This window comes from Rhincodon typus, chromosome 12 (genome assembly GCF_021869965.1).
Source record: "Rhincodon typus isolate 14 chromosome 12, sRhiTyp1.1, whole genome shotgun sequence".
NCBI lineage: Eukaryota > Metazoa > Chordata > Chondrichthyes > Orectolobiformes > Rhincodontidae > Rhincodon > Rhincodon typus.
In genome coordinates, this window is record NC_063343.1 from 34,076,254 (window position 1) to 34,148,342 (window position 72,089).

The following is a 72,089-nucleotide window of genomic DNA, read 5'->3' on the forward strand; positions in this document are numbered from 1 at the left end:
GTAAATGCAAATAAATAAATGCAAAGATTTCCCATGGTGAAGGGACCTTGATAAGTGATGAAACAGACTGCTCTTGAACATGTGGTCATGTCCATTTAAATAGTTACAGTCGTTCAGATTCATTTTAATTTTGCTTACAATTACTAAAAGCATGAACAATGCTTTATATGTTATAATCTTTGTTTTTATGCAGGTGATGTGAAAATTGTTAATAAATTCCTTGTTTAGTGATCTTATGGTACTATAACCTTCCACATTACAGGGGCAATACTATTGTATACAGAAATTGAACCGAGCATAATTTTCCAATTCACTTTCACAGGCCAATACATTACACCATGGCAGAAATTTGACATTCCATTTCTACGTTCGATAAAGCCTCTTGTGGAAACGTGATCAGTGCCAACAGCTCACACTAAGTATGCTGGTGAAACCCAAGGACAAATTTCCATTGATCCTTGAGCTTCTTGTCCCTTGATGCTCTCTTGTCATTGAATGCTGAGTCTAATAATCTCAGACCAAAATTTATCTCAAAGTGCAGTATTTTTAGATGGATTAAAAGTACAATGAGGTAATTGGTGCCATACACTGGTGTTGTTTGTTAGGACAGAATTAAATATGATGAGGTAATTGTCAGCATGTGCGGGTGTTGTTTGTTTGTGATAATTCAAACTATCATCTTTTTAAATTGTACAGTAATGTCAATATTCCTATTCGGTCTCAGTAGACATAAATAAGAAATCACTGAAAAATGAAAAGTAGTGTAACACATGCTGTAGAAGTTTCATAAAAATTTTCCTTTGTGATTGAAACAAAAATGTTTTATAAAGGTACAAGCGGTAAAAAATGTGCTTTGTATGAATTAAAAATTGAAAGTGTGAACCCAATAACGCATATTATGTCTGGATGTTTAAATGACTGTGTCCTATTTCTCCACAGAAGTGCGTGTTTCTTATATTAATTTGTTCCCTCATTAGTTGTTTTCACATACTGAACTTTTCAGTTGAAATTGCACTCCACCAACATCTAGATGACCAAAACTGATTACAGCATCAGACATATTGTCTCCAGGACCCTGTGTGAACAATAATAACCACAAATGCGTTGATAGCTTTTATCAAGATAGCATAATGAGCTATCTTGAGTTAATTGCCTGTACATTAACAATTCATCACCTGAGCTTTATGACAATGGCTGAGAGGTCAGGCAGACATACCTAATCCACTCTCTTTTTTTGGAATTATACAGCTAACATGGAGATAGGTCATACGATACAACCTTTGATAATATGATTGGATTTGAATTTGAACAGTGATACAAGCTGCTGAGCTCTCTCTCTCTCTCCGATTTAACTGCTAAGCTTTGAGCCCTGTTTGAACTGTGTCTACATCCCTGCAAGCGGACAAAGTTCCACAGGTAAAGGCTTTCATTTTCAACAACAATTTTCCCGAAGAAAAAGGGACAGTCCAGTACATATTAGAACATCATCACTAAGGGAGAGAGGCAGTGTCGTGGTACTAACAGGTTTGAATACCACAGTGGCAGATAGTGAACTTTGAATTCAATAAAGATTGAAATTAAAAGCTAACCTATGTTGATCATCATAAACACAAAATCTGGTTCATTAATGTGGTTTAGAGAAAGTAATCTACCATATGTTTTTGATCTAAACTACATGACTCCAGACCTACAGCAATTTGGTTGACTCTTAATAGCTCCCTGAAATGTCCCTAACAAGCCACTCAGATCAAGAGGCAATTAGGAATAGTCAATAAATACTGGTCCAGCTAGTAACACCAATATTCAATGAATGAATATTAAAAAGAAAATGAGAAAGAAAAACCTGTGAGTTCTGCAGCCAGATCAGACTGCCAGCCATAAACTGTGAACTGTTTATTTTCTTTTTGACTTAGCATTTGGCCAAGTATACTGATCTCTACTTTTAATCTGCAATTGTGTGTGTGGATTTTCTTTTGCATGTTTGGGGTCTGTATTAACTGTTTAATGTTTTTTTCCAGGTTGGCTTCAGAATGAAAACTTGACCCCTCACTTAAAAATTGAAGAAACTCTGGTCAAATCTTCATAACTACCATGTAAACAATTAAGTACAAGTGCTCAATTGGCAAATTTGTTTCCTTTGAAATTTAAACGCATCTAGTAAATTCAAATGAGAAGGAAAAGATTGGAAGCCATTCCATCCCTCCTTTTCTGGTCATAACACCAATACACTTAACAATGTGGAAATAAATGTGGGACAATGTAGCTGAAATACTGTTGTTAAGCACTGATGGAAAATAATTAGGTACTGCAGTCAAATAAGCAGAAAATGCCCCTTGCAACTTAAACCCATCATCAGTATTAAGTGTCAGTCTTGGTTTAATGGTGTCACTCTGATCTCTCGGTTAGAAATTTAAGTCGTTCTCCAGAGAAATAATACATAATCTAAATTGACTGTTCAGTACCAAGGGAGCCTGACCTTTGGAGGTTTCATCTGTTGGGTGAGTTATTAAACTCATCTGCCCACTCATTTGGATATAAAATATCCCATGGCAGTCCTGCACAGAAGAGAAAATGAGTTCAGTTTTCTTCACTAATATTCACCCCTAAATGGAAACAGCAAAGTCAACGGATCCTGCTAACATGCCAGTTGTCCTACTGAAGAGTTGAGTTCCCGAATTAACTGTGCCTATTGTCAAGGTGTTCTAGCACAGCGACAACACGTGCATTTACTCATGCATTTACCCAACAATGTTGAAAATTACCAAGGTATCTTGTGCTCACAAAAGGCAAGACAAATCCAATGGGACCAATTAACACCTGATCAATTTACAGAACAAAAAATGGTACTCAGCCACAATTTCCTGCCCAATGCTCAGTTTGATTTCTGCCTAAGCCAGTTATCCAGACCTCATTACACAAGTAGACCATACATGGACAAAAATGTCGAATTATAAAAATGAGGTAAGAGTAATTGCTCTTAACACCAAGGTATTTGAACAATTATGGCATCAAGAACCCCTAGAAAAACCACAAGGTTGGACCATTGGTCCACTCATCTTCAACTGCGCCATCAATAACCTTTCGACCATTATAATATCAATAGTGGTACTTTTGTTAATACTTTCACAGAATTCCATACCATTTATAATTTCTCAGATACATGCCCACATAAAGCTAGAACTGGATAACATTCAGGCTTAGGCTGATATGTGACCAGTGACAATTGCGGCACACAACTGCCAGAAAATGATCATCTCCAACAAGAGAATATCCAATCATCTCCCCTTGATATTCAACACCAATGCCATTGCTGAATTCCCCACTATCTACATCCTGGGCATTACCATTGTCCGTAAGGTTAACTTGACCAGCTGTTTAATTGTTGTGGCTGCAAGAGCAGGTCCGAGGCTGAGATTCCTGCAGCAAGTAACTCACTTCCTAACTCCCCAAAGCATGTTGTCTATCCACATATCACAAATCAGGAATATGATAGAATACTTTCCACTTACCTGAAAGAGTGCAGCTCCTACCGTACCATCGAAGTAGTTTACAACCACCACCATAAATATTTGCTTCCTCTGTCACCAGTGCACATTAGCAGCGATTTGTACCATCTACAAATGAGCTACAGCAAGTTACCAAGTCTCTTTTAATAGCACCTTCCAAACCTGTGACCTCTTACATTTAGATGGACAAGGAACAGACACATGAGAACATGCCAAACTGCAAATTTTCTTCCAAAGAAAGATGTATAGGTGTAAATTTTGATGCAGTTGATTTTGAGAATGCTGCTGAGGATATAGTAAATTATTTGTATGAATAATTAAATTAGATACAAGCAAATAAAATAAATAAAATGGAAGTAAATTGTGTTTTTTTTCTCAAATGATGTATTTGTGGATAAAATTTTGAGTGAATTTAAATGCTTGTGTTTCATATTTGTGGAAAGAAGATTGTTAATTATTATAATTGTGTGAAAGAAGTTAATCAAGTGAATTATTGAATTAAATCTAATGGAAATAAGATACATTTTAAATAAATTACTGCATAGAAACATTACTGTGGTCTGACTTTCAGCTTTAGTACCTACCTCATTTTGTACGTATGCCCATAGGGCGAACATCTCAGCTTATTACTTCATTAATACATTTTCTTTATCTTAATTTTTAGATCTTATTTTAATTCCATTCCTTAGGATGAGTAGCTCAACTTGTATCATTGACAATATAAGAAATAGGACTAAGCAAATTAAAATTAAAATTAAAATGAAAGAACTGTGGATACTGTAAATCAGGAACAAAAGCAAAGTTGCTGGAAAAACTCAGCAGGTCTGGCAATTAAAATTAAACAAAATTAAACAGTTGAAATTAACAAAAATTAAAATTAATTGATAATAAAATCTATACCCTAATTGAATGGATATTTACAAGATTGAAATCCTTTTGTTAGTTTTCCAGTTGCAAATATTAACAAAGTTCTTTACTTTCTCAGCCAAAGAAGTAAACAATTTTCTTCAAATAGTGTGCGCAGAATTTATAATAAAATTTACAATTTATTGTTTTTGCTATATTATTACTAAGTTTCTGACTTACAAAAGGCAGTTCTCTCAATTATTTTATGCTAAGTAGAAAGCTTAGATCTCTTAGTATGGTTGCACCCTTGCCGTGGTTGCACTTCTTCATAATTTCTGCTTTACTTGTAGGGACCTCTTCAGAACAAATGACAGCTTGGACTGTTGCTGCTGGTTAAAACATTAAGCTCTGTTTGGAGTTCCTGTAATCCATAATCCCATGAGTTCTGCAGCAGATATATTTCCAGATTTAGAGCCCTCTTTATTTTGTTGCTGCCAAATCCACTACCTGCTCTTTATTTCTGCTAGATATTTCACTAGGTGATACAACATGTATCTATATAATTTGCTGCCATTTCTCATCTGGGAATATCCTTCTTGAAGACGTTCTGTTCTTCTTGGTACCAGGACTTCCATTTGTCTCTTTTACCTTTAGCACCTTCATTGTTTCCTGTTTCCCTTCTCATATGCAAACAAGTGTCTCCCAAAACGTTCTTTCACAGTCACTTTATTTCTCAGCAAATATCTCAACCTTCAACTGAAATCCTACCTCGTATGTTTCAGATTTGCTCATGGCTGCTGATATCTGCAATGATATTTTGTTTTCGTCAAACCACTGCTCTTGATGCACCCTAATAATCATGCACAATGTCACATGTTACTGCATGTATATATGACAACTCTATTTGCAGCATTGACTCATTCTATCTCAATGCTGTGATAGAGTCATAGAGTGTACTACACAAACAGACCGTTCAGTCCAACTCATCCATGCCGACCAGATTCCTAAATTAATTTAGTCCCATTTGCTAGCATTTGGCCCATATCCGTCTAAACCATTCCTATTCATGTATCCCCATCCAGATGCTTTTTAAATGTTGTAATTTTACCAGCTTCCACCACTTCCTCTGGCTGTTCATTCCATACACACACCACCATCTGGTGTGAAAATGTTTCCCTTACGACCCTTTTAAATCTTTCTTTAAACTTTAAACCTATGGGGAAAAGTCCTTGACTATTCACCGTGTCCATGCCCTCATGATTTCACAAAATTCTGTAAGGTCACCCCTCATCCTCCAACGCTCCAGAGAAAATATCCCTAGCCTATTCATCCTTCCCTTATAGTTCAAATCCTCCAACCCTGGCAATATCCTTGTAAATCTTTTCTGATCCCTTTCAAGTTTAACAACATCTTTCCAATAGCAAGAAGGCAGAATTGAAGTCAGTATTCCAAATGTGGCCTAATCAAGGTCCTGTACAGCTGCAACATGATCTCGTAACTTATATACTCAATGCACTGACCAATAAATGCAAGCATGCCTAATGCCTTCTTCCTGTCCTGGTCCACAATTCCATTCCTTTACATCACCTAACAAGTTAACAAAAACGTATTTTCTTCCATTTAGGTGGCAAAGTTTTCAAGCTTCAACAACTCTTATATGCTAATATCCTCCAGATCCTTCTTACCATTCACTTTCCTCTGACCGTATCCATTTTCCCAGCCCCACATTTTGAAATCTTTTCACTGCTCTAACTCCAATGGATCAATGCTCAGGAACGGTTCCACATCATCCCTTACACACCTCAATGTGTAGAGATCACATCATTTATTTTTCTTAATTTGGATAGTGTAACAAAATGGCAAAATTATATTCCTGTAAGCCAAGAACTGTGGAAGGAGTTGTTGCAAATTTAAACCTAAGTTACTGGAACTCATTGTTAGTTGTGTTTATACAGTTATTTTGTCAAGCAGTGAGGGAAGACGTTTGAGACTCAACGGCACCGTAGATATGTGTTCAGAGCAACCATCAGTCAGAAAATCTCATCTCCACTGATCCCAAGGCCCAAGAAATTAAAAACCCTCCTGCATTATCTCTTCACCTTCTGTCTCCACAATTCTACTACTTCTTTATTCCCTGATGCATGGCACTTGAGAGATTACTATCTTTAAGTTCCTACTTTTCTAATTTCTTTCTTCACTCTATAAATGCTACTTACGGACACTCATCTGTCTTTCTACCTGTGTCATTAGCACTGATATGGACCTTGAACTCTAAATGACAACCTGAAAATGTTCAACCTTAAAATGCTGTTCTGGGAGATCAGTGACCCTGGCAGAGTGTGCCAAAATAACATCCTGCAGTTACATCTGTGACTGTTAAAAATATTGCTCTGTTCCCCTAATTATTCAAACCCCTGTCATTATTCCTTTTCAAACATTCACCCTCCTTCCTTGTAGAGCCAAGCTACAATGAAGAATACCACAGTCCTTGTTTGGTAGCATTCTGAGTGATAAGGTTTTGGGTGCAAAATACGAGAATTGAGGAAGTGCTGCTTTGTTGGAATTGCCACTGCCAAATGAGACATGTTTACCACAAAGTGCAGTAATCCCTTCCAGTGTCCTCACCAACAATAGCAACGCAAAGCATATTATTTATAATTTTTTTTATTGTTGTCTATGACACCTTGCTGTGCACCAGACTGGTGGTTAAATTCCTACCTTACAACGGTGATTACACTTAAAATGTAGTTTATTGGCTGCAAGTTGCTTTAGAATGTCCTGAGGTTGCGAGAAAAAAGACATAAATTTTTTTTAACAGCTGGAAGGTGGTGTACAATCAAACATGCTTGGAGCTCTCTGCTGAGCAAAGATATGGCAATTGAGCCATGGAGGATCCATGTAATATAACCAGGGTACTGCCTGACCAGAACCATTCAGAGACCAGCAGCTGCAATGTAAATCCATTATAAAATTTTGCATTTACATCGCACATTGGACTTGCACAAGTCAACTATATTTGAGAATTACAAAATAAATTGCCCTTTGTACATTTTAATGTCATTACCACAAATGGAAGCTTCTAAATCTGATTTTCAAATTTCATACCTTTTCTGCAAATTACTAATATTCTTCTGAAACAATTAAGTTCAAATCTGAAATAATGTGTGAAGTACTGGAGGTGTAGCAAATGTAGAAATAGCCTCGCCCTGATGTGAAATCAGAGAACTGTTACTGGAATCTTTTGGAAAGATGATCATATGATTCTCGTTTTACTGCAGGTAATAATAGGTTGCATTTGATCTGGACTAGTTGCATGACAGAGTCAGGTGATTTGCACTGTGAATGACTCACTTTTTGAAGAAACTAGGGCAGTGTAATGGAGAGGATGTATTGCATAAGCTGCAGCCAAACCCTCCTTTCAATCAATCAAAGTTACTCTACACCCCATTACATTCTTGTGTTTTTAATAGAAACGTATCACATGCAGACTAGAAGGCACTACGTGTTCTTTTCCAACCTTATGAATTGCTTTGCATTTATTAAATTACATAGGACTGTGGAGCATAGAGAAAAAAAGCATGGATTTTTATTCAGTGTTCGATTATAATATTACTGTACGACTAACTTCCGTGCAAAAAATGTAATGCATTTGCATTAAATTTATGCCAACTTTTTTATGTGTAGCATAGCCTGCAATCGCTTTATATCGTGCTATTTGACACCACTGGAGTTTGATAGTAATTTTATTAGGGATTTTTTTAAAAAATAAAGTACTGAGACCAGAATTAACCAAACTGCTATCAGTCTCAATTCAACTAAAACCTTTGAGACCACTGAACTTCCTAGCATATTCAAAAGGGCTAAGCAACCGAAATGACCTCAAAGAGCATGCTCCTGTTTTGTTTAACCTGGAATTTCAAAACACAGATGGCCCAAAGATCATGAAACAGGGATTTTTTTTTAAATCGTTTTACTATTTTTGTTCATTTATGTACAGCTGTGGTTTAGATCCTCGACAGGTACAGTATCATATGAATCCAATGCCCAATAGCTTTAGCAGGAAGGTTACTGCAGAACTTTTCACGTACCATGCCACTGTTTCCATAAGCATGGATCACTTTACCTCAAATTACACAAGTCTTGTTTGGTTTACCACTAGGAGTCACAGTGTTGCTCTTTGCTTTGTAGGCATAAGCACATTTCTTGCCCAGGTAAAATTCTGTTTCATTGTGGCAATAAACACCCTCAATCTTCAGTAGGGCAGTGTCTGCTGTTTCTGATTTCAAAGGCCTCATTTATAGCCTGTAAACGTGACTTTGCACCATTGTCTTCTGTGCATTATGAGCGCAATTCTTCGCATTCAGAGGGATTCTTCATTCCACTGGCTTCAGATTATGACAGACATGAAGTGAAATTAAGATGAAACATAAAATGGAATTACACCTATGGTTTATATCTGGACGAGGAATGGAGTGATTATCAATAACATAATATGTTATTGTGCATGTGTAGACATAGCCAGCGACATCATCTGGCCATGACAGTACTGGCGTAGGAAGTGTCTGCACATGTGCAGTGACATCACTATCAGTGTACATGCCACTGATGAAGAATTGGGGACAGAGTGGAGTGGAGTAGGGGCGAGGGGTTTAGGGCTGGGAATCTGGAGGGGAGGAGAACTGTAACAGGGGAGGGAGGGAGGGAAGGGGTCTACTCCAGAATTGAGAGGCCTCTTCTGTCACTTGATGTTAATTTTATTTCTGCTTAACACCACCTAGTGGTAGTATGCATAGAAAACACAGCTGACTGGCTGATCCTTCTACACAAGAGGCTTTCTTCTCCCAAAGCCACCCTTTCTTCCAGAGATGTTCTGTTTCATTGCCCTAATTGGCACCCTCTCTCACCATCACCATCTGCTGACAGAGGTTCCATTACTCACATTCTTTCTGGAATGTTGCATCTATTTGTCAAGCAATTGAGTGATTAGCAGGTTTAGTTACACAATTTTTGCGAGAAGGTCTGGCTCCATATTTGTGGTGTCATTGTGTTCCTGCATTACCAATCTAAGCAAATGCTGAGGATGGGGTAATACCCAACATTTGCTCAACAGGATCCTGTCTTCTTATCTGCACTTGTATCTTCCAAGGGATCCAGTCTCTGTGGCAGATCCACCAACTCTGGGCTCTAGGTCAGTCAAGTCCACAGAAGTCGTATGAAACGTGGCCCTTGTTGCTTTAGTTTCTGCCTCCCAACAGGTCACCATTACACTATTTACCAGGAAGAGCACCCTCCCCACACTGGATTCGTGCTCCACATTTAAAACACGCATGTCACTGCAGAATTCCTTGTGGCTATCTGACTCTACTTCATTCAAGTCACTACGTAACACCACATCAGGCTCGCAATGCCAATTGCTTTTACATCATAATGGGCAGCATGGTGGCTCAGTGGTTAGCACTGCTGCCTCACAGCCTCAGAGGCCTGGGTTCAATTCCACCCTTGGGTGACTGTGTGGAGTTTGCACATTCTCCCCGTGTCTGCGTGGGTTTCCTTCGGGTGCTCTGGTTTCCTCCCACAGTCCAAAGATGTGCAGGCAAGGTGGATTGGCCATGCTAAATTGCCCATAGAGCCCAGGGATGTTTAGGTTAGGTGGGTTTGACATGGGAAATGTAGGGGTGGAGGAGTGGGCCTGGGTGGGATGCTCTTTGGAGGGGCGGTGTGGACTCATTGGGCCAAATGGCCTGTTTCCACACTGTAGGGATTCTATGATTCTATGATTCACCAGACTCTGGCCTCAAGCAACTCTCTGTGAACCATTTTCTAAGGCTGTCCTCCAGCTATTAGTTCAAGAACACAGCTGTGGCCACCTGTGTGCAGCTGCTTGACACTTCTGTGGTTTTCAGGGTCCCATATACCTTAAATTTTACGCTGACTCAGATATTCCAATTTCATAGATCAGACTTGTCAGCCCTACAATCAGTCAAGGGTTTTCTTCTCAATGCTTCTTTCACAGTCGTCTGGGATACCATCTCAAATGCCCAACTCAGCCTCGTGTAATGCTCAGCTATCCATTCATTGACCTGGCCATTTCCATCAGAAAGTGTGATGTACTCAAATAGATGGACCACTGGGATGATTGCATCTCATCCAAAGAAGCGATATTGTGGAGAAGAGCCTGTGCATGAGCCTAGTAGGCTACAACAAATATAAACCAGCTCCAGAAGATGTAGAACTCCTTTAGTTTATTCTTGGGAAGAAATGCGTGCAGATGGTGACACAGGGCACTGTTGAATTGTTTGCTTTCTCCATTGCCCTCAAGAAGATAGGAGGTGGTATGACTGTCGGCAATGGCGTCGACCTTATAAAGCTCCTGTGGAATGTTACCTTTGAAGTTGTGTCCTGATCATTGTGAATCCAACATAGCTAACGGAATTAGTCAAAGCAATGACGTATTAATAGCTTGGCTATAATAGTGGCTTTTAAGTCATTAATGGGAATGGTCTGTGAAGATTTGGTAAAGACATCCATTTGCACAAGAACATGTTCAGTCCGTATGCTATTGAGTTCAAGGGCCATAAAATCTACTGCCAACACCTCTGCAAGTCACTTGACACCAGAAATCCTCTGCTGAGGTGAAGTCACTTCTCTGCTTTAGCCAAAGTATGCCTTTAACAATTTCAGCAGTAGCCATCAATATCAACAGTGATCCTGGTCTAGTTCACTGCTCTCCGGTCAGAGCAGTCATCTTTTCAATGATTTAGTAACCTGCTTGATCATGAACCTCCACAATGTTTAACACTGAAGCTTTCAAGTAGGCTGCATTTCTTCACCTACTTGCCCTCATAATGAACCAGCCAATAGAGGGTACCATCCTCTCTCCTGATTCTCTTCCAGCCGTTTCTGTGCCTGTTTGGACTCTTCAGCTGATATTGAGTTTATGAATTTTGGGCCCTCCAGGAATGTTGCAGCCTGCTGCTGTCCAAATTGAAACTGTCTGAGGTCCTTCTGGGATGTAGCCCACCTCAAAGATAGCATGTCAAGTTTCATACCGGAGTAAATCTCCACTTTCCTCAGGTTCAGCTTGAGACTCTGATGACATGAGCAATAAGCACTCTTTTCTGCCCTTGAACCCATGAGAACACTTCTGTTCAATGTCTCATTTAGCAATGGATAGCTAGTTATAGCCATAGGCCAAATCAAGGCCACAGAAATGTTTAACACATTTGGAAACTTGCAATATTTCCTCAGTCCTTTGGTAAAGCATAGTTGTCATCATTAATTTGTTGAGTGCCCAATACTCAACAAAGATCCTCAGTCTTCCATCTTTCTTCTTCATGAAGTCCAAGGGAGGGAGGTGTGTGGTCTTAACAACTTTTGAATGGCATTTCACATCAAAGACTTCCGCAGATAATCGTGACCCTGTCCCAGTGATGGGCTAGCATCTGACAGGAATCTTGGCTTTCATTTTTCTTCAGAATTCTGTGGCATACCAAATCACAATACCCAATGTCATTATCATATTCACTGTGAGTTGTCCCAGACTTGATCAAAATACAAACAATTTGTATCCTCTGGGTCTCCTTTTACTCACTAATGTCCACCATTGAATTGAGGTTAGAGGTGTCTCTTCCAATTGGCCCATTGACAATGAATGTGGCAAGTTTAAGAACACTTTGGGTGTTCTTGGTTGGAGGTAAATATCTTTGCTGTTGACACAAAAACAGAAATTGCTGGAAAAGCTCAACAGGTCTGGCAGCGTCTGTGAAGAGAAATCAGAGTTAAGGTTTTGGGTCCGGTGAGCCTTCCTCTTTGTCACTGAAATTGGCAACCCGCAATCTGATGGCTTACGTGAGCCTTCAAGAGCAGTGATGTCTTAGTTGGGTGTGACCACAGACTGATTTCCTGCTGTTCCATCAGTTCTAGAGAACTGTATAGGCTGATTCACTTTGAGTGCACAGAGCAAGGTCAAAGACTCCTGAGCCCCATCTGCCAAGCTTGTAATGTTGTGCTCTTAACAGTCACAATTCATGCTTTCCATGTTAGCATGTTCAACCCTAACATTGCACAACATTTCTGTGCTGGCTCACCGATTGGGTCACAAAGTATCAGAAACCCCAAGCTATGGAAAGTATATTTGTGGACAGATAGGGGGAGCTCAATGTAGCCATGATAGGAGGTGCCAACATCTGCAAAGCAGAAACCTGGACAAAGGAAGAGATGTTGATCAGCTCACAAGCCCCTGTAAGATGCTCACAAAAAGAATGGTGAATAATAGTTGACATATCTGCTCCAGTGTCAATAAAGCACCACCCTTCTATCTTGCCAAATTTCATATTCATTGCTGGACAAGCCTATACCACTCTACGTCAGATCCTACTTCATTCTGGAGGAATCTCACACCTTACTTGGCTCTCAATGGAAGGCTCAACTTTTTTAAGGCCTGGTGAGACGTGAAGGCTTTTGCACTGAATAAGGCCTTTGTACCTGATGACAGTGATGGCCATAATTGGTGATGGCTTCCTTGTCTGAAGTGACCAGCCCTATCACAATTCCAATATCCCTTTGGAGTGTAGAAAGCGGAATGTGACCTTTCACCTGATCTAGATGATGCAATCCTGTACATCAAAGAAAGACAATCAAGTTTGTCACTATTAAACCACCTCAACTCCACTTGGACGTTCCAATCACTCTTTGCTTCCCCTAAGCTCTCCTTCAGCTGCCTATCCTTAGTTGATTTGAAGGAGGGATCCTAAAAGATGAACAAATTCACCAGCTGCAGGGAGAAGCAGACCAGGTAAAACTACAGTGATTCCCCAAAATACTTGACATTTTGTCAAAGATTTGTGGCAAACTTCTTTGAATATTTGTACCACTTCTTAGTATTTCCTGAGTGGCATTCCCATGTTCCGTTGTTAATGCTGTTGGCTCTCTGATGTTGAGGCTTTTAGATGCCATAACCAGCAGTGTGTCCTCAGTCTTCAATTACTGGCTCATTTAATGTTTCTGGCCATCTCCGAAATCTGTCCAGCTTCTTACACATTGGAAGTAAAATATCCAAAAGGTGTACTGCTTCCTTCCTTAAAGTCTGGTTTCCTCCAGCAATGCCTCAGCTTCATCTGCCATGACTTGATGCCCATGCTGTGGAGTCCTACCAATCGTGTCAGAAATGTGAAACTTTGATCACATGGACAGCCCAAAGATCATGAAGTAGGAATTCTCTATTCCACCATATCAGGTCATACAAACGTGAAAGGAAATTAAAATGAATCAAGGAAGACACAATATTTGCATGGAATTACACCTGTGCTTTGCTTCTTTTTGAGAAAATCTTTTGTTCTTCAGATCCTTGTACTCAGTAGTCTGCTTCCCCAAAGTCTTCCTTTCAGCTGAAATGATCCTTTTGACTGTCTTCTAATACTTTCCCTCATCACTATCAGCTTCTTATCCCTCAGTATAACTGTTCTAGCTGCCCTGACAGGGCCCCCCCTTACTATCATGATCTGCTACTGGCGGTTCCATTAGGTTTACGCAACATTAGAATACGAAAAGGAATGTTAGAGGAAAACTCTCCAAGGGTGTGACATCTTATGGCAGAGAATAGCAGCCCTGTAGCTATTGTATGGATACAGAGTCGTAGGAGACAGAGGGTAGTGGTGAAAGGATGCTTTTCGGAATGGAGGACTGTAAATAGTGGTATTTCACAGGGATTAGTGCTGGGACCTCTGCTGTTTGTGATCTACATAAATGATTTGGAGGAAAACGTAGCTGGTCTAATTAGTAAGTTTGCAGACAACACAAAGATTAGTGGAGTTGCGGATAGTGAGGATTGACAGAGGATACAGCAGGATGTAGATGAGTTGGAGGCATGGGCAGAAAAATGGCAGATGAAGTTTAATCCAGACAAATATGAGGTGATGGAAGGTCAAGTACAGCTAGAAATTATATAGTGAATGGCAGAAACCTTAGGGGTATTGATATGCAGAGGTATCTAGGTGTGCAGGTCCACAGATCACTGAAGGTGGCAGTGCACATAGATAAGGTAGTAAAAAAAGCCTATGGCATGATTACCTTCATTGGAAGGGGCATTGAGAGAAGGATAGACAAGTTATGTTGCAGCTTTATAGAACTTTAGTTAGGACGCACTTGGAATATTGCACACGTTTCCGGTAACCACACTACCAGAAGGATGTGGATGCTTTGGAGAGGGTACAGAAAAGGTTTACCAGGATGTTGCCTAGTAAGGGGGATTTTAGCTATGAAGAAAGGTTGGATAGACTGTGTTTGTTTACACTGGAATGCAGGTGGTTGAGGGGCGACCTGATAGAAGTTTATAACATTGTGAATGACATGAATAGATTAGAAAGTATGATGTTTTCCAAGGGTGGAGGGGCCAATTACTAGGGGAAACAGGTTCAAGGTGCAAGGGGGGGACGTTTAGAAGAGATGTGCAAGGCATGTTTTTGATGCAAAGGGTGGTGAGAGCCTGGAATGCGCTGCCAGAGGAGGTGGTGGAAGCAGACACAATAGCAGCCTTCAAGAAGCACCTGGATAAATACATGAATAAGAAAGGAATAGACTGATACGGATCCCGTAAGTGAGGACAATTTGAGAATGGAAGGACAAAATGTGGCGGCACAGGCTTGGAGGGCCAAAGGGCCTGTTCCTGTGATTGATAGTTCTTTGTTCTTTGTTCTTATTCTTGGTCCTATGCCAGATTATACATTTCAGCATTACCAAATATGCACTGGAAAATTATTGGTGCAAGTTCTGTCAGCGAGATAGGCATAGGCCTTTATCTGTACTTTATCTGTAACTGTGATCCAGCGGAAATACAGAGAAAAGGTCCAATCTCAAAATTGAAAGCAGTAATTGCTATTTTTATTGCTGCATTTTCTTGGTGATGGTTTAAAATGGATGTAATTGGTACTTCATACATTGCTGAAAATTATAATTATTCCCACAGTCTTTTACAAATTAACCCTTCCTTCATTCGCTATTGTCATTGCTGCTCAGTCTTTAACTGCGAGTTTCTTTTTAATGCTCACTTAAGTTTCCCATACTTCAGGTTGCCCTCATTTTGCTGTGATCTATCCTCATTGAGCCAATTTTCATTCTCTCTATAGTGTGTGTCACATTGTATTCTGACCTCGTTCTCTCTAGTCAATTTCTCCTGGTTTAATCAGTATGCATTGTTTCCATCATCTCCATTTTCTGTTATTTAACCCATTCTTATTCTCTCCACAGGCATAGTTACCCACTGTTTAATGTACCATTCTCTCTAATTCTGACTTTTAAACCTGTCCTTATTTCCTCGATAATCTCTTTGGCACTGTTTAAGCTATCTCCATTCTATCTACTGTTTTGTTGTGGTCCGGTCTCATTGACCCCTACTTTGTTTCATGTGATGTGGTTTAATGGCTGCTCATTTTAAGTTAGAGCAGAGGCCATATAACCAAGGCATTAATGTACAATGTACAAATGCACTTCTCCAGACATCATCCTTACCAAAAAAAAGCATGCATTATCATTTGCCAATATAGATTGATGATGATGTTAAATCATCCCTGAACAAAACTGTATGTTAATTCTCGTCTGTCCTTCTTTCATTATTTTTTTCTTGATTTGATGACTTTCAGAACTCACTGAGCAGTTGCTTCTCATTGACTCTGGAAGATTTCACACTCTGACTTAGCATCCTCAACTTTCTTCGTAGGCAGTGCTGTTCCTGACAGCCTATGCCCATCTGCTTCCCTTGTTTTAACATCACTTCCAAATTTTATCTCTGCAAACAAAGTAAGCTTTTGACCAGAGGGAAGTTGTTTGAGAAAAATGCTTTGATAAGGCCAGTGATCAGACTCTACTCTCACTTTGACTATTCCAAACAGAAATTGATTAAAATGTTCATGAGGAAGGTTACTCTTTTGCAATTTGTGCATAGCATCATTCAGCTTGCATTAACACTATGGATAGAAATGCAATTGGTTGTCTTTGCTGCATAAGAGTTGATCCAAGTGCAGTTTCACTGGCATCGCACTGCAAAGTGATTGACTCAGTCACTGGTGTTGTAATACCTCTGCATTAGCATTGTCATCACTAGTTGTATGATTCTAATGAAAGTTGCTTATCATAGAGCCCCTACAGTATGGAAACAGACCATTCAGTCCACACTGTCCCTCCAAAGAGCATCCCACCCAGACCTACCCCCTATCCTTTCCCTGTAAGCCTGCATTTCCCATGTCTAATCCACCTAACTTACACACCCCTGGACACTACAGGCAGTTTAGCATGACCAATCCATCTAACCTGCACATCTTTGGACTGTGGGAGGAGACCGGAGTACCCGGTGGAAGTCCACACAGACACAGGGATTCTTGATTTTTACCCATATGCCACTGCTTATTCTTAGCTTGCATAGGGCTTCATATTCTGATGACATGAATTTTGCTAAATAATTCACAAATCTGACAAATTGTTACATTGCTTTTAAAGCCAATGTTCACCACATCCCTGCTACAGCTCTCACCACATCAGAATATGGACTAAAGCATTTCATTGTCAGCACATGATCTCTATATTTGACTTAAGGTATCTTCAATTGCATCTTTTTTCTTCTAGTTTCACTCTTTTTGTAATAATGCATTTTCTTCTGCTGTTCTGTTAAGACTGCCTCTTCTGTTTTCACTTGCATATTACCAATTGTGAACCACTCTAAAGAATGATTTCTTGGTTTTATTATCATATTTTTTTTCCCTTTTACATGACTTCTTGGGGCAAAGGAGCCATTGATTCCTCAGTTTTGTCATTCAGGCTGAACTTGAGGACAGCTGCAACACTTCTTAGCAGATGCTGTGTTGGCCGCATACTCACATTTACTTTAAGATTATATTTTCCAGTAAGATATCAAGTCCTGTAAAAATATCTTTAACATCTTCTAGGATCTGTTCAGCAGCCAATGGCTTCATTCTAACCATTATAGACCATTTATCATCTTTAACATGACAGTGCCAAACTGTTGCATGGTATAGATAGCCATCAGAATCATTATTCAGCAGTCATCTTTGCAAGCTGGCTTTGCTTCTTCCTCCTTGAACACTTGCACACAAACTGATTCAGTTTCTTGCAGTTTGAGATCTGCTTACCTAAAGCTGGACATGCTTCCTTTTCTTGTGTATGGCATCCTTTGCAATATATATACCCTGTACTGTGGCTTTGATGTTTCTGTTGGTCCTTCTGCAAATAATTCCTTCTTTCCTTTTCAATATGTTGTTCTTATTTGGCCTGAAATGTCTCTCAGCAAAATGTAGAGTCTCATCTGTTCTCCCATTAATATTCTCTAGCTGATGACAACCTCAGACCTCTGCACTTAACAAAAGCATTGATAACAGAGTTGCTACTTTTATTGTCTTTTTCTTGTTTAATTTTGGAGCTTGTTCAGAACTTTGTTACTGAAAAATAATCTAATTCTGTCTTTCATTTCACCTTTCATTTCCACATCATTAAGGCCTGATAAATTCACATCATCTTTACTCTCCCTGAGATTACAAAGTTGCTGTTCTAATGCTTCCTTGGTACTTCTTACAGTAATTGTCTCTCTCACAGCTCTGAAAATCCTCACAATTTCAGCTGGACACTTTTGATACCACATTTCACGTAAATGTGTTTTAATGGGTCCTCATTCTAAAGTGAAAGCGAGTTACAGCAGAGGTTACGTGACTATGGCAACCCACAGTTTTACAATGTTCAAACACATTTCTCCAAACACACTTTTAGGGTACTTTGAGTGTCCTTAAAGCTGCAAGATGCTTCTGTGGTAAATGTGCCTATATGTGCGTGTGAATTGCATTTGATGCTTCATTGCAATGGATATTATTGAGTGTACAGTCAACATCTGCCAAAACGGTACCACTGGTATCAACTCAGCATGATAACATCATGAATTACTTGCTCTCTATTGGTCCAACTCCTGTCTCCAGAATCTTCTCCTAGAATAGCAAGCAGAAGATATTGGCTTTGGCATTTTTCCTGTTAAATGTTAAGAAGCCTTGATCTCTCACATTGCTCCAACTTTCTGTTGTGCACATGACTCTGCTGAGTTGTTGACACAGCTTGGAACCCATGTAGTGTTAGGAAAAATGTAGTGTTTGTAGAAGATTGTCGTTAATTGATTAATTATCTACCTTGATTTTCTTCCTGCCCTCAAACTCGGTAACCAGAGGCGGGAAAATGTTAGCAAACCAGCCCGATACATTTTTCTATTTTGGTCACACCCTGCTTCTGAATTCCCCTCCACGAACTGGATAAAATTCCCCTAGTGTGCTGACATCTGCACATCAGTGAGGATGTCCTCACTGAAATCTGCCCCCTGCTACAAACTGAACTACAATCTCCGAGCAAGGCAAGGACATAGCTACCAGTCACTACCATGGATGTGGCAATGAGCTTTTATGTGCTGGCTTCTTCTAGGCTGGAGATATAGATGCTTGTAACATCTCACAGAGAGTCAACCAATGCTGTAAAAAGGAGACTAATGGCGCTCTCTATTCATGAAAAACTAATTACATTTCATTCTCTCATCTGCGAAGCATAGATGGACTGAGCAAATTACTTTATCATGATGATAGAAATCTAAACTTCAGTCACAGCAAATCAACTTCGCCTATATCACTCAGATGCTTGTGGCTATTGGATATGCTGCAATAGCATTGCGATATTGGTCATCAAGTTAAGTCAACAAGTGTACTTCATGAGTCATGGAGGACATCTGCTTCCTCCTGAAACAGCAGGGTTAGTGTATGGAGTCTTCATGTGAACAAAAGCCCATCAGCTTTGAAGACATCACTTGATTATCATCACAGGCTTTGTTGTTTTTCATTCATTTGATTTCTTTTTCCAAATCTCCCATCAATAGAGAACCACTCATGGATTCGACCACTGACTATGGAGATCTATGGAGTATCAGCTGGAACTGTGAATTCAATGTTGAGGAGTTTCCAGCATCGACAGGTGGTATTATCATCCGCATGAAAACACAATCCTGTGAGTGAAGGGGATTTTGATCATTTAACTTAATCTTTATATCACCCAACTGTTTCAAATAGGACTCTCACGTCATAATGGGCACCATGCTGTTGGATTTTTCAGGCTTTCTCATTCCAACATTTGCATGTTATTATCAGATTTGCCTTTGGGCATCAGCCCAACACTCTCTTCCAACACTGCCTTCTTGACTTGAGACCTTGGTTTGTTCTTCCAGGCACTAAAGGCTACTTGATTTCATTCCAGGGGTTGCATATTTCTGCACCATTTTCATTGAAGCAGACCAAGTGACAATATTGCTCAAACACAATGGTCTGTGCATAGGTGTCTATTACATTTGGCTTTATTTAATGCCACCATATTGAATCCATGTGTGGTGACTTTTCATGTTGATAATGAACAGTTTTTGGAATATCTGTCTTCAGTCAGGCATCAGTTTTTCAAATGAATTTCAATATCTTATTAATATCTAGAAATCTAACTTTACATTTTGTAACATTTTAAATTGTCTGCAGTTACTAGTTTACACATATCACTTTTATAGCTCTTGTACTTTTCTCTGCACTGTCAGATGATAAATTTTGGCTCATTCCAGTAAGGTAACAAAATCAGATGTGAAAAATGTACTTGAACATTCTGGTTGAGTGTTAACTTTCCACTGATAATGCCTTGAATCTAATCTGAAAATGTAAGAATGTATTCCTATCCTTCATCAGTTTTAGATCCTTCTACTTGTACAAAATGTTACAAATGTCCAACAAGGATTTTTTTTAACATGCAGGATAAGCATGTTTTCTCATTGGATTCACAGCAGTGCCTTATCACAGACTTCCCAGAAATTACTACAAGCATTCTTACAGCTCTTTGTCATTAACCACAGAAATTCCCGTAAGATTGGTAATTTTCTGAGTTGTCATGAGCTTCCTGTTTTTGCTTTGTCATTAATGACAATTGTAATAACCTACGTCAAACAATCACATGCATAGACACAACAAAGGTAGAAATTCCAGTCAGTCTTGTAAAATCCTCTTCACTCGAGAAGGAATTTGTATTTATATTTGGAAAACTGCCCTACAGGCTAGTCAAACAATAACCTGATACAGTCATGCTAAGAGAATTATACCTTTCAGCCAATTCACCCTTCTTATTTTCTGCTTTCAGATATGCAGGAACAGACTCTTATTGTGTAAGGATGGATGAGAGTTGCTCCAGAATTCAGAGGAGAAAACACTGTTGATAGAATTAACTTGCACAGGGCTTCCTACAGAGCTTAGAGTCAAAGGCTTAGTGTCCTATTGCAACACCGTCAGTTCCCTTGCTCACTTAAAGGCCTCAATTGTCCAAAAATGGTCAGGCTGCTTGATGCCATCCCTGGTATAGTTCTTACGACAGTAAAGAAGGATGTGTAGATGGCAGGCAGACTGCCAGCTAGATTTAACAACCACCCTCCATCAGACGGGAAGTGTAATATCCGGTTTGTGACTTGCTTCCACTTTAAATAGAGTTTGATTTCCCTTCAGTTAACATGTGACCTGTTCCAGGTCGGGGTGATTTCCTTTTATGTGCGAGTCACTCAAATCTAACTTTTTCAAACATCTTTATTTGTGCTATAGACCATTCGACACTTTGAGCTAAGTACACCTCTTTCTTGTGTAAACCATTCCATCTCTCTTCACAGACTCTTGCACATGACTATAAGTTTCATTGTTACAACATGACACACATCACTATCCCATTAATCAACAATATGTAGCTCAAATTCTTTTGACTTTAAGCTTGTTGCTTATAACTCTGTCATGTTGCACAGCGACATGTCCATGAAAGGCATTTGAGTTGGTACTTCCTTTCATCAATGGTGTAAAACATTATAATGTTTAGGTTTTTCTTGCTTTAGCAGAATATCTGATTGCTATTAACCAAATTGTGTAAATTTAAAATAAAAAGGGAAAGTGGGTTCTTGTGACAAATAGGTAGTGTCCTTACCTCTGAGCCAGAAGGCCTAGGTTCAAGTCTCATCTACTCCAGACTTCAACATCTGTGAACAAGTTGATTTGGAAAATATCTACAGGTAAACATAGGTCTGTAATAACATATAAATGGAAACACTTCAGGAAATCAGCCATTCCAACGTGTTTTATATTTTTACTTATGTTATTATTTCTGATTATCAAATCCAAAGTAATTGGTTATTTTGTAATGGTATCCAAACTTAAAGCCTATTTATTCTTCCATTTTCCAGAATTATTGAGCAAAAGTGAAGTAAAACAAAAACAATCTTCTTCTGTTACATGTTTCAAGTTTTGGTTTTACTAACAGTACAGAGATGAAATTCTTGATACATTCTACTGGTCCTTACCGAAAACATTAGCCAACAGTTCTTAAACTTGCATTCAGTCATCGCCACACTTTAAATTAAAACGTGCGTGTGGAATCCTATTGGGCCCTGAACAATGTGAGCTTTGGTGAGAAATCTGGGAGAATCATATGAGACATCAAGCAAGGGCCTTTTTGAAACTCAGGGGCAACTAGTTGCATTTGCCAATGAAGTTCTGGATGTCAAAATGAAATTCTTGCCAGGGAGCAGCAAGATGGCTATTAATATTTAACTATGTTAATTGTTATATTAATTATGACAATGACCAATGCTGAATCTTGCCTCCTACCATGAACATCAGAGAGGGTTCTGGTGACTCCAGCGCACTGTTTACTCATCTAAACTGCCATCTTGGACAGCAAGTACCAATCTTTCAATGCATACTGCAAGATGCATGCACACAATGTTCTAAAAAGAGTGGTGTCCAACACATGTCAACCTCTCAGTGTCATCAGGGCAAATTTCTACTCCACTTGCAGCATGCCTCTAGCCTGTAATGCTGCCCAATGGGACACACTGCCAACTGTAATTGCAATGCAACTGCAAGGGCACATTGTGCACAGGGAGAAGCACCCAACTCACAGATTGGACTAGGCTGCATTTTAGGGCTGCTCATTTGCTCTCTCAGTGCTCACTTTCTTTGTGCCTACCTGCATGTTCACAGCATCCCTGCCTTGTCTTATCCTGCCTTGCCATGCCTTGCCATGCTATGCCTCTTAGCATATTGGTGCATAGGTCAAATCTTAAAGGCTCAGTGTATCTCTGTCTTGACTTGCTGTTCAGTGCAGGGAACACACAGCCAGGCTGCTGGCCATGCTTGACAGCCGTGATCAGAGTGAGGTGGGGATCTTGCTGTACAAACACAGAGCTACATCGAGCTCATATTTATAGCATTAGCCAGCTGCAAGTGTGGGCATTGAACAATAGGCCAAGCCTTAAGCCCAGGGACAGTAGTCCACAGTCAAGGCAAGTGGGGCTGGTTAGCCAGAGGTTCATGGTGTAGTCAAGGGCAGGATCCGCATACAGTCTCGGGGCATGGGAATTGTCAGTCAGCCACTTGGGTAGTCATGTTGAGGGGTTCCGTCTCACTATAGGCTGGGTAGTGGGACTGGGTTAATACTATAGGTTCAGTGCTTGAGTCGGCTGGCTTACACATTTCAGTGAGGGAGCTGCAAGGCAAACAGTTAGGAACCTAGTTAGTCATACAGTGGAGCGGTCCATTGAAGATATTAAGATCGGGAGCAGTCAGTCCTGGGGTTTACTGGTTGAGTGTTGTGGTAGGGAGAAAGAGGGCGCTGTAGGAATAAGACAGTGTTTTGAACACTGGGGAAAGTAAACAGAAACCTGGGTTGTGAAGAGGTCAAAACCACTGATGTGGAGAAACTTGAAGTACTGGGGGCTGAGCTGGTAGTGAATGGGATGGCATGGGATGTTGTGGAAGGTATGGGAGGAGGAATCACCACCACTTTGGCCTCTACTGGCGACAGAGAAAAATGGACAATGGACATTACCAGAATGTAGTTGCAGGACGCAGGTGGTAGGATGAAATGTTGTAGTCATACATCATTGTGGTGGGTCACTGCAATGTGGAGGTTCGGTAGAGATGGGCTGAGAGGGCGAGTAATCTGGAACAAGACATGAAAGCTCCGAGAAGTTTTGGGGAGGACAGGCCCGAAATGAGCCCTGTACTGACAGTGTCCGACATGATCTATGTTTCCTGAGTAAACATGCCGATTACTATAAGAGCCCTGCTCAGGGTGGATGGAGTCCTTGTTTGTGTTTGATAGGCAAAATTGTGAGTTCCACATCTGTGTGATAGGATATCCTTAAATAGGCAAATGCACTAATAATGCAATTGTCAATGCATGTTCACATCTTTTGTAGCCTTATCATGGTGAGTCTGAAATGCATGCAATGTAAAAGTAGTTGGGAAGGAAATTCTGGTCACAGTCAATAACTGCCATGTCACTGAGGTTTGCAAACTGCAGGTAGACATCTCGATGATGATGTTAAAAGAGGCAGCTGTGGGCCACAACGAACACAGTTGATGTAAAGCATCCAAGTGTCCAAAGAGGAACTGGACTGAATCCTTCTGCACCTGAACTGTGAGTACAAAGGACAAAGAACAAAGAACAGTACAACACAGGAGCAGGCCCTTTGGTCCACCAAGCTTGTACTGACACATGACGCCTTCTAAACTAAAAGTGTTTTACCTCCACATGGTCTATATCCCTTTATTCCCTGCCTATTAGGCCACAGTGGAGGAGATGATTGGCCCGCTGGAGGTGCAATTTCACTCCTCAGACCTGTCTTATGGGATTTTCAATATACTCCAGACAGAGTATGCTGCATCAGCCTAGCACACGAGGCAATGAGGGGATGTGATGGGTACTGAGAAACTGGGAGAGTGGGAACAGTGTTACGACGTGGAAGGATGAGGATGTTAAGCAGAAGGAACATCAGGTTGTGCATGACTCAGCGCAGTTGCATCAGATGGTACAAGTCAGATGGGAATTCATTGACAGGCAGTAACAGTAAATGAAAACTCGGTGATGACTCACTGATGGTAGAATTGGTGTTGTTCAACATGCAAGTAATTTGTTTGTATTCTGAGGGAAAAATGCAGTTCCTGTTTGTTTTCTTTCTGTTTGCTTTTGGTGTTGCAAATGAAAGATTATCATTTGTAGGTTTACCTGTACATGATGGTCCCTTACTGAACAATGATGAGAAGCTAGTCTCCAACTGACATTGGAGAAACAGCAGCAGTGACGGGGTGGTAAGATGTGATATAGCTAAGGACAGGTGAGATGTGTGGCCTGGTGGTTTAAGCAGAAATTGTGATAAGAGAATGGCATTGTATATGCAAAGCAGCATCATCCATATCACCCATTTGCCATGACAGTGTGGGTTTCTGGCTGCTGTGCCGCTACATTGCTGGTGAAAGACAGCTCTGGAGTGCCAGTGTATGGTTGGGTACACAGGATGCTGGTCTATTCCAGGATATCTCAGCAGGGGTGACTTCTGGCTACGGTGAGAGTTAGAATCCAGCTAACATCGGACAAAAGGGGGCCATGGGGGTATGACAGGGTAGGTCGTTGATGAGGCGAGTTTGGGACGATAACACAAGCCATTAAAGCTTGTGGAGAGAAATCCTTTGTGAAAATTGATGAAAATGATTTTTTGACAAAATATGGGAAAATTTAGCCTTACTATTTAACTGCTGCTCATTTGAGCAATATAAATAAAGAAGAATAAATTGAATAAAATCCTATTTAACAATAAATGACTCCAAATGCATTTGTTAAGTGTAGGTGGCCAATGACAATGCAATGATAACAGTTAACTAATTGATAATTAAAATGTTAACATAATAAATGCTTTTTGCTTGAGATAATCGATCTATGTATTCAAAACAAAGGGTAAATGGCTTCTGCACTTGAATTCTATGCTTTGTAGGATATCAATTTAATAATAATAATTACGATGTTTTATTAATAAATGTATCCATTTTTAATTGTAATCCATTGCTTGAAATGATCAAATGTGTAATAATATCACAAAATCACAAAACTACTATGTAGGACTACTATGGAGGCCACGTAGTCTATCATATCTGCCCTGTCTCTCTCCTCATTTTAACTTAGTGCAAATCTCCTGCCTGTTCCCTGTAACCCTACACTTACTTCTCTTTAAATAATCTTCCAATGCCCTTCTGAAAGCGTCAATTAAACATGTCTTTACCACATTACAGTCTGTGCATTCCAGACTCTAATTACTCACTGTGTGAAAAAATATTTTCCACCTAACATTTGCTTCTTTTGCAAAACACTTCAAAACTGTGATCCTTGGTTCTTGATCTGTTTATGTGTGGAAAATTTCTCCCTATCCACTTTCTGCAGAACCCTGACACCTAACACATCCTAGAAGTTAACATTTTATGTTATAGAAAAAAATGTTTTGCCCAACAAATCCAGGGTGTTTATGACAGTGGGTTTTTATTCATAAGCATGAATCTATATTTTGTGAACATAATGACAGCAAAAACAATGTTCACCATAATTATCCCACTAGCATTATTAGTAATATCTTACAGAAACTATTTGCACAACTGCTTTTTGCCATTGACATACTTAGTTGTGGCATACCTGTTGAAATCAATGTGAAAGTGGTTTATAAAAATCACCACACAGATTTTAATGTTGAGCTGAACCAACTCAATTGCTGCTTTTCTAAAAGACCTAAAATGATATTGGATGTAAGGGTATACTTTACTAAAATACTACTTTTCTTCAAGTTTATGTGAGACCTGAAAGTATTAAAATAACCTCATAAAATTATTTACAATAATGATACTGCTTAAATAATTGGCTCTTATTGCCATTTGTGATTTTATTCTATTCTGATGGCTAGAAAATATACAGCCTTAAAAAGAACCTATTTGACATGTTGTAACAGGATTCAGTGCCAAAAAGGGATCTAGCAAGGGACTTTTGGTCTTACTCTAGCCAAACTAATATTTTAAAAACTAGGTTGGGTAAGATGTTACATCTTTATTAAAGGACTAGACAGAAGCAGGGAAGTTATGTATTTATCCAATTTGGTAAATTGTGTTGAAATGTGATGAGTAAGGATGTGAAGTCAGAATGATGTACATATCACCCAAATTGTACAGCACAATACCACAACAGCAAAAGAGCTCCAGGACATCCCTGCAGGTGTTCCTCAGGATAATGTCTTAGGCCCAACCATCTTCCGCTGCTTCATCAAGACCTTCCCTTCATCATAAGGTCAGAAGTGGGGATGTTTGCCGATGATTGCACAATGATCAGCACTATTTGTGATTCCTCAGACACTAAAGCAGTCCATGTTCACATGCAACAGGTTTTGGACAGTATCCAGGCTTGGGCTGACAAGAGGCAAGTAACATTTGACCCACACAAATGCCAGACTATGATCATCAACAATAAGAGACAATCTAACCACTGCCCCTTCAATGGTGTTACCATCACTGAAACCCCACTATAAATTTTCTGGGTATTTCCATTGACCAGAAGCTTAACTAGACTTGCCACATAAACATGATGGTTACAAGAACAGGTCAGAGGCTAGGAATACTGCGACAAGTAATTCATTTCTCGTGTCCCCAAAGCCTGTCCACCATCTACAAGGCACATGTCAAGAGTATGATGGAATACTCCCCATTTGTCTGGATGGGGGCAGCTGTAACAACACTCAAGGAGTATGACACCATCCAGGACAAAAGCATCCACTCCCTCTACCACTGATGCTCAGTAGCAGCAATGTGTATAATCTACAAGATGCACTGCATAAATTCACCAAAGATCCTCAGACAGCACCTTCCAAACTCACAACCACTTCCATCTAGAAGGACAAGGGCAGTAGATACTTGGGAACATATCCACCTTCAAGTTCCCCTCCAAACCACTCACCATCCTGCTTTGGAAACACCTCGTTATTCCTTTGCTGCCGCTGGGTCAAATTCCTATAATTCCCTCCCTAATGGCATTGTGGGTCAACCCACAACAGGTGGGCTGCAGCGGTTCAAGAAGGCAGCTCACCACCACCTTCTCAAGGGCAATTAGGGATGGGCAATAAATGTTGGCCAGCCAGCAATGCCCACATCCCACAAATGAATGAAAAAATGTAGCTAATTATTTAATCTGTATTTATCCGATCTGTGGGATGAATGCTAACTAGCTCATTTGAAGAACTCTGTATTTCTCCTCAAGCAGTGCATGAATGCTTTACGGCCTCGAGAATGGTTAGATGGGGACTTAGTTTAACGCTCCCTCTATGATCTGCACTTCTAATTCAATGTTCTCTTGTACTGAAATGTTATTATTTGTTACATAAATTATTTGATGATTTAACTAACTCAAGGGTAAGATTGTTATTATTGAACCAAGCTGAGAGGTAGTTGGTTGCTGGGAAAGATCATTTAGGAAATAATTTGTTACTGTAATTGGATGGTTAGAATGATAATCTGGAAACATAAGATCACCTGGCCTTGTTTCAACTATCTTGTGTTCTTAGTCTAAAACCAAACTGTGAGTGACGTTAGTGTTACAAAACTTAGGTTGTGCTTTCTGATCTGGAGAGTGACACATCACAATGATCATCATGACCACGTGTGTTGTTTAGGCGAATTAAAATTCAGCTACCATACTCCTCCAAAAAAAGAGACAACAAAAACCATTTGATACAGAAGTATAAGGCTTTACTGGGGCTTTCCAAAGAGAAGCTAAACTGATCGACATGAGTTCCTACATTGATTAGACAAATGAAAATTTAGTTATCATAATCCCCCAAATAAAAGGAATTTTTAGTGCCAATTTATTAGCACTGCATTAGTTATTACTGCACTGTACTTAGAACAGTACAATATGCAGTAATGGGTTCTGGGAGCAAAAATCAAACAAATTTGATATTATCGAAATGCAAAAAGCTGGGAAAGGAGAGCATCATTTGCCATTCAACACAAATGGACTTGTGGGTCAATTAGTTACCATAACTGGAAAAAGGTTTACAACAGGCAAAGAAATGTATTGTGAATGTATTAAGTATAGATGTAACCTGGTATTGCAAGCAGTAATTTCTGCGTTCTTGAAGCTTTATGAATTCTGACAGTTGCACGTTTCAAAATTTCAATGTTTCAAGCATTTCAACATTTTATTTCAATCCAGTGCAGAAGTCAGGAGAGCAAAGATTTGGTAAGTCATTGTTCTTATACTTTATACTCCTAAAATAAGAAACTAAATTAAAATGTAAATTGTAAACCATTTATTTATTTCTTTTAATTTCTTTTTTCAAAGAATAGGTAGACAAAATTAACTACCCAGGAAAACTGTAGATTACAAACATTACTCAAAGAGTTCTAGCGAAATTGAAGTCAATGGAAATGGGGGCAAATACTCCATCATCATACCTAGCACAAAGAAGGATGGTTGTGAATATTGGAGGTCAATCAGCTTAGCCCCAGGAGATCTCTGCAGGAGTTCCTCAGTGTAGTGCCCTCGGCCCAATCATCTTCAGCCGCCTTATTAATGACTTTCCCAACATCATTATGTCAGAAGTGGAGATGTTCTCTGATAATTGCACAATTTTCAGCACTATTCATGACTTTTCAAATAGTAAAGTAACCATTGTTCATATGTAGCATGACTTGGATAACATCCAATCATGGGCAGGTCACATGGCAAGTAACATTCCTGTCACACAAATGCCAGACATCTCCACCAAGAGGGAGATCTCATCTCATCTTCATATTCAATGCACTACCATCTCTGAACCCCTACTCTGAACATCCTTGGGGCAATTGAACTGAACCAGTTTTATAAATACTGATATTACAAGAACAGTTTGGAAAGTGGGAATTTTGTAAACAAGTAACTCCTATAACCCCAATGGGTGTTCACCATTAAGCCAGGAGAATAATAGAGTACTCCCCAATTTCCTGGGTGAGTAGAGGTCCAACAACAGTCAAGAAGCTCACGGCGATCCAGGACAAAATAGTCTGCTTGAGTGGTACCTCATTCACCCCAATGCACAATGGCATCAGTGCATATCATCTACAACTTGTCAAGGCTCCTTCGACAGCATTGTCCAAACCTGTAATCTCTTCTACTTAGAAGGAAAAGGGCAACAGATACATGGGGCAACCACTACCTACAAGTTCCACTCTAAGCCAGATATCACCCTGGCTTGGAATGATATCACCATTGCTATATTGTCACTGGGTCAAAATCCTAGAACACGCTTCTTAACACTATTGTGGGCATACCTACACTCTTTGGACTATAGCACCTCAAGAAGGCAGCTCACCACCATGTTCTATCGGGCAATAAGTGTTGGGCAATTAATGCTGCTCCAGCCAAATACTGCTGTTTAGTGCAGACTCCAGGAACCCAGTAGGATAAATATGAGGGGAGGTAATTTATAATGGGGACAATGCATTCCAGATCACTAGAACCTTTCTATATCAGACTGCTGGGAATGTCCATACCTGGCAGTCTTTGGGGCTGCCCAGACCACTCTCTAAGAAATTCTATATAGATCACCCTTGATCTCTCATGATTTGAAATGTGCTATCATTCTTTTTCAAGGATCCACAATGTGTCCCTGGCCTATATTCCCCTAGATGATATTCACTGGCATCTTTCTGGAGTTAATAGGTCTCAACTCACTGGCTTACCAGCCTCCATTTTACATAAATCTTTGATAGGCCTGAGCCAATCCTTCCTGTGAATCCCCAGATCGGCCCCTCATTGCTGCATTATTTATTTGTAAGGTTTGGATTGAGATGGTCAGCAAGCAGTGATGTTCAACCTTATTTCACGAGACCTAGCATGTACTTTTAAAGCAGTGTAGGACAAAGCCTGGTCTATAGGCTCCTACCACAATTCTAGGCTCCACATTCTAGCTACATTCACCCCATTATTTTTATGTGTCTTTGCTGGAGAATTACTTTATACTTCCTAAAGGAAATGGATATGATGCAGTTTTTTTTGGAGCGGGGAGTCATGAAAGAACTAAATATGTCCAAATGTATTAAATAAATAATTACTGTATTTCACTTCATGTATTTGGTTACATGCATTTGTTGTATTGCATTTTGTAACTAATTGTCTTTTCAATAACAGCAGTGGCATTTTTGTGTATACAGATTTGCCAAGATGAGTAAGCAGAATTTTAGAAGCAAAGTTAAGCCCTATTTCCCTCTCTGAATCTAATCATCTCAGGACAAATCAAACCTCCAAATTGAGGACATGCCTCTGTAACATGTATAATAATCAAACAAATTCAAATAGCATATATTTAAATTTCTCAATGTTTCATCTTGTTTAGTCATCATTATTCTTTAGACATCTGTTGACAGAAATGATAATTAACAAAACAATAATTTACAAAGTTGCAGCTTATTTAATGTTATTTTAGCTCCCAAAATGGTGAAGCACTCTGGAATATAGGTCACATATTAGTCCATAATAACGCAAGAAACTTTTCAGATGTTGTTTTATTTAAAAAAATTGTTAGAACTATTTACTAATAAAGAAGATGAATGGAATGAGTTGTCTAAGTTGTATTGTGAGATTCAGTCCATGTTTCTCCATAGTTTATTCCTATCTGCAGCATTGGCCTCTGTCAATTTCTTTATACCAACTGAAATAGAGTACCAAAAGGGTTAATAAATAACAATAACAAGAAACAGTTTACAGTAATGACATAGCCATCATGACTATCGATAAGTCAATAATAAGAAGCAGAAAACATCACTCAACATATATACTATCTTGGATCTCCAAACATTTCCAGCAGCTGGTCTTCTAATTATGATAAAATAATATTTTTAAAAGATAGTGTCTATTATATATTTAAAATGGTGAGTGACCACAAGATTCCAAAGGTGCTGCACTTGTAAGGACCCCATGAATGTAACAATATGTGACGTACACTAATGAAACAACACATAACATTACAGAGACAACAGTTAAGTGCACATTTCCTACCCACTCTCACTCTTCAATTGCTCACTTTCCTGATGTTTAAGGTAATGTTTCTCAAAGGGTTAATGTTAGAGACTGCATTAATCTCTGCATAATCTCATGACATCATACAGTCACAGCTAGGGGTAAGGCAGAATATCTTAGGATCTCGTGGAGTGCAGATGCATGTCTACAAGTCTCCTTAGTAGTCCATTCGTTGTCTAATGAACTCATGCAACTTGTAACTGATTGTCATCATGTTAAAGACAAAAGCCGTTTGTTCAGTCTTAGCAGTAGTTGATCCTGTCCAAATACAAATCAATTAGGCCCATATCATTAAAAAAAAGATGATTAGTGGCAGCAACTTTTGATCCACAAATGTGATATCTCCCTCTTTCTCTTCCTTTCCTTCATATCTATTTTTCCCATATGCCTTTTCCTTCTTCTTTTCCATTGTTCATTCCCTACACTTACTTTCATCCCTTTCCCCTTCCTTCTTCCTTCCTTCCTTACATTGTCCTGCTCTTCTTTCTGTATCTTTCAATCCCCTCCTCCTACTTGCATTTATCCTTCACTTCCCTCCTCTTCTCGTCTATTGTCTTCATTTCACTGTGCTTCCCTCTTTTTCCCTCATTTATCACTTCTCCTGTATTTCTCCCTTCTATCAATTCACGTTTTCCTTATCCTAGTTGATCCTCCTGTCCACCTCTCTTCTGATTCCTTCCATCTTTCCTCCTCCGTCTCTTATTCCTGCTCCTATCCGTTGTCTGTTTTCCTCACTTCTACCCCTCTCCCAGCCAGGAAATTATACTTGGTTGCCAGTTTAATGGTACTCTGTTAATTCGGTAAGAAATGATTTATTATCCTTTATCTTAAAAAAAAAATTGGTAAATAACACCAAAGAAATAATTTTCCTCCCTTATATTTTATATAATTAGATTTACTATCTCTCTTATGTTCCACCTAAACCCGGTTAAATGGAAAAGAATTCTGGAAGGATAGTGAAGTGACTTTTCTCACTATTGGGGACTCAGACTTGTTTCATGAGATAGATTAGCATTAAATTGTAATAATATGCTATTCCTATTTCAGAAGAAGAACAATTATGTGGGATGAGAGGGTGAATTGAAAAAAAGATTTGTCTTCACATGTTGGGTAGCTGAAAAAAACTGAATATTTTGCAAGGAAGAATTTATATACACCTTACAGTTCAGCTTACAATGATCAACAATGTATTTTAATGTTTAAAAAAAAACATACCTTTGTGTTATTTATTTGTTGGAAGTGTTTATCAGTCTCACCAGCTTCAATGGCATCATTCTGAAGAGATCCCTGCATTGATGGTTCTGGTCCTCCTGAAGTACAACAAAATTATAATCATTGCAGAATCCAATTACAACAGGAACAAAATATTCTGAATGATGTACTCTGCAATTACGTACCAGTTTCAGTACTTAGAGTTCGCATTGAAACCAGAGTAATGCTCTCTTTTTCTCCATTAGCCTGAGAGCTGAGGGAAAATGCAATTATACAGATTTTTAAAAATCAGTAATATCTGTATCAATTATAACTTTTCAATTTTTAACAAATTGTTCGATGTGATATTGAATTATCTAAATGTAACTTACCTTTCTGATGGTGCAGCATTCCTTGCCTTCCTTATATCTATAGAATTAAAAAAAATGTGAACCTATCAAAGAATGAATAGCAAGATATGAACAAAACACTGAAATGAATAGTTTCTTTTTTTCATCCTTTTACAGTAGCTGCTTATATATTTTTTCTGAAAAATGTAGTGAGTATAATAGCTGATAGTTTCTAGTCATTAAATAAGTCATATATTACGTTACAAAACATGGTTTGAAATTTATATACTAAAAATGTAAAGTTGTATTTTTTCATGACTCGAGTTTTAAAGACAATCTTATTGATAAAATACATGCTGCTATATTGGTTAGCTCTCGGTAAATTTTGGCAGTAAAGTATCGTAAATGGGTTGGCTACCTTGTGATGCATCCTGAAAATCACAACATTTAAATCGCAGACTGATGACACTGAAGAGGATCACCACAACTATTACAAGGATCAAGATCAGGATGATCACAGCTGAAAGCATATACAAAATATCTGTAAGGTGGAAATGCTAGATCTTATAAAGATAATTTCAATATGATATTTAAGAAGTTGATGCTAAATTATTAGACAAGTAATTAAGATTAACATAAACACAATTAAATCAATGGACTTCAAAAAGGTGTTTAAGACAATGTCACACAACTGACTTTTGAGGAATATTATAGACCATGAAATAAAGGAGACGGGAACAAATGGTTATACAGTTGGCTGATGGATAGGACACAGTGAATGGTTGATAGGTTTTTTTTCTGGCTGGAGGAAGATTAGAAGTTGAATTCTCCAGGGATTGGTTTTGGGACTCTTACTTTTCCCATTAGGCAGATCACCTAGACCTGGACAATTTCAAGGACAGGTACAATTTCAAAGTTCATAGATGATACAAACATGGGAGAATTGTAAACTTTGAGGAGGAACCCGAAAAGTAAATTGACAAGTTGGTGCGGTGAGAGGACAGGTGACAGATGAAGTTCAATGCAGGGAAGACTAAAGTGATACATTTTGGTACAACACACATGGAGAGACATTTAAAAGAAAGAGTATTATTCTAACGGTTGTGGAAATACCATGCATAAGTCCATGCATATGTCATTCAAAGTGGCAGGACTGGTTGAGAGAGCTGTTAATAAATATTACAGTATTTCAGGCTTCATTAATAGGGCCATAGAGTACAAGAGCAAGGATTTTTATGTTGAACCTATATAGGACACGACTTAATTGTGTACTATGTATTATGTACTGTTCTGGGTGTCACATGTTATTAAACGTATGACTGCTTTAGAGAGTGCAGATGAGGTTTACAAGAATGGTTCGAGGGATAAAAAACTTCAGTTATGAGGAAAGATTGGGAAAAAAATTGGGACTATTCTTCTTGGAGGGAAGAAAAGTGAGGGGAGATTTATTAGAAGATTTCAAAATAATGAGGAGTCTGGACATAGCAGGTAGAAAGAAACTGTTCCAACGTGTAAAAGGACTCCTAAAAAGGTGGAAGGGGCCCAGGTTCAAAACATTTTGCGGAAAAAGGAAATGAGAGGTCAGAAAGAACATTTTCACACAATAAGGAATTAGGATGGAATTCATTGCATGGAAGTTTGGGAGAGCAGATTCAATTGAGGCACTAGGAAGACATTAGATGATTATTTAAATAGAAGCATTGTGCAAGAGTATGGGGAAAAGGCAAGAGAAAGGGGTTAAGGCAAAACGATCAAAGAATTGACACATACACAATAGGCTGCAGCTATCACTGAGAGTTAAAAAAAACTTATGTGGAACTGCTAGGTGTAGGTCAGAAAAAAATAGCAGCTGGTCATGTTGATTCAATAGATTTCTTTGTTGACCTTTACCTAAGGGCTATTATTAATATCATGAGTGATAGTTGGCTGTGTTTCAGCAGGAGGTTCTTTGTTCACATCTGATTTAGTTGCTACAGAGGCAATTAACTGTCTTTGGACTGCAATCTGAATAGAAAGTTGGTTGTTTTTAACAGGAGACAAGACTAGAGGGCCTAATATCTTACCTAAAAAGAAAACTGGAGTGAAGTCCCAGAGAACTGAGGTTGGCCTTCCTATGAGTTCAACTTAGCAGTCATTTGCTTTTGTGACCCCTCCCAGGGCTGATACATCCAACTTATCGATCCTGCTTTCCCTAAGCAAAAATTGCACGTAGTGGCACACTATTTACTGAGGCAGCTTCAGTGAGTCAGGAAATTTCCTGACTTGAACTAACTACCTCAGTACTGATAACTTGGTCCTTTGTATCAGGAACAGAGCACAGCAAGATTTATTCCTAGATCTCTAACATATAAAAAAAAACCAAAATTGGGAATCATGGAGTCATAGAGTCATACAGCATGGAAACAGACCCTTCGGTCCAACTTGTCCATGCCGACCAGATATCCTAGATAAATCTAGTTCCATTTGCCAGCATTTGGTCCATTTCCCTCTAAACCCTTCCTATTCATATACCCAACCAGATGCCTTTTAAATGTTGTAATTGTACCGGCCTCCACCACTTCCTCTGCCAGCTCATTCCTCTCAACTTAAACCTGTGCCCTCTACTTTTTGACTCCCCCACCCTGCGGAAAAGACCTTGGCTATTCACCCTATCCATTCCCCTCATGATTTTAAAAACCTCTATCAGGTCACCCCTCAGCCTCCGACCCTCCAGGGAAAATAATCCCAGCCTATTCATCTCTCCCTACAGCTCAAGCCCTCCAACCCTTGCAACATTCTTGTAAATCTTTTCCGAACTCTTTCAAAATTCACAACATCCTTCCCATAGCAGCGAGACCAGAATTGCACACAGTATTCAAATGTATTCCAATTGGTTTTCTTTATAAGTATCTATTTCCATTTTGCTCACCTCCACGTTTTTGCTTTTACCCTACCTTTGGCGACTACCTGTGACAATTGAGCCACAAACATAAAAGATAGTGTTATGTTGGCCAAATGAATTGTGTATTCAACAGCATAAAATTACCAAAGGCTAGTACAGACAAAGGACTGGATCCATTTGCAGAAGTAGTTAAAGTTGGTTCTAACCAAGGTGCAGGATCTATCAAAAGGAACCAATATGATATAATCAGTAACATGTTGATTATTGAATGTGCAATTAAAATAAAAACCATAGAACTAAGATACTTTGATCTCAGCTGTACTTATCAAATTTTGGGCTGTTACTACAAATATACAATTGCTTTTAACTATTATGATTAGAAACATTTGTAGACTATTTTTATAGAATTGAAGATTTCACAGTCACAATTAAGTATGAAAACCTGTTTCTCAAATACTGTATTAAATCTGCATGATTGTATCTGACCACTAGGAATTCTGATAAAAAGACTGAAACTGGATAGACTGTGTGGCATTCACCATGCACCAGAAACAACTAATACGCATAGGCCTGTCAACACTGCAAAGTTCCCCTTACTAATATCAGGGGACTTATTCCAAAATTAAGAGAGGTATCAATTTTCATGGAATCATACCTTGCAGACAATGTCTCAGACAGCACTGTCACCATCTCAGCCTTAGGTGCATCTTTTTTCATTGACAGGACAGGCTCACCAGAGGTGGTAGCACAATACATACAGTGGGAGGTGTCCTGATAATCCTCCATTGTCAGCATGCTGGGCTTCCCATTGACTATAAACTGATTTGGATTAGCCATATAGACATTGTGATTGCAAAAGCAAATCAGAGGCTGGGAATTATGTGACAATTAAACTCCTGACTCCTGAAAGCCTATCTATCATCTACGAGGCACAAGTCAAGAGTGTGATGGAATAATCTCCAATTGCCTGGGTGCAACTGCACTGATGAAGCTTCACACCATCCAGGTCAAAGCTGTCTGCTTGGCACTTTCAACATTCAGTCTGTCTATCACTGATGCACAGTGGCAGCAGACCATCCTGGCCTTGAGCTATATTGCCATTCCTTCGCTGTTGTTGTGTCAAAATCTTGGACTCCTTCTCCATCATGACATGACTTGCTTGATGAAGTTGCCCACATGCTCTCCTCCTCCTATTAAACATCAATGCCATTGCAGCATTCTGGTTTAACTTAGGTGTTTCCTAGATCTGGGACAGGGGTATTTCTCATATACATTCTTACTCTTGACAATGCTTATTGGTAGTCACTTCAGATACACATCTGGCTGACAAAAGATTTTGCAGAATATTTATTTTCTTTGTTTACAGAATGATGGTAGATGTTTATTAAGTAAATAGACATGTTTGAAGTATATTTTCATGAAGTGTTTGTTAAACTTAGTGCCTGAAACTAAAAGGATGTTGCTGCAACCACCCCTGAGGTGAGTCAGTGATTTATACTGGAAAAACCATGAAGCTTGCCTATTCACTGCAGTTGAGACATTTCAGTAAGGATGAAAGGTTCCATCATTTCCACTGGCCATTTCTAAACATATTTCATCATCTGCCGTGGTGGAATTTGAATCCTGATCCCCAGCGCAATGGCTTGCATTTACCAGTTTGCAGATTACCAATATGCCACTTGCCTAATACAGAGTTGATTTAACACAGAGTGAATTCAGTGAGAGTCTTTACCTGTTAATTCAGCCTTGTTGGTTGACATCATAGTGAACACATTCTGTCTAGTAGATGCCACAGAGATAAGTGTTGACTGAGTAACAGTTGTTGTGTTATCTGTAAGGAAAATCAAGTAAATACAAGTGCAATACAATTAGTAATTGTAAATACAAACAAATAAGAGTAGAGACAGAGGATTTGAACAAGGATTAAAAATTTGAGCCTAATTTTGTAGTTGAGAAATGTAACATCAATTTATTGGGAATCAGGGACCAATAAGGGTTGGAAATATTCTATCTTCAAGTATTCAGTTCTAATTTGTACCAATGTTGTTCACACATTTTCTGCAATAATTTCTGCTGCATGCCTCAAAATTTCATCCTTAAACCTTCCCTGTTATACAGAATACTACCTTTCAAACTCATGTCTTCATGTTTGGCTTGCTGTAATAAGAACCTGGAACCATTTTAATGAATTTTCTGTCCCTATTTATCACAATGTCTTTTTGATGAGAATATCACTTAATAAAAATATGCTCAAATACACACATTTGCAAATTATGTTGATTGCTTTGTTAGTGACACTTTTCCTTTAATTCAATAATGATATCTACTCAGAGCTGTGAATTTCAACCATCGATCACTATGTGAATGAATAAACCAATTCTTGACCTTCATGACTTTGAGCACAAAACTCAGGATGCTTCATGAGGTAGTGAGATCCAAATTGCAGAATTTACTTATTCATCTTTTCTTCTGGTCTTACCATCAAGACAGTGCACCTCAAAGTGTGAATCAGCTTGATGGGCATGTTGTTTTCATTCTGAACAAAAGTAAAAAGTCCTGAGAATTAATTAATATCACTACTGCCTTGTTTCAAGGAGAGTTTCAGAATGTCTTTGAAAAGTTTTCTTTGTCCTCCCCTGGAATATTGATCATTTGAGAGTTGAGAAAACAGGACCTGATGGAATTTTGGCTGTGTAGACATAGTGTCCAGGCCTCTGAAGTTGAAAGAAGTTCACCTCAATACTTGTGGAGCTGGCTTCAAGGTGGACATTAATGTTTGTTTTATGTTCCTTATATTGAACCTGGAAGATACAGCAGAACTTTGCTGATGAGCTGTCTGTGATACACTTATGCATCACTGATACACAGACAAAACTGGACACCACAGTAGTACTGAAATGACAACTGCTCTGTAAACTAGGACTTTTGTTGGGTTTTTGTTGTTGCAGTTTGAAGAAAGTTAAACTGGAACATCTGATCAGTGTTGGATCTTCTCATTGCTGACCACCTGTTGAGAAAATGGTAAGTGCTCAACATATTCCAGAGTGTCTCCTTCAGCATGTATGGGAGGTAAAATATTAGGCTGACTATATGAGGGTTGATAAAAGAATTTTGTTTTCGAAATATTCAGGGACAGGCTGGGTTCCGTGTGCAGCATTGAAGAGAGTGAGAGTGACTTTCAAGTCTTGCGTAGAATGCAAAATACCGCAATCATCTGTATACTGTCGATTACAAATATTTGTCGTGGAGTACATTCTCTAGAAAAGATCAAAGACCAAAAGAGAAGTACAGCACAGGAACAGGCCCTTCAGCCCTCCAGGCCTGTACCAATCACCATGCCCTAACTCAACTAAAAAACAAACCTTCTGCCCTTATTTGGTCCATAACCCTCTATTCCCTCCCTATCCGTGTAAGCATCCACGTATCTCTTAAATATCGCCAATATACCTGCTTCCACCACCTCTTCTGGCAGTACATTCCAGGCTTCTACCACTCTCTGTGAAAAACTTCCATCAAAAGTCTCCCTTAAACTTTCCCCCTCTCACCTTGAACCTGTGCTCCCTGTAATTGAAACTTCAACCCTGGGAAAAAGCCTCTAACTATTCACCCCATCTATGCCTCTCATAATTTTGTAGACCTCTATCAGTTCTCCTCTCAGCCGCCATTTTTCCAGTGAAAACAATCCTAGTCTTTTTAACCTTTCCTCATAGCCAATGCCCTTGAGACAGGGCAACGTCCTGATGCACCTTCTCTGCACTGTCTCCAAAACTTCCATGTCCTTCTGGTAATGTGGCAACCAAAACTGCACACAATACTCCAAATGTGGCCTAACAAGGGTTTCATATAGCTGCAACATGGTTTGCCAAATCTTGTACCCGACGCCTGGCCAATGAAGGCAAGCATTCTATTTGTCTTGTTAATCACCTTGGCCAATGTGTTGCCACTTTTGGCGAACTGTGGACTTGCATACCCAGATCCATCTGTATGTTAATGCTCCTAAGGGTTCTGCCATTTACAGTATTACTCATACCTAAATTCCTCCAAAATGCATCTCTATGACTGAGTAAATCCTACCAGAGACACATTGTCACTTTAGACATTTCATAAGAAGCTGCAACATTTCTCTTTTGGCAGACAAAGTCAAGGCAAATGTCAGGATGAACACTAGGAAGTCTTCATTCATCAAGTTAGTCAAAACATTTTGTTTCAGCAAATCACGCAGCCCTGTGGGTCATGCTCCAAAAATTTGGATGGCTAAGACACTTCATTATAATCCTTCAGTCGCTTCATGATAAAATGAATGAGACTATCTTGAGTGGGAGATCTGCCTTCACCATTTTATTGGGCTCAAGCATTGCTGCATAAAAGACCCCTTACAATACGCCCAGTAGTGGCTATTCACCTCATCAAGCATCAACTGTTCTCTTGTGTCAGTGTTAAGAACATTCAGATGGAGAAATCTTTAATCTCTGTCAACCCCACATCAAACCTAAAATGACCACTATAGATGGATTGTTTACATTACATTGAGGTACCAACATTTTAAGGTAATGACAGGTTTTACCTGCTGTTTCATTCTTCTCAGGGGTTATTGTTTCAAATGTTGCGTTTTTGCTTCCTGTAGATGGTACAATTGTAGAAGTGTCTGTCACTGAAGAAATACTTGACACTATAAAATGAAAAGTATTTCTGATTATGATAAAAATACTCACAACAGTTCAAAGCAATTGTTACAACACTGTGTTAGAAGCCTAAAACACTACGGCATTTTTAATCCTTAATTCCAAAATGTGCTTTTTTTTAGGATAGACGAATACAACAGGCACCTGTTGTAACAAAATACCTGTCAATTCAGTGGCTGGCTGCTAAACAAAAAATATTGTGGAATCTATGGTATTTAACACATAAAGGTGTCAAAGAAAGTTCAGAGACAACATAGGGAAAGCAACTTGAGATAATGATAGTAATGATTACCACTCCACCACCTTCCACCCCTTGGCAGAGACCCACCTCTTGCAAATACTTTTTGTGGTTTCCTCTTCCAGGAATATACAAAAAAGGGGCTATGGAGGTACAGGGAGTCAATGGCCGAGTGTATCACTGGACTCTTAATTTGGAGCCCCAAGTAATGCTATGGGGACCTGAGTTCAAATCCCATCATGGCAGATAGTGGAGTGTGAATTCAGTTAAAAAAAAAATCTGGCATTAAGAGTCTAATGATGCCCACAAACCCATTTCTAACTTTTGGAAAAAACCCATCTGGTTCACTCATGCCCTTGAGGGAAGGAAACTGCCATCCTTACCTGGTCTGTCCTACATGTAACTCCAGATCCACAACAAAGTGATTGACTCTTAACTACCCTGTGGGAAATTAGGGATGGGTAATAAATGCTGGCCTAGCCAGTGATGACCTCATCCTGTGAATTAATTTAAGAAAGGCTTAAAAGAGAATTTGGCCACTAGTGTGTGGTTTTATTAAGCTGCTGTGAACTACTGTGTGCCTAATATGCTATGGAAATCCCAGTCTGAGACCAGCTTGTAAGCATCCCTGCACCACAGGTAAAGAAATGAAGTATCTGCCTCTCTTCGAATGCTGGCAGCAGTTATTAAGAAAAGGTATCAGGAGAAAGGAACTTCAATCAGCACATAAAGCCTAGGACCTCACAAATCGACTGTTCAACTGCCAAAGTCAACTTTACTGGTGTAATCTAATATTCCTGTAATGTTGAACAATTCAGATAGAACTGAATTACCCGGTTTTAACATTTTGTTTAGATTCACCTCCTATTTCTAATCTGTGTGCAAATGGGCTGAATCTTGCCAAAATTGTCATTTTCATTGCATTCAATGGAGGAGCAAGTTTTCTCATTCAATTGTCCCTAAACCGCTTCATCAACTACATTCCATGAATCTATGCACCCCAGCCATCTGATGTTATCTTGAATTTCCTGCTCATCGTAGGCGAAAGTATTCATTGCTGCCAGGATATCCTGAGATCCCTAGTACCAGGACCATATTTAAAAGGCCATTGCACAACATACCAAATGTTGGTACTGCAGAGCTGCTCTGTGCAATTGGCAACATTCACCCCAGACATGATAGACCAAGGGAAATTGTCACACTGTAAATCCTGCATGTTCCCTGTGCTGTTAACTCACTCACTTGGGACAGCTTTATCCAACCTGCACCAGCACTAAAAGCTGTGTCACCTACTTCTATCTCAACCTATTTTTTTGTCTCATTCCTGCTCAGCCCCAAACAGGAAAAGACCCCAGCTTGTTGGATTTGAAGAGCTTGTCTCATGGCAAACTTTCAGTCTCTGTTCATTGTTGTAAAAACTCATTTGGTTCACTCATATCCTCAGGGAAGAAAATCTGCCATCCTTACATGGCCCACATGTGACTCCCATCACAGACAATGTAGTTGACTCTTAATTGGCCTCTGAAATGGCTGAGAAGCTATTTAGTTCAAGGGCAATAAAGGGATGGACAATAAATGCATGGTAGCCAGTGATGTCCACATCCCATAAACAAGTTGTAAATAAGTAAAAATAATGAGAATGATAATCCCAGTAATAGCCTCTCCCTGCTCACTAGCAAGAATCTTATCTCGAAGTCTGAGATTTAGTTTGAAAATATGACTTTTCAGTGTCAATGTTGAGAAAGGCCTCACTGGACATCTCTCCCAATTTTTCAGACATAACCCATTTCATTCATGCTCTGGAAAAATTCTGCCCTGTGTGGGTTGTGTTAGCATTTCTTCTTAAATCTAGTAAAGATTAAACTCACTCCTTTTGGTAATTCAAAAAAGATTTGTTAAATTGGCTCCTATTTAAAGTTTAGTCTGGGAGAAGGAATCCAGAAGTGAAGGAATCCTTTCCAAATTAACCTTGTTGTAACCAACAGAAGGGATAAGTGACTGAATGAAAGGAACCAGTTCACCCTCCTTACCTTGGGAACTTAACTGTATGTGGTATCTGACCTGGAACTATAACGGATGAGCAACTTTGCAGGCATCTGGTTGCAACGTACTTATTAGCAAATAATAAAATAATAGGATCTTCTGTTTCAATTTATATTTATGAGACAAAGATGCCTACACTGTATGTTGAGAAATGGAAATTATTTCAATTTATATGCATTCTTTTTATCAAGTTGTACCATACATTATGATTAGAGGGGTCATTGTATGATCCAAAAGAACTGCAGATGCTGTGAATCAGGAACAAAAACAGAAGTTGCTGGAAAAGCTCAGCAGTTCTGGCAGCATCTGTGAAGAAAATATCAGTGTTAACGTTTTGGGTCCAGTGACCCATTCTAAGGAAGGGTCACCGGACCTGAAACATTAACTCTGATTTTTTCTTCACGGATGCTGCCAGAACTGCTGAGCTTTTCCAGCAACTTCTGTTTTTGTTGTCATTGTATGATCCTATTTTTCCAGCAGGGCATATGCTTTCAGAGAGAGGCAGTCAGTGACAGGCCTGAAACTTATATTTGAATTTCTGACTTGTGCTCTTTGCTAACAATAGCTCTCGACTGGGGAGCTGCAAAATTATTGCTTTGTTGCAAGAGAAGTTCCTTGTCATTTGTCTTGACAAAATCCTTCAAGTTCTGTCAAATCTTTCATTGTTTACACCAGCCATCCTCTGCCTAAGGTATTAAAAATCTTTACTTCCAAACAACTGTTATTTAATCTTGAATCAGAGATAGTAGGAACTGCAGATGCTGGAGAATCCGAGACAACAAGGTGCAGGGCTGGATGAACACAGCAGGCCAAGCAGCATCATAGGAGCAGAGAGGCTGACGTTTCGGGCCTAGACCCTTCATCAGAAAAGGGGGAGGGGAAGGGGGTTTTGAAATAAATAGGGAGAGAGTGGGAGGCGGATAGAAGAGGGATAGAGGAGAGGATAGGTGGAGAAGAAACAAACAGGTCGAAGAGGCGGGGATGGGGCCAGGAAAGGTGAGTGTAGGTAGGGAGTTAGGAAGGGGATAGGTCAGTCCAGGGAGGACGGACAGGTCAAGGGGGCGGGATGAGGTTGGTCGGTAGGAGATGGAGGTGCGGCTTGGGGTGGGAGGAGGGGATAGGTGGGAGGAAGAACAGGTTAGGGAGGCAGGGACGAGTTGGACTGGTTTTGGGATGCGGTGGGGGGAGGGGAGATTTTGAAACTTGTGAAATCCTCCGACACTTCCGCCATCTGCAATCCGACCCCACCACCAAAGACATCTTTCCCTCCCCACCTTTATCTGCTTTCCGGAGGGACAACTCTCTCCGTGACTCCCTTGTCCGCTCCACACTCCCCTCCAGCTCCACCACACCCGGCACTTTTCCCTGCAACCGCAGGAAGTGCTACACCTGCCCCCATACCTCCTCCCTCACCCCCATCCCAGGCCCCAAGAAGACTTTCCACATCAAGCAGATGTTCACCTGCACATCTGCCAATGTGGTATACTGCATCCGCTGTACCCGGTGTGGCTTCCTCTACATCGGGGAAACCAAGCGGAGACTCGGGGACCGCTTTGCAGAACACCTACGCTCGGTTCGCAACAAACAACTGCACCTCCCAGTCGCGAGCCATTTCAACTCCCCCTCCCATTCCTCAGACGACATGTCCATCCTGGGCCTCCTGCAGTGCCACAACGATGCCACCCGAAGGTTGCAGGAACAGCAACTCATATTCCGCTTGGGAACCCTGCAGCCCAATGGTATCAATGTGGATTTCACAAGTTTCAAAATCTCCCCTCCCCCCACCGCATCCCAAAACCAGTCCAACTCGTCCCTGCCTCCCTAACCTGTTCTTCCTCCCACCTATCCCCTCCTCCCACCCCAAGCCGCACCTCCATCTCCTACCGACCAACCTCATCCCGCCCCCTTGACCTGTCCGTCCTCCCTGGACTGACCTATCCCCTTCCTAACTCCCTACCTACACTCACCTTTCCTGGCCCCATCCCCGCCTCTTCGACCTGTTTGTTTCTTCTCCACCTATCCTCTCCTCTATCCCTCTTCTATCCGCCTCCCACTCTCTCCCTATTTATTTCAAAACCCCCTTCCCCTCCCCCTTTTCTGATGAAGGGTCTAGGCCCGAAACGTCAGCCTCTCTGCTCCTATGATGCTGCTTGGCCTGCTGTGTTCATCCAGCCCTGCACCTTGTTGTCTCTGTTATTTAATCTTAACTTTTTAAATATGATATCTATTGTATTGTTTAATGCATGGGGAGGCATTTTAAAATAAATTATTATTTACCGGGAAAGGAATTTACACTCAATCAGAGGAGCATACTTTTTGTGCCCGAAATATGGCTGTGGTGTGGTTGCCTCTGGCTTTCAGGCTAGTAAACAGTAAGCCAAGGCAAACCTGCAACAGATGCTCACAATCTGCTTGCCTTCATATTTATTTGCTGTACCTACATGCTGACATTTTGTGATACATGTACAAGAACCCTCAGATCTCTCTGTATTGCAGCAGTCTGTAGCCTCTCTCCTTTAAATAATCTTCTGCTTTACTATTCTTGCTGCCGAAGTAAATAATTGTGCACATTGCTAGAATGCACACAACCCTTTCTTTGGAGTCTAACTGGCCTTAAAGGTAATGACTTGTATGATGCCAAATTCATAAATCGTATTGAAAGCTGAAATGTAATAACACTTACCTGTAATTCTAGTAGTTTGCTGGCTACCTGCATCTTGCGTATTTGTCTTCCCCCTTATCACTGGTGATTCTGAATAAGTTGTTTTAACAGTCTCTCCTGTGTTTGTTGTTCCTAGGGCATAACATTCATAGAATAGTTTTCTATTGTCAATTAATGAAATAGTCAATGGTAATGTACTCATAGCTTTTGAAGATAGGCACCATTAGACAATGAAGTATTTTTGCTTGTCAGCTTTGCACTGGGCAATTGTTAATGTTGGGAGGTGAGGCAATGAAAATGGTGGAGGTACCTGGGCGAGGAGGTGCACTGGGCAAGTGGGCAAGGACACATCCAAGGATACTGATGGGACATAAGGCACAGAGGGCTTATTTCCCTTGATGTTTTACAGGTAACTTTTCTGATCCAATACTCCACCAGAATGTAGGGTAGTTGTCCAATTTGCAATGAAGGCAGGGTCATGATTAGCCCTGTGTACACATACCATCATCCTTTTCTTTACAATCATTCCCCATTAGGTTTTCCCTTACATCCCTGGGGCATATTCTGGCCTTTCATAATTAAGCAAGAAAAGGGCACTTCATCAGAAGTAGCAAAAAAAACTGTCCATCCTAAAGCTTAACCTCTTTTTTCTCCTTCAGATGCTAATAGAGCTGGAATGCTTTTCAAACTTTTTTTCTTACCGAAATACTTAACAAAGTTGCTTCAATGTATTCATGGTGTAATCTTTACTGTTTACTGGAAATAAGAAGCATGTTTATTGTGACAGTCTTTTTACAGTAATAGATAATATTTTCATAAAAGATCTGCTCATGTTTAAGGGAGACCAGTTATAGGGATATGCTAGTGTACAAGTAGAAGCCTAAGGCAAGTAGGAAGGCATTTAGAGGAGGTGAGATTATAATTTTCCAAAACTCAGCAGACATTGCGCCATTACTAAACCCAAGAAGTGACTTCTTTGAAATAGAAGACAGATACAAGTTAGGAAAATATTTATAAGTTGGTTTTGCTCACAAATTTTTTTGTAAATTACTAGAGTTAATAAAATAGAATCATTAAAACCTTTTGAAAGAATAGAATTAACCAGGGGTCATCAGTATGATTTTCTAAATGATGGGCATGCTGAATCAATCTTATAGAATTGCTTGAAATAAGGATAGATTTGAAATTAAAATGATGATGTTTATACAAATATTCAAGGTGCATTTATGAAGCTTTTCCTACATGAAATTAAAGGGAGTATTGCATAAAGTGTGCAGATTGTTGAATAGCAAAAGGCAAATTAAGACTATGATAAGAGAAAATCTATTGTACTGGAGGTCTGGAAAGCTGTAGATGGTGGTGGCTCCTGTTATGTTTGGTGTATGTAAATAAATGGATACAATGTTGGATCTGAGGGAGCAATTTTGAAATTATCTAGTGCCACTCAATTAGGACGTGGTAAGAAAAAGTTGATTACTATCTTTTGGATACAAAATACTGCGGGAAGATATAGGTGAAGCTTGAGTGGATGAAGAAGTGGCAGATATGGTCAAATGTACAGAGAGCTTAGAAACAAGCATATGCATTAAGTGAAAAGTAAACCTTACATGATATGGTTATAAATGAATTAGAAGAGCATAATGACCATGACACGTAAGAATATACACAAACAGATACAACTCACAGTAAGTCTGTGATCCGATGTATTATTTACTCTTGTGTCAATCACCTTGAATTGTGCAGCCATGTTTTTATTTATTTCCTATTAATGAGTGTAAACTGGTTGTGATGAAGTTCTCTGAGCTACATTCGTCTCATGGCAGTGGCATACGCACTGAGGAAGTAATTGGTAACATGGCTAAAGAACTGCATTATAAGCATAAGGACAGGTAAGCAGGATGCAAAATTATTGGTCACACCAATAGTAATTACTAATAGTTTTATATGGTGCATGAGCCATGAAGGACATTTTTTCTGTGATTGGAAAACTGTTACCCACACTCAATCATTACGATATATTAGAGGTAACATCTTAAACAATTGCTTGTATTTAGTCAAGCATGGCCTTGAAGAAAGGATCCAGAGAAAATACATCTGGTGATAGCTTCAAACAGGGCAGCAACATCATTGAAATCAATGGATGGGATAAAACAAGTGTTACCTTATATGGCATGGTCATAGCAAGGAAAGGAAAGGGGTATAAAGAAACAACCTTGTGAACGAACCACCACTGCAGGTGGGTAGAGCAGATAGGTCACAAAGGACGACAGGCCAGGACAACTGTTGATGGGTTGACCACTTGAGATATACCCTAGTTTATGGGATTTCTCAGAAACCAGTGTCATTGTGAGTGAGTAGTATTACTTAGAAATTTATTAAAGGGTACCACATTATATGGAATGTTATTTGAGTTGTTGCGTGCCATTAGTATTTGGGACAGAAACTTTAGACCCAATGAGGAGATTTTACAGGAATAACATGAATCAGCAAAGGTGGCAGCACACATAAGATCATTCAAAGGAAATAGGAAACATCAGCTTTGATTCTAGTGGTGTATAACAGAAAAGCAGAGACATAATATTGAGCCTGTCTCAGGTTTTAATTAAATCACAGCTAGACTGTGTTGTATATAATTTTAGACAGTATTATTTGAAGTATCAAAAAGAGAGAAAATGTTGTCCTTTACGTTCACTCAGATGTTATCAGGAATGAGTATTTATATTGAGACGCTTCATCTTAGATTGCTTCTATTTGTACGTGATATAGTAATAAGAGGCCAAATATTTAAGAGTATTGCAAAAAGAATTGAGAGTGATGCAAAAAAAGTTTCACCTATTAGAATTTGGAACTCTTTGCCACAAAGCTTTCTAATCATACTTTGTTTATTAACACTAATTTTGTTTTACAATCTAAACTGGAAATAACCACAACACAAAATTATTGTAAATCAATAACTTAGGGGAATTAGGGATCAAGGCAATGCTGTTTTGTTAATGTCAACATATTTGACTGTCTAGTGCAAACATTGTTAAAAACAAAACATAAAAACAAATGAATTAGGAGCAGGAGTGACTCATTCAATCTCTCATGCCTGTTCCACCATTTAATAAATCCACAGCTGATCTAACTGTGGCCACAATTCCAACCCAACCCCAATAACCTTTGACTCCCTAAAACAAATACCTGTTGAGGCTGTTGGATTTGTCTCAGTAGTTGTCACAGAAGTTGTGGAGATATTTTTTGCATTACCTGAAAGAGGAATTGAAGGGAAATGTCATTAGAAATTTTTAATAGAATTTAATAAAAGCTGCCTGGGATTCAGCTAATAATTTATCACAAACCTAATGTTAATTTTATAATTTTAAATTCCCTGCATATACAGATAGATTTAACAGAGTTGTCAAAAATGTATTCAAATAAATTAATAGCATGCTTGACACAAAATAAATCTGAAGCATTTAGATAATAATGTGATAAAATAAATTCTGTATACTTCAAGTGATTGTGTTGAAAGCTTCATAAAACAGAAAGGGTCAGAAGAGTATGTTTAGAAATAGCATTGTTCTGCAAATAGTCCATGGCTGGCTCAGGCAATAGGAAATATACCTGTTTCCTCAGGCAGACAGGAAATTGTTGTATCATCAGCCAATGGTTTGAATCTTATTCAATGTTCAGTTTTGCTTTTTCAGAAAATGAATATAACTTCATCAAAGCTTTTGCATCTTTACAGAAGCTTTGATGAGCAAACATAAGTAGGCAATGTGCCGACAGGTTCTGGTTCTGGCCAATAATACCTTTGGCATGAACATTTTGTATTTGATATATAAAGGATGTTGGGTGATTCAAATATAAGGGCATAGAGACAAGGCCACAAGGAACAAAGTCCTGACCCTTTGACAATTAATTTTCAAGCATTTCTGTATTTGGTTTCTGTATTTCAATTTCTAACTTGTTTATTTGAAACAATGCAGCAACGTTAAAGGAATCAGAGCCATGTATTTAATAAGTGTGCATTACTTTACAGTATTGACCAAAATAATTGCTATATCTTTCCACTCATTACTTACTCTACACTACGCTCTTCATTATATTTGCATTGGCATGAAGACCCAATCCCAATAATTTCACACAAAGATGATTTAAGGAGTTAAGGGAGTTAAAAATTCACCTGTGCCACCCAAAGACAATGAAAAAATCCACTATTCCAAAATTGTAGGTGCATCTTTGACTTTATGTAATGATGTAAAGTGAGTGATAATGAATTATTGTCCCAATTTAATTCTAATCCAATTTTTATTTCCACTGAGTTCGGGAAAGATGTGAAATTTGCTATAACATAGATTACACTACCATGAAAATTCTCCCTATTTGTGAGCTGCTCACTGATTAACATGTCAAAATCAACACACCGAAATGCAGATCAGCAATAAGAGGTATGGAGCTTTTCAGCAAATCAAAAATGGGATGAACTTGCTTCAGTGGACCAGAGATAGATATTTGTGGCATTACAGATATCAGCACTTGTGCATATTTACGAGAATTCCTACATTCTTAAGTTAACACATAGATTGTTCTATTATCACATGGCAACTACCTTCTTGATAAATACTTACAGTGATGCATAACCAACAGACCAAAAAGCACATCTATGTTTTCATGTGGCTGAATCAATTTCTGGTCAAGAGTAACAGTCAAGAAGTTGGTATTGGTTGATTTGTAATGATAATGCCAACGAAAGTCATGTGGTCTAACTTGAAGCTCTCTTGTTCTTTGCCAGTGTTGGTTTTTTCTCAAGATTGACTTAAACTTAATTTTATTCCCTACTATGATGCATGCACTTTTATGATGCCCAATATTGTTTAACGCACAGAATCTAAATCAGCTATTTGATTACTTCGATAGAGCAGTCAAGAAGTTAATGGATAGGTGTGGTAGAGATTGTAAGAGGTTTCTTTAGCCACAATAAACCAGACATATAAACTGACCTAACTTTTAAAAATAACCTCATTTTTTCAGCCCTCAAAATCGAGTTTTGCATTTTTTTGGGCATATAGGCTAACAGCATGCTGAATGCATATTAGTGACCAGCCTCAATCTTTCATCATACAAATTACTTACTGCAATAACTATAATTTGGTGCAATGGGACAAACATGCAAAACAGGATGTGTTAAGAATGTGTGCATCAGTTTAGGATACACACACACATACGGCAGACTCTATGGTGCAAACAAATATGGTGATTCTACACCATTTGCGATTCATTTGTACGTTTGGCATAAAAATTGATCCCTGTTTTTGGAGGGAGGTTTCAAGGCTTCAATGTATGACTAGTATGTTTACATCAATGATACATTACAACTCAGTGGGCTATTGAAGAACATATAGAGCCTTTGAGAAATTCTGCACACAGAACTGAGTAGAGTCCCAAGGTGATGTTGAAGCTTTAAATGTTATTTTGTGTTGCTCTTGAGAAAAGAGGATGATTACAAATTATCCATATTGTGCAGACTGTTGGAGACATTAAAATTGATGCAAATCTATTCCTTAATGGAATGATAGCCCTTGAAGCAGATCACCCTGCTGGCTTGAATAACATTCGTCTAAGATGAGCAAAGAAATCAATGGCTCAAATATTTGATTGCTCAATGATGTCTGGAATTAATTCTATACACTGAAGTGAGAGCAATTTGGTGACTATATTTAAACAGGGAATTAAGTTAGAAACACAAAAAATCCTGTTTAGCATGAGTTGTAGAGAGGATTATCTGAGATGTATTACATAACATATTGAAGGAACTGCCATTTGGAATACTCATTGGATATTCTGGAAAATGTTACAGAAATATATAATTGGGTCCTATGCTGTTTGTAGGATAGTGATGAAACTTTACTCCTTGATTAAAAAAAAGTATATGCTGATTAGGAAAATGCCTGAGCCTTACAAATGCTGCTGTATGTTGGTTAGAATCCCCAACTTCACCCATACTATCACCCCACATCCATCCTTCTCCACTCCCTCCACTCACAATCAAAGAAGAAATAGTTACAACAGAGAGATAGCAAGCCAAACCAAATTAGCCTCACTATTCTAGGATTCACAAGACAATGAGATTAAAATATTCCATAACTCTAAATATTTCCCAATTGTTCCTAACCAGACTTTATAAGTAACAGATCTTGAACACCAAGTTTATAACTTAAACAAAAATTAACAATCTATTATTACTAGTGTAACTACAGCAGAGCAAAGATACAAGTAATCTAATTTATATCTTCAATCTAAACACAGGTTTCTTTAGTCATAACTCCCACTCACACAAAGAAGGACTGACAGGCAGACACAGTTAAAGGACAAATTAAAAAAGAAAATAAAAGAATTGTAGCTTGCCAGTTCAGTTGAACAGTTTCAAATGATGAATGCCAGGTCCTCATGAAATCTTTGTATAATGAGGTGTTCACAGGCACATAGAACAGGATAACTTGCTTGATTCCAAAGCCACCACTTAGTGCAAACAATTTTAGCACGCTTCTAGAAAAATTTGTTTTTACAGACCAGGATCCATTATTTAGATTGTTCAGAAATTTGATAACTGGAGAGAAAATTAGATTGAAAAACAGGACGGCAAGCATAGAAATATTTCTCAGCATAGAGTCATACAGTCAGACAGCCTGGAAACAGGCCTTTCAGCCCAACTTGTCCATGCTAACCAGGTTACCTAAACTGAACTAGTCCCATTTGCCAGTGTTTGGCCCATATCTTTCCTAAACCTTTCCTATCCATGTATTTGCCGAAATGTCTTTTAAGTGCTGTAACTGTACTCACCTCTACCACTTCCTCTGGTAACTTGTACCATATAAGCACCACCCTCTCTGTGAAAAAGTTGCCCCTCAGGTCCCTTTTAAATTTTTCCCCTCTCACCTTAAACTTAAGCCGTCTAGTTTTGAACTCCCTTGCCCAAAGGAAAAGATCTTAGCTATTCATCTTATCTATGCCTCTCATGATTTTATAAACCTCTATAAGGTCACCCCTCAGCTTCTTACGTTGCAGGGAAATAAGTCTCAGCCTATCCAACCTTTCCTTCTAACTTAAACTTTCTAATCTTGGTAACATCCTTGTAAATTCTTTTTGCACCCTTTCCAGTTTAATAACATCCTCCCTGTAGCAGGGCGACCGGAATTGTATATAGTGATCAATCTTGTACAACTGTAACATGACATCCCAAATCCTGTATCCAATGCTCTAACTGATGACACCAAGCTTGCCAAACACCTTCTTCACTAACTTGTCTACCTGTGATTCCACTTTCAAGGAACTATGTAGGTCTCTCTGTTCAGCAATACTCCCAGGACCCTATCATTAACTGTATATGTCCTGCCTTGGACATCTACAGAGAGATAAAGAATTAGCATTTTGAGTCCGATGTGACTCTTCTTTACATCTGTTTCTCTCTCCACAGATGCTGCCAGACTTGAGTTTCTCCAGTATTTTTTGCATTCAACTGACATTCCCAGCATCCTCAGTACTTTGTTTTTATTCTCAACACCAACTCTGCCAACTCCCTTCAGAATCTTATATGCTTTGATAAGCTTACCTTCATTTTTCTAAACTATAATCAATTGATCCTATATAGTTCAGCCATTCTTGATAAATGAATCCTTTCATCCCAGGGATCAGCCTTGTGAATCCTTTTGGACAACATCAAATGTCAATATGGTTTCTTAAATATGGTGACTAAAACCGTACACTTTGTATAGTTGTAATAAGACCTGTCTATTTTTAAACTGCAACCTGAAAGCAATAAAGGCCAAACTTCCAGTTACCTTCTTAATTATGTGCTGCACCTGCAATCTAACATCGCGTGTTTCATGCACAAGAACATACAAATCCCTCTGTACTGTGCTTTTTTGGAGTTTCTTTTAAATTAAATAATAGTTCTGCCTTTGATCTTTTTTATGAAAGTGCATAAACTCACACTCTTCTACATTAAGCACCAATTGTCAAATTTTTACCACTCACTTAACTGACATACATCCCTTTGTAGATTCCTTATGTCCACATTGCAACATGCTCTCCTATCTATTTTTGTATCATCAGCAAATTTGGACACATTACATTCTGCTTCTTCCTCTAAGTCACTACTGTAAATGGTAAATAATTGAGGTCCTAAGACTGATTCTTGTGGCACTCACTAGTTACAGCTTTCCATCCTGAAAAAGACCCATTAATCCTGATTCCCTGCCTAATATTTTTACTAATTGTACTGATTGTACTAATCATTTAGAAAATGTTCTGCTATTTCTAGACTTTTCCCAGTCTTGGATATTAGGCTAACTGGCCAGGACTTGCATGCTTGTGGCATGTCAGTTTACACTAAACAGCCAGGCATTTTATATACCTATAGAGGATGTTTATTTCTGACACAGAACCAGGCACCTTTTGCGACAAAGCCTGTTTTGTAGTGCACAGTGCCTTTTGGAGATAGGCACCTTCTGTATTTCAGCCTGTGTTAGAGGCAGGGAGCCTTAATGGTTTAGCTTGCTTTTTACCACAGAGGGAGTGGTTGGGTTGTGGGGAACATTGAAGAGTAAATCTTTCAGTCAGGAAGGGTGTGGAAATGTGTCTCACAATATTACCTCAGTATCAGAGCTGCAGCATGTGCCTATACCTGACTCAGCAAACAGTCTATGCACTTGAAGGAAATGGTGATTGTTAAAACCAAAGGAGATGAATGCTTCGAGGAGTGAGGATGAGCTCTGGCCAGTCAGGGGCTACTGACACAATCTGTTGAGGGACTGTTCAGGAGACCAGCCACAGTCAGTCAGATGATTGGAGTTAGATGAATCTAAGAATCTATACCTTTGCAATCTGGTAATTGGTCTTCAGTGTGTTATTGAAGGGTCGCCTGATCCCTCACATCCTAAACAATTGCATTGAGTGTTATCCTCTCAAATATCACTGCATAGAGGCTATCAAAGCAGATCATTATCAAGCTGTGATAAGAAACTTAAGGTATGTGACCTTTCCAATTGCACAGTTGTCAACCATGCTCCATTGGGAGTAGACTTATGCCAGTAAGACACCACGAAATGCATCCTACTTGCAAACCTACCTTTCACATCACAACAGACTTGCTGATTTGTCGACTTTTCTGTGCAAGGCTACGACAGCTGCTACAGGTGGTCTTCCAGTACTTGCTACAGATCATCAATGGGACAAATCCCATCTGTCAAATGGGAATATCAGGTTTAACTTTTAAGTTCCTTATTACAAATAAAACCTGTTGAGCTTACATGACAAGGAAGCAGTCAATGGTAATCATAGGTTATTTGCTAATGGAGCTGAAATGTCAAAAGCCCATCCTTATATTCAGGTGGTTTTGCACCTACTGAGAATTAACAAAAGTAGGATACAGTGGTGCTTCAGAAAGACCAGCAAAATTGGCACCATCCAAAGATAGAGGCAGCAGAACAGTATCCTTCAAGAATGCACATAGGAATGCTAAGAACTAGGGCTTCTTGGCTTCACTGCAGTTGTTGTTAAATGTTGGAAGTGCAATACTGCAGAACATTAAGGAGACACAGAGTCTCTGAGGAGGGCATTTATGAATTCTGCAGCTGGGTTACTTTGTGACTGACCCTGTTGACTTAGAAGACCTGGGTATTTATCCCTTGGTGTCCTTGGGTTTCTTTCAGAAGATTGTGTGGCTTGGCAGGAAGAGCTGTGGGAGTTGGGTGGTAACACAGTGTGGAGCTGGAGGAACACAGCAGGCCAGACAGCATCAGAGGAGCAGGAAAGCTGACGTTTTGGGTCAGGACCCTTGTCTGGGTATTGAATATATTCAAGGCTGAAATTTTCTGAATTTCTGAAGAAGGGTCCCGACCCGAAACATCAGCTTTCCTGCTCCTCTGATGCTGCCTGGCCTACTGTGTTCCTCTGGCTCCACACTGTGTTATCTCAGACTCCAGCATCGGCAGTTCTTACTGTCTCGGAGTGGGGTGGTGATGTGAGGTGAACTGAAAGTGACAATTTAGTTGGTTGGTGGACATATTCAATAACTCTGGTGGCTATAAGTATAGAATCATTTCTTTGTTCAAGCTGAGTTTTTACTTGGCTCATTGCAATCTAAGAAGTTGATTTTTATTCTGTGGGAGAAACCTCCACCTAGTGGCACATTAAGAGCTATTGCGATTCTAATGTATTTCCAAGTTACTTGCTAATGTAAATGCTGGATCATATCCCAATATGATTTGTCATAAGCTTATTCCTTGTCTCCTACCCCTTTATGAGGTGATCCCTCTGTGAGTGCCAAGGGGATGGTATAGTGTATTAGCGAAGCACTGAACCCCCTTGTCTATAATACAGCTAATGTAGAGCAGCATGGCAGGCAGCACATTACTTTGTGCTCTGTCACAAACATACCACTGGTATCCTAAGCATGTCTCATTGGTAAAGATTTATTCTCCCCAGTTCTCCAGTTCAAAAATCATCACAAGGCTGTGGTTTCCCACAAAGAATGCTAATAGTGGGTACTGCGAGGCTTAATGGTTTTTAGTGGCAGCAAAATATGAATAAAATCTAATCACTGAATATGCATGCAAACATATTAAAGGCTGTGCTATGCTGTTTTGTTCCATAGTTCATTGTATAATTTAGCACACTACCTTCTATCTTGTGCAGGACTAAGTATTAGTGCCTTGTAAATACAAATGTAGTCAATCATGAAGCAGATTCAATTGTTCCTTTTCAGATGAAATACAACAGCCAGTCTTTTTTTATTTGTTGAAACTTTTCTACACAAATGTTTTTAAATACAACACAGTTCTAATGCTTTGAATGTATAAAAATTAAAAAAAAATTAAAGTAAATGTATATTTATGTTGCTTAGGGCATGCAGTATCACAGGGCACGATTCATGGGCACCAACCCTTGACCATGGGCATTGGTACTTAGCCTTTACTCCCTCTCAGGCACTTTGTCAAGTTTTAATTGACCAAGTGGCTCAGGATACCTAGCGAGAAGTGACAACATATATTATTGTCAAATGCACTATTCAGCCATCTTTAGCTGCAATGCTGCAAAATATTTAATGATCTCGCACATTGCATTGGACAGGAAACTACATCATAACTCCACATTAACAGTGCATTACTTCATATGAGTAATATATATTTCATCAGAATAGTATGTAGTTAATTTTCATTTACATAGTCATGGAATATTTTAAATGTTTCAACAAAAAGCCATACATGACTGAAATAACTCCAGGGAGACAAGTATCCTGTCACCAAGTCACCCTTTGTTTGCATGTGCACAGTACATGGGCTCTGAGCAATCAGCTCAGTGCTCGACCCTAGAAAGAAGGGTCTCTCTGAATCTCCAGTTTCTATCTGTCAGCCAGGGCTCCCTGGTTGGCCCAGATTAACAACCCCAATCAAGGACCTCATAGTCAATTAGATCCACCTGGTCTTTGTTCCAAATTACAAGTGCATTTGTAACAGTTTCCTCTGAACTAGCTATTCCTTCCTTCATGTTTTCAATGATTAATCACTGATAAACTTTTCCACCTACTGTACCTATACTAGGGACTTGCACACCCTTTACATGTATTTTTATATGTTTTGTCATTATAGGAGAATACTCTGAAAATATAGTGCTAGAGGTCCAAAACAGAGAAGAAGTAAGTCTCCCACTTAAGTTTGGTATCGAACGACTCCAGTTCTTTTCTTTTTATCCTATTTATATTTTCCCTTACTGGGAAGGCTGGATATTAAATATATTCAAGGCTGAAATTTTCAGATATTTGCTGTACTGGAGTTATGGGAGGCAGGCAGGAAAGTGGAGCTAAGCCCACCACAGATCAGCCGTGCTCTTATTTCATGGCTGTGTAGGTTCAATGGGCCGAATGGCCTATTCATGCTCCTATTTCTTTTGGAACAAAACAATACACTGATGTCAGAGATTTCCCTTTTCTCAATATCAGTTTGAATCTGGATATAGATATCCAGTATTTAGATATCAACAAACACAGATTAATAGCTAATTATATTTATGTATATTCTCCTTAAAAAGCATCTTCTAAACCCACAACAACAAAACCATATCTCCGAAACCATCTAGAAGGGCAAGGACAGCAAATACTTGGGAAGACCACCACCTACAAGTTCCCATCCAGGCTGCTTACCATCCTGACTTAGAAATATATCACTGTTCCTTCGGCATCACTGAGTCAAAATGCTGGAACACCCTTCCTAATGGCATTATGAGTCAACCTACAGCAAATGGATTGCTGTGATTCAAGAAGACAGGTCACCACCAACTTCTCAAGTGCAAGCTGGCTAGGCAATAAATGCTGGCCCAGCCAGTGATGCGCACATCCCATTCGTCAATAAAAAACAAAAGCAAGTGAAGAAATAACTAGCCTTGATTTTTTTCACTATAACTCAAAATAACTCATTGGAAGATGCACGTGGAATTAAGATAGAAGCTGATATATTATAAAGGTTTTAAAAAGTACTTTTCAAATGTGCATTTTTTTAATAATAATGGTGAAATATGACATTACAATGGAAAATTTTTTCAGGACCAGTCACATGCTCAGCATTTATCAACTTGCAGGTATACCTCAAATAGAAAAGTTTAGGCTTTGTAAGGGTTTTACAGCAAGACTAATAAAGTAAACGTGGAAGTTCTTGCCAGCTCAATAATTTCTATTTGATTTTAGTCCAGAGCTGAGATAAGTGAAGGTGTGGTGATCCATGGTGAAATGATTAAGATCAGGGATGATAGAAGGCTAGAATTAGTCCAGATTAGATATTTCAGAGAATTGAGCTGTTGGAGGAGAGTACAGCAACAAAGGAGGGCCAAGCATATGGAAATTATTTAAAATGTCAAAATCAAAATGCTGCCTGATCAGGAGCCAATGTAGGTCAACAAGCATCGAGGTGATAAGTTGAACATAACCTTCTTGTCAGACTTCAAGAACAAATACAAAAAGCAAGGTGCATTTTACAGACTTCTGCCAAGTAATCAAGTCAGTATGGGAGAGGAAATGTGCAGTTGCAAGTCCCAAGCTTGTCCAGAACATTGTCTACATAAAAATGGCTTTCAAGATTTTTGAATTTAAATTTTTGTTGATGTGATCTATTTGAAAATACTGTGGAAGCCCTTGCACAGGTGCCTTCTGTCCTTTTGGGCTGGGAGTTCCATGTAAGCACTTAACAGTAAGAGCCTGCAGTGTGATTAGCTGAGAATAAGGCACTGAATTGCATGCAGACACAGTTGATGCTGCTGGCATTTCCCTTCATGAGACATGATCATTGGAAATAGTATTTAGCACATTTCCAGTCTGTCTGCTACAGATTGGCTGAGACGTCAAGGACATGAAGCCAATAAGCCCAGATCATCATTAGGCAGATGATGTATTAACAGAACACTCCAGCTCTTTAAACTCATGAGCATAAAAGATTTTGTGGTTCTACTTGTTGAAGGGAAGTGAGCTTTCCTGTTATCTGGCCATTGTTTCTTCAACCAAGATCATAAAAATACAACCATTGGTTATTCTTCTCACTTGCTATTTTTGGAAACTTCCCAAATGCCAACTGGCTGCTAGAACAAGTGGTGTTTGTGAAAAAGCAACTAAACTTGCAAATTAAGCAATTTAGGATGTCCTAAGGACATGATAAAACACATTGCAGATGATGAGACTTCTTTCCTCTCCCTTCAAAGGTCATTTATTCCCTTTATAGTTCCTACAATAAGGTGTCGCTTCATGGTTGAGCAGCTAACAGGAGCTCTCTTATCAATTTCCCAGCTTATACATCCGTAACTTCGATCGCCACAAATTCTCAAACAATTTCAAAATGACAGGTGCTTTGTAAAATTTGTCTCCTCAAGCACAGAGACAAGACAATCACTATTCATAACAACTGCATTTTGTGATTTGTAATAACATAAGGAACTGCATTGTTCAGTGTATGAAGATAGAGGAACAATAGCACATTATCACAGCTATATTAGTGGCAGAAAACATTATTTTTAAATCTCTGAGAGATAATACAAAAATATATGAACAAAAAACAGAAGATTACAATTACCTGAAGGAAACTTAAGAAAAAAATTCAACTTTCTGATGAACATTTTTGAAGAAACTTAACATTAATAATTTTCTCTGACCTTGGTTTGAGGGTAAAAAAATGTTGAACATATTATAAGCACTGGATTTGTGGGGGGAAATGGTAATGCTGGAGGGAAGGGTAAACATTTTCTTTTGTTTCTTGTCAATACTTTACCTAGCTGTAGTCTGTAGATCTTTGATAATATGTAGATTAGCACCAAAAACAGCACTGTCTCTAATTGAAGTAGGTTCTCATTAAACTAACTATTTTAACCAAAAGCAGGACCAAAATAAGCTGTACAGAAAGCACTCCTACCTTTTTGAACCTGAAACAAGAGGAAAATCAGGAAGGCAGAGACTTTTAAATTTGCCATTTTTCTGTTGCTTTTATGCAGAAAGCAGGACTGAAATGTATTTTCCCAATCTTGGTCTGGCTTGGAAGTGGAAAAGGTGTATAAGGGCATGGATCTGTACTGATTATTTATGGTGTTTCCTTTAAAAGAATAGGAGGAAGTAGCATGAGATCACATGGGAATGAACACCATAGACTGTTTGCTTTTCTAATGCTCTATTCTGATTCAGAGGGTGTGAGAATCCGCATTTAAAAATTCACAAATATTGGCACCAAATGTATTTTAGTCGAAGCCCAGCTCCTAAGACCTTTTCCTTTAATTATCAATTTATAAAAGCATGTAAAGAAAATATCAATTCCAATTATTAAATTTATTTTTTTTAAAAATCTATTCTACAACAGAATACACATTATTGCAAAAGAGCCAATTCTTAAATATGTACAATAGAGTTCCATAAGTTATAAATGACTTAGGTTTCCATACCTTGTTGGACATTACTGCTTTCCTCTTTTTTTATCCTTTTGCTGAAAACTCTTCTATTCCAAGACACTGTCTGATGGTTCTTTACAACTTTTCAGGACTTGTCCTTGTCAGTATCTGCCTTTTTATGCTCACTTTATTTCTGTTTCCCATTGTATCGTGTTCAGATCAAAACTCAGCCACACATTCAGCTATATTGCATTTTACAGCAGTCTTAGTGGACAATTAAGCAAAGAGATGTAGATAGGTTTGTGAGTAGCCAACATTTGGCAGATGGAGTATAATGTGGGAAAATGTGAACTTGTTCACTTGGGCAGGAAGAACAGAAAAGCACTTTACTATTTAAATAGAGAGAGATTGCAGGTAGAAAGGGGTCTAGGTGTCCTTCTATATGAATCATAAGAAGTTAGCTTGCTGGTACAGTAATTTATCAGGAAGACAAATGGAATGTTGGCGTATGCTGCAAGGGGAATGGAATGTAAGAGAAGGGAAATGGCTCAGCAGCTGGACAAGGCTGTGGTGAGACCACACCTGGAGCTCTTTGGATAATTTTGGTTTCCCTGTTGAAAAAAGATATAAGTGCATTGCATGAAGTTCACAACCCATTCACTTAACTCGTTCTTTGGATGAAGAGCTTATCTTATGACGGAAGGTTGAACTGGTTGAGCTTTTACCCATTGGAGTTTATAAGAAAGAGAGGTGATTTTACAGAAACTTGTAAGATCCTGGGGGGTCTAGACAGGGTGGAAAGGATGTTTTTGAAAGGATGTTTCCCCTGTAGGATAAATTAGAACTAGGGAACACAGTTTACAAATAAGAGGTTTCGCTTTTAAGATTAATATGAGGAGAATACTTTTTCCCCTGGAAAGTTGTTTATATGTATATTTCTATTCCACCAGAAAATAGTAGATGTTGGATCCTTAAATTTATTCAAAGCTAAGTTATAGATTTTTGATAGACATGGGAGTTAAGGGTAATAGAGTGCACACAATAAAGTCGAGTTGAGCCCATAACCAGGTGAGCTGTGGAGTTACTGAATGCCAGAACAGGCTCAATGGGATAATACTCCTTCCCCTTCAGTCCTAAGTTCCTATGCTTCAGTATCACAAAAAAATGTAAATTTTAATTAGATTATTGTTCCAAAATTCACATAACAGTATGAATCTTACTTTCTTTTTGCCTAAGTCCAAGTTGTATTGCATTCTTGCTGTGAGGCCTACTAAGTTTCAGCACCTTAGCTTACCAAACTTGCCTTATTAATGGCCTATCATACCTCTATGCCATCTCTCACGTCCGTCCCATCCTACCACATGCCAGTCTTGATGCAACACGCCACTCGGTGGATATCTGGAATTTACTAGCATCCCTTGCACTCACGCCATCTTTAAAAGCTGGTAATGCACCTGAACACACATTATCAGTCCAAAACTGTGTTGCATGATTACAGGCAATTAGCTTGGGCATGATAGACAAGGGGTTTTTTGATGCCCTGCTCTGCACCAGGGTCCTGGAGGCCCTGCTGGAAGGTGGTGAGTGGAGGGCTGTTATCAAAGGATTTCCTCCGCCCAGGACAGGCAGTAGGCCATGCCATCCTGGCCTGATGATGCCACCCATATTATGACACTCTCACTATCTGGAGGAATGTTGAACAATGTAGGAAGCAGGTCAATGTCCTTCTCCACTCTGCCACTGTAAGTAGCACCGTCTTCTCTCCAATTTGTTTCATCCCCTCAGTCTTTGCTAGTGCTCCATCACTGTCATTATTGCCTGCAACAATTTCCTTACTCACTCTCACCCACCTCAACTACCAACACCATTCACCTTGCATTCTTTCTGTGCTGCCTACCTACTTGCTTATGACACTGCCTAATGTGCACCAACATTAACAGTGATATCACCCACTTTCATTCCATGACAAAAGCAATTTTCAATAATGCAGAAAAAAATCAGGACAGGTGATTGCTGTCATCATTCAGCTTCTCATTCTTTATGAGGAGAGGACCCTGACTCTGTTTTGACTTGACTGAGGTTTGCTGACAGCATTGACAAGCCTACCATCTTGTCTGCACTAAGCAGTGTGGAAACAGAGATATAATACGAGAATAGTATCTCTGGTTGTGGGGTGAAGAGTAAAAAAAAACATGGCATGGCAGAGATGCTGTGAGCCTTCATGTAGGATCCAAGTAAATGAACACAATAACAACCAGCAAATAACTCATAGGTACAGCATGGTCTAGTCCATGAGCTGGATGTGCACCTCTGAGCAGACAGTATCCTTGTAGCAGCATTACAATAATAGTTGCTAGTTCAGTTTGGAAGTGTAGTAGTGACCTGCAAGTGAATTGAAGATATGCCATGAAAATTCTTACAGGCTGGTGCATATCAGGCGCCAATGTCCATGGAACAAAAACAAGTTCCTGGAAAAGCTCAGCTAGTCTGGCAGCATCTGTGAAGGAAAAAACAGAGTTCATGTTTCAGGTCCAGTGACCCTTCCTCAGAACAGCTAATGTCCATGGACATGGGACAAATGTGACCAAGGCCCATGGAAAGTGCCCCGAGATGTTAGTGCCCGGTTTTCAACATGGAGATCATCTGAAGCCAGCAGTGAGCTGAATCCACGAGGTTCTCGCTCTGGTTTTCTTGTTTTCCCGATGTGCAGCTTGAATGGCAAGTTTGAAAAGTTGAGAGTCGGACTATTAATGAGGCAACAAAAACAAAGTTGCTGGAAAAGCTCAGCAGGTCTGGCAGCATCTGTGAAGTAAAAAACAGAGTTAACATTTTGGGTCCAGTGATCCTTCCTCAGAACTGGGGAGTTCCTGGGAGAGGAAGGGTCATCAGACCCGAAATGTTAACTCTGGTTTTTCCTTCGCAGATGCTGCTAGACCTGCTGAGCTTTTCCAGCAACTTTGTTTTAGTTCCTGATTTATAGCACCCACAGTTCTTTCAGTTTTTATTTTTGAGGCAAGTTGCAGTGTTAACAATTATCAAAAGATTTATCATTGACTGTAAATTGACATCTCGCTGCTGCTTAACAGGAATCTTGCCACTCGGCTTGTGAAAAACATAAAAGATAGAGTGAGATGACTTTAACATAGAGATGGGCTTTGCCAGACCTGTCACGTGATGCTACCACACATTTCAACTTAAGCATGTCATAAAGACCCCCCGATATAAATCTGCCCAGTGATGTCAAGATGGACTGACTTGAGGACAACAGGGGTAAATTATCTATATAGGATGTGACAAGATACTTTGTAAAATATGTGGCATGTTTTAAGTTGTTATATTTTAAATGTAGAAACAATAAGACGGTGACGAGTTCGTGTTTTTCCCTTGGGTTGGAAGGTGTTGTGAAAATATTCTATTTCATGTTTCATATGCTTTAAAAATGTAACTTCTGGGTTAGGGATTGACATCTTTAAAATCTAAGACAATGGAAGCACCAGTTTAGGAGGCTAGTGGACAAAATTAATACAAAGTCAATTCAAAAAATGGACAGTGCTTATTAAGATCACAGTTGGAAGTGGGAAATCATTAAAAAAAGGTGATCCTCTCTTGGCATCGTAAAGGAGCCAGTGGGGCTGATAAGACTTTGACTGCATCCATTAGAAGTTTAAATAATTCTTTCATACATGTGGTTTACTTGGGGTTTTATCTGCACATTTTCTTACAAAACAGATAGGCATTTACAAAAGGGAAGCAGTTTTGAGATAAGTAGAGAAAGAAATCTGTCAGCAGCTGTAGCCCAGAAGGAAAAGTTGTCAAAACCTAAGAATGTTGTCTGATTTTGGAGTTACTGAGCAAGAGTCCAGTGAATCCTATATCTGATCTATAGTGTCCATGACTTTAAAGTGCTTAACAAAAGTTGGACAACTGCCTAATGCAGAGAATGCATCTCTTTATTGGCTTTACTTTTCATTTGGGACTGGAATGAGAAAAGGATTGTTTTAAAACCAATGACTGAGGAAGGATAGCTACACTTGTAAAAAACTGCTGGAATTCATTTTGAGCTACATTTACATTGTTGTTTTGCATGTAGTGGTGGAGGAGAGATAAGACAGCACAGCATTAGGGTGAGAATTGTGGGTGTCAGAGGTCATCAGTTTGACATCCACTCACTGATTGGTGCTTGGGCAGCAAAAGACCTTATTTCAACAGCTTTTTGTGAATCACTTTAATAATGTTCCCTTAGGTTATTGACCTTTTACTCAATGGAAAGAGAATCTCTACCTAAACCTTTTACAGTTTTAAACACATCTGTTACACCTCCCTGGAGTAACATGCTGGAAATCAAGCCAATGATTCAACCTTTAATCTTGAGAATATTTTAAACCTGAAACAGTGCCTAGGCCATATCTTGTTTTTCTTTAGTAAGGACAGAACATATGTTCGTATCTCTGCTTCATTCTTCTATTTATCATAAGATTCAGCTTCACAGAACATTGATGGGAAATTTTAACTTCACAGTTAGTTTCAGCCATTCCTCTCTATAGTAACTCCAGTTACAATTTTCTGTCTGAAAAGAACTCATAGTTTCTGATCCTGAGCTTTAGACAATTACTAAATTTGCTACCAATGTTAATTCAGATTCAAACCATTTGCTAAGTCAGAAAGCAAAAGCTAGCATCTGTTCAGTTTCACAGTTTCTTCCACACACCAGTCCTGCCTGTACCCTTGATATATCTACCCAGTCAATTAATTAATCAATTAACACCAATCACATGCTTAACTACTTTCTACATTAACATATGTCATGTTACAGTTGGTTTGTATTATCTTTACTATTTGCCATACCTGGGAGTTTTGTATTGTTACTTTACCGTGTATTTCAAAATCCATGTGATTTGTATAATTTAAAGGAAGTAGTAGTCCTTGCTCTGGTCCTTGGGACAAATCACTGTCTACCATACTTCAATCTGGAAAACAAACAATATAACAAGATTTGCTGTTTTCTGTCCTTAAGATAGTTTTTATTCCAGCTGAGACTAATCTTCTATGCCATGAATCTTAGTGTTGTTAACCAGCATCTTATGTGGTGCTTTATCAAATGCTTTTCTCAAATCTGTATAGGCATGACATTCCCTTCATCAGCATGCTTTTCTGTTTCATTGAAAAATTCAGATTAATCAAGCATATTCTGCCTTTTAGAAATTTGTGCTAGCTCTGTTTAATTAACTTTAAACTCTATGGGTGCCTAATGATTTTTGTTTACTGATTATTCTAAATCCTCACCCATTATTGCTGACAGTAAATGACTTTATACCTTCTGCTTTGTAGTACCACCACTATTTCCTTTAACAACCATCCAAACTAGGCAACTTATCCACCCTAAGAATAATCAGTCTTTCCAGTACATCCTGCATATCAATTTTCACCCCATTCATTCCATTCATTACCTCTGTTTCTATCGATGTTGGTCAGTATCCTCTTACTTAGTAAACATTGTTACAAAGTACCCATTAAGTTTCCAAACCTTTCCATGTACCTCTAAGCACATCCATTTTGTCTTTAATAATCAGATTAATTCCAATTCTTGCTATCCATTTACTACTTACATGCCAGTAGGTGATATTTTGGGTTCAATTTTATTTTAGTAGCCATTCTATTCTCATATTCTTTCTTTTGCAATCTTATTTTCCTCTTCACTTCCCATCTCAACCCACTGTATTTGACCTGGTTCTCGCCTGACATAGATCAGATACTCTCTTTGATTGTTTTATCATAAACACAAAATGCACCAAATGGTGACAATGCCAGAACTTTTTTTTTACAAAGTGATCTATCCAAAATTTACATAACAAGATCATTTAATGCTTTTGGTTTCAAAAGGAATGTACACTTTGATCGCCGAGTGACTACACTTACAAGTAATGCATTTTGGGAGAAGTCTTTTTCGTTTAGTACAAGCTTCATGGATAATCACAAAAGAGCATGAAGGTGGTATAATGGAACTACTCGTGTGGTTAAGGTCAACATCAAAAACTAGTACAGGACTCCATTTTGTACAAGGTCAGTTCATCTGGACAAAAACACAATTGCAAGTAGCACTTCAGGACTAGTGGTCACAGACAATTTGAACCTAAACTATATTATTGACCTGCATATTGGAGAACAACGCATAGAATTAACATATATTTAATATGTGGCTGTAATACATTCTCATTACAGCATGAGATTATGCTGAGGTTGCAGAAAGAGTTGAGTCTGTCCTCATACAACAACCTGTGTACACTATGTACATAAAGGGGAGGGAGAGCATTCTTAGAACCTTGCAGGCTTAGTCCTAGCTCCAAGTCTGTCCCTATGTCAGCAGGCATCACTAATGGCATACATTATTTATTAGCATAATAGAAATTATTAATCATCCAACAATGAGCTCCCTGTTTGACTCATGCTATTATAGAATGGAATAGATTACTTTTCCACAGAATGAAAACTTTATTGGTAGGATATGTTTTCTGGTACAATAGACAGAATGGTTTATGTACCATAAATAAGATATTGAGATCCAACACTTGGAAGTTTATTAGCTTGTAATGAACATATACTCACTGTCAGCACAAGGTAATTTAAACCAATTTACTGCAGATGTTGGAAATCTGTTCGAAAAACAGAATGTGTTGGAATAACTGGTCAAACAGCATCTTGGAGAGAGAGAGTTAACATTTCATATCCACAAACTTACGTCAGAAAAATTCGGTGACTATGATTGTACCCCATTTGTACATTTTTCCAAGCGTCAATCCCTATGCATCCTTCATGACCCTTACACACACTGTACCAAACTTTATCAAGATGTTGCAGGCTACATAAACAATTATCTCTATCTGATGTCATATGGTACTGAAGGTTAACAGGAAATATCGCGATTTATGATTAGAGTTAGTGGGACTGGCTTGATGAGTGAAAAACAAAGCAGGCTGCTATTATTCACCGACAGCTACATTGGCAGGCTTTTCATTTTAAGCCTTTAACTATAATGCTTGGTATAAAATGGATTCTTTCACAAAATGGATTCCTGTACTGTCTTTTGATATTGATCTGCAATTGTATGAGACGTCTCCATTTATCCACCTTCAAGCTCCTTCATGAGTATCCATACAGCATGTAATAGATAAAAGACTTCCTGTACCATACTTTACAAATTTAGTCAGTGACCTTATTTTGACAATTAAAATGGTACATGTTATATAAAATATACAAAAACTATATTGTTAAAAAAAATAGTCTGGCTAATTCTGGCTCACACTTTTTTACATCAATATCAAGATAAAATGTAATCTCCCTACCAGATGACAGTGAGACAAGGAAATACTATCTGAAATAATAACTCACAATAAACTTAATAAGATCTGTTTAATTTTAATCAACTTACTTTCTAAAAGCACCATGACATCAATATTCAGTAATTCATATTACTGAACGAGGAAATCAAAGGTACTCACCAGTAATATTTCAAATATGATGGGAGGAATACATTGGTAATAAAGTCACACTTCACCAGCAGTTGCACATTAGTATAAACGTTTCGATTTAATTATCAAAATGGCCAGATAGAGTCATAGACTCATACAACGTGGTAACAGAACTTTCGGTCCAACCAGTCCATGCTGAACATAATCCCAAACTTAACTAGTCCCACCTACCTGTTCCTGGCCCATATCCCTTCAAATTTTTCCTATTCATATACCTATCTAAATGTCTTTTAAATGTTGTAACTGTACTCGAATCCACCACTTCCTCAGGAAGTTCATTCCATACATGAACCACCCTCTGTGTAAAAAAAATTGTGTCTTGTGTCTTTTCTAAGTCTCTCTCCTCTCACCTTAAAAATGTGCTCCTTAGTCTCGAAATCCCCCATTCTAGGGAAAAGACCATTATCTCTATCTTTACCTCTCATTATTTTATTAACTTCTATCTGGTTGCCTCTCAACCTCCTACACCCCAGTGAGGAAAGCCCCAGCCTATCCAGCCTTTCTTTATAAATCAAACCTTCCATACCCACAACATCCTGGTGAATCTCTTCAGGCCTCTCCAGCTTGATAATATCCTTCCTATAACTGGACAGCCAGAACTGGACATAATTAACTCAAAATAATCAGTTTAATGTAAACCAAAACCCACTTTTAAAACAAATAACATTAACTGGTTAACACCTAAGGTACACTGGAATTGGAACTACATCCCTTTTTCCCAAATGGACATACTCACACATCATAAAAGATAATGGACACCACAGAGAAATTTTCTTTTTAAAGAAAGGCAAAAGAACAAAACATCATTGTTGGTCAAAGGTCTAGAAATAAGGAATAGAATTTGATAACTTTGCATGGTCCACTGGGTCTCTTATGGACAAAATTGAATTGTTAAAGTATAGACTGATGGAACATTTTTGGTTTAGAATGAAGTCAAGCTGGATCTGTGCCTTTAGGGTGATGACAGTTCAGCTTTCCAACTTATCAGAAATGCTGACATGTGAAAACCTTATCAGGTTTCAAAGAGAAAGAAACTTGCAGCTTCTAGGATTTTCTAACTCGTGACCACCTACGTCTGTGAAAAAAGAATTCAAGTCCAGAAAGGGTAGCCAGGCAACTGTTAGCACTAAGCACCCTATAGCTTTTCCAAAGGCAGTCTTCCAAGAATTAAGGTCAATAAACTTCAGATCTCAATTTTTCTCCAAAGTTATTTGACTTTCTCTAAAAAGCAGGTAGCTCACAGCGCACATTAAAATTCCAAGAAACCAGATGGTAAAACCCTTTTTCAATCCAGAAAGTGTTGAAACAGTTCGATACCTTCCAGCCTTTCACATTGTCTATAAATATACATATGTAATCCCACTACTAAGTCAACTTCAAACATTTTCACTCTCAGTTGGTATTTTGAAGCAGCCACGGGGTACTGCTCACTTTTGGTTAAAATTTACAGCTTGAAATTCATTTAAAAATAAATAGAGCCAGAAAATGGCAGAAATTCTCAGCAGGCAGCTGCAGTGGGGAGAGAAACAATGATGATAAGATGCATTTTACTGCACCACAGATCCCCATCCCCTGGATGATGTGTTTGAATGTGGAAAGGCTCATTAACTGCAGCACATGGCTCTCCACCAGCCTTCCCACCAACCTTGACCTGTCTCTTATTTTACAGAGGACGGTGAAAATGCTGGACAGACCTTTAGCCCTTGGGATTATTGAAGACTTTAAGCAGTCAAACACTCCACATTTAAGTGCCTCCCAACCCCAATACTATTTTACCCATGGCATGGGAAAGCCAGCACCAGCTAGGTAACCTGGTTTTTCTTAATGCACCAGATGGTATCAGGCAAGAAAGAGGGTAACTTACTTTGTTTCTTATGCCTGTCAAAGGTACACCCCAGCAGTCATATTTGTTGAATGGGCAATGCTAGCTCACAATGCTGTACCAGCTGTTGCTCATGGTGAAGGTTGATGCCATCAACCTTTTTTTAGGTGTTGCAGGGTTTCCCTGGTCCAGTATGGTAGAGGTAACCCACATAGTGCTCTAACCAGTAGAGTCACTTGTATCTAATAAGATACGGCATTTTCATGTTTTCAATTAGTTTGTTTACCTTGACATGATAGACATTGTTCCAAAACCTTTGAGGAGGACCAGAAGGTTTCACTCTTTGAGATTCTAAGCTGCCCATAAGTCCAAATGACACCATCATAGTGGATGGTGCTTTTGGCACCCCTTAATATAAACTCTTTCAGACACTGTCAGATAAATATTTCCCACGTTAACTCACCCATTGCCTCTCACATCCAGTGCCATTTTCTTCCTCACCCACCTTACTGCTGTCTGACAATCAGCTCCTGCCAATATCCTAAACTTACGTTGAAATTTGTTTGATTGCTTGGTCCTCATCCTTCTCTTGGTTGGGAACTGGCTGTAGTTCCATTAGTGACCACCACTTGACCTGGCACTGGTGAGCACAAAAATCTGACAGCCAATGAGAAAAGAAAGGACTGAACTGAGGATGCTGTAAATCAGGAACAGAAACAGAAGTTGCTGGAAAAGCTCAGCAGATCTGGCAGTATCTGTGAAGTAAAATAAGAGTTAATGTTTTGGGTCTGGTGACCCTTCCTCAGAACTGATGGTAGCCAGAAAAACATTGGTTTATTTGCAGATGGTGTGGTGTGTTAAAGCGGCAGGCAACTGGAAGTTCAGGGTCTTTTTTGCATGTTGAACATAAGTGTTCTGTGAAGCAGTCACCCAGTCTACACTTCGTTTCCCCAATGTAGAGGACACCACATTGTGAGCAGCAAATGCAGTAGGCAAGATTGTGGGAAGTGCAGGTGAAGTGTTGCTTCACCCGGAAGGTATGTTTTGGCCCTTGGATACTGGGGAGGGAGGAGGTAAATGGACACATGTTACACTTTTGGTAGTTGCAGGGAAGGTGCCATTGGGCTGTTGGGGGGTGTTGAGAGTGAAGGAAGAGTGGACCAGGGTGTCCCGGGGGAATGGATCCCTGCAGAAGGCAGACAAGGGAGGGGAGGGGAATATGTGTTTGGTGGTGCCATCTCGCTGGAGGTGGCAGAAATGGCATCTGATGATCTTCTGGATGTGGATGTTGGTGGGATGGTAGGTAAGGAAAAGGGGAACCCTATCGCTGTTGCAGGAGGGAAGAGAGGGGTGAGGGGGGAAGTGCGGGAGATGGGTCAGACCTGGTTGAGGGCCCTGTTGACAACAGTGCTGGGGAATCCTCGGTTGAGGAAGAAGGTGGTCATTTGGAAGACTGCCTTATCGAAGTTGGCCTCAGCTGAACATATGCGCTGGAGGAACTGAGAGAATGGGATGGAGTCTTTACAGGAAGCTTTTCCAGCAACTTCTGATTTTGTTCCTGATTTATAGCATCCGCAGTTCTTTTGGATTTTATTTGTATTTAACTCCCTGCCACATCTCTTCTAGGCATGCCTACCTGGAAGAAGTTTTGCTCCTCCCTGCAATGGGATTTCTGTTCCAATCTTTCTTCTTGTCCACTGACATTAATTTCACTGTCACTCCTGCTGTTTGACTAGAGATTTGCTAAAAATTGTTTCCACAGCCACATCACATTCCTCAGTGACTGCCTCCAGCTCAGACTCACCCCATGTGGATTCCAACTGAATTTTCATCCCTGGTGCTTTGAATCCTCCCAGGATCACAGATATCTCCGTGATGTTCAAAGTTCCACAGACAGCTGCTCTGTCTACATCTTGAGATCCACACTCAGTGCCATGTGGTGCCATATGCACACTCTTGAACTTTCTCTCCAACAGCATCACAACACACTCACTCAGGATGCACCAGTCCACAGTTCCACTTCACCCTCCGGTTCATTCGCCGTGCTAACCAGTAACTTTTTCTTTCCCTTTCAGGTATCAAGGCCCACAAGATACAACAAATCAGAGATACCCATGGCCCTCTGGAACCTTCCTCCCTGCCCCTTCCCTCTGACTCCATCCCCTCCTCCAACCCCACCTCCTATCGGGTATTCACCATCCCTCCTAACCTTCCACTCTCCAATGCTGAACATTCTGCCTCAGCAAAGGTCTCGGCTTTATCCCTCTGCGTCCCTACCTTAACAAATTTCGGGCATGACATGACGTTGAATTCTTCTTCCGCTGTCTTAGCCTCCATGCTCATTTTTTTGGGCAAGAGTCCTCTTCCTACACCACAGACCCCTTCACCCAGTTCCAACACTGTCCCTCCACCTGGACCCTGCCCTCTGGCATTTTACCTGCACTTGATCTGTTCATTGAGAACTGTCAACGTGACGTTGGTCCCCT

The 72,089-nt window shown here is 39.3% G+C and overlaps 2 protein-coding genes across 3 annotated transcripts in view; one reads left to right on the forward strand and one right to left on the reverse strand.

Annotated features, from left to right (window-relative positions):
• Window positions 1-4,056, forward strand: part of LOC125484578 (formin-like protein 3) — a 49,358-nt gene extending 45,302 nt beyond the window's left edge. The window contains exon 5 of the mRNA XM_048603967.1: window positions 2,019-4,056. Coding sequence (XP_048459924.1) covers window positions 2,019-2,034 — 16 coding nt within the window. The 3' untranslated portion in view covers window positions 2,035-4,056. The remainder of the gene's footprint in view (window positions 1-2,018) is intronic.
• A 26,626-nt stretch (window positions 4,057-30,682) lies between these two features.
• On the reverse strand, window positions 30,683-59,924 carry ecscr (endothelial cell surface expressed chemotaxis and apoptosis regulator). 2 transcript variants are annotated; one of them, XM_020529879.2, is made up of 11 exons: window positions 59,790-59,924; window positions 48,541-48,606; window positions 45,379-45,489; window positions 40,297-40,401; window positions 37,465-37,563; window positions 35,877-35,951; window positions 33,270-33,371; window positions 32,894-32,930; window positions 32,708-32,775; window positions 32,526-32,620; window positions 30,683-30,942 (listed from the first exon to the last, which is right to left on the reverse strand). In XM_020529879.2, the coding sequence occupies exons 1-11, from the start codon at window positions 59,845-59,847 to the stop codon at window positions 30,934-30,936; spliced, it is 825 nt and encodes a 274-aa protein (XP_020385468.2). In that variant the 5' UTR covers window positions 59,848-59,924; the 3' UTR covers window positions 30,683-30,933. The 2 variants fall into 2 exon arrangements, with proteins under 2 accessions (XP_020385468.2, XP_048459686.1); XM_048603729.1 differs by lacking the exon at window positions 35,877-35,951.
• Window positions 59,925-72,089: the final 12,165 nt, after the last annotated feature.

Coding starts and splice junctions, on each gene's coding strand:
- ecscr (XM_020529879.2), bottom strand. CDS start 59,847: ATGGCAAATTTAAAAGTCTCTGCCTTCCTGATTTTCCTCTTGTTTCAG. Junction 48,607..59,789: donor CTTGTTTCAGGTTCAAAAAG/GTAGGAGTGCTT, acceptor TTCCTCTTTCAG/GTAATGCAAAAAATATCTCC. Junction 32,776..32,893: donor AATGCTGCACCATCAGAAAG/GTAAGTTACATT, acceptor ATTTTCCCTCAG/CTCTCAGGCTAATGGAGAAA.